Raw genomic sequence first — 72089 nt, forward strand, 5'->3', positions numbered from 1 at the left:
ATCATATGGGAGGCCTTCCATTCCTTGTAGTAGTCTAGTTGCCCACCTTTGAACTGACTCTAACTTCTGAATGTCCTTTTTAAAATGTGGAGCCCAAAACTGGTTCCCATATTCCAGATGTAGCCTTACAAGTGATTTATAGAGGTGTAACAATACGTTGGGATCACGGGATCTAATCTCCCTTTTTATACACCCTAAAATCTTGTCCCAAGCAGCATTCCATCAGCCTCTGGAAGGTTCCTGGCGCATTGCACAGCTCGAAGGGCATGCTTTTGAACTCGCAGAGACCCATAGGGGTGGCGAAGGCGGTCTTCTCCCGGTCTGCCTCAGCAACGGACACTTGCCAATAGTGACTAGTGAGATCAAGGGTAGAAAAATAATTTGCAGTTCTCAATGCAGCTAGCGATTCCTCAATACGGGGAGTGGTGCCGTCCTTCTTTTTTAACAGGATCAACAGAGCTGCCCAAAGGCTACAACTGTCACGGATAACCCCAGCCGCCTTCATGTTGCTCAACATGTCCTTGGTACACTGGCAATGTGAAGGTGGTATTGGCTTATAGCTCTCTTTGATGGGTGGGTGTGCACCTGTGGGGATGTGGTGTTGGACCCCTTTTATTCCCCCAAAATCTAGCGGGCTTCCCACCGGTAACCCGCTCCCCAGCTTGGATGGATGCTGAGGGAGCCCCTTTTGCCCGCAGGCTCTGGCCCTGGGAACTGTAGCCTTGGCGGTGACTGTGCTTCCCTCTACGGTGTGAGCTGTTGCCTTCAATCGGGTCTTGACTGCTGGGAAACCCTGGAGGTTCCTGTCGCTAACGGATTTGACCGGTTTTACGGCGACTCCTAGCCTGGTCGGGGTCCGTAGGCCCTGCCGGATGGTGCTGGCTTCTCTTCACTCCCAGATCTGGTACCGGCGGGCCACCGCCCATCCCCGGTCCGTACGGTTCACTCCAATCAGCCTCTCCTGCAGAAGGTCACCACCGTCTGCCAACCTTGCTGAGTGCCCGGGCCACACACCCGGACACGGTCAGTCTCCTCTCCTCTTCACTTCTCTAACTCCAAAACTGATCTCTAATCTGACTCCTTTTCCCGCCTCCAGGACTGTGAACTCCTCGGTGGGTGGGATCAACCGCCTGGCCCACCCCCTGGTGTGGACATCAGCCCCTGGAGGAAGGCAACTAGGATTTGTGTTTAGCTTCGGTGTGCCTAGCCGGAGTGTAGAGTGTGTTGGTGTAGTACCTGTGACGACCTGGCTTGTCCAGGGCGCCACATTCCCCTATAGTAAAATGCAGACCGTCCGCGGGCTGCCCGTCCATCACCGGTTTTATTTTCACAACTGAAAAAGAATAAAACGGTAAAACATGTAAAAGCATCATAAACATTTTACAACGGTACAGCTTCCGCTCTTCTCCCACCCAAACAACCTGGCCCTGATGCTGCCCCTAAGAAGCGGGCAGCACCCCTTGACCCCAGTCCAGCACCAAGTTGCCCGAGCGGGTTCTGTCTCTTTCAGGGGGCCCACGTCCAAGGGGACCCCTGAACCCCCGGAGGATCGCCACCGGTTACGGTAGTGGCGGGCCTAGGCCATCCCTTTCCTCCAGGCCCATCCTCCCAAATCAGCCTCTCCGGAGGCGGTAACGGTGTCAAGCCAACAAACATTTTTATTTACATTGCACTAAGTTTGTGGTTGCCCTGCAAGTTCTCGGGCTTGTCCGTAAGCAGTTCCTTACGCAATGGTTGCACAGTCCCTACGGGGACAACAGTTGCCGGCAACGGCCGGTTTAATCACGGTTCAATCAGGTAAACTTCTTTGGTTGATCATCTTTACTTATCATTTAAAACTTTCAAACTGGTACACTCAACACATAAAGCCCCCCCCTTTTAAAGAGTAGTTTCCCTGTACCTAAGTGGGGGTCTACCTAGGTTGGGGCGAGTGGACCTTCGGGGTCCGGTGTCAGTGGTGACAGGCAGTGGGGCAGAGGGAACAGTCAGTTCCTCCTCCCTGCTATCATGTGGGGCAGGCGGAGGCGTAGGGGAGCTGGGTACAGGTACATCCCTGGGCACTGGCTCGCGGTTAACCGTTTCCATCATTTCTTCATCCACGGGTTGTGGGAACAGTATCACTGGAAGGATCACCGCACCGTTCTGTGTAGGCCAGTCTGCTGGAAAATCACCCATCATGGTGTGGATTACCTCTTTTTCCTTCTCCACTGGACTGGGAACTGGAGCCTCATCCGCTACTCTCAATGCTGGTGGGCACTTCTTCAGGTGGTCTCGGGAAACCGTGGCCAAAGTCCCCCCCTGGTCACGGCTGATCTGGTAGGCCTTCCCATTCTCCCATCCTGTGGGCTGGACTACATACGGGGTTTTTTCCCATTGATCATCCAGCTTGTGGGCCCTTCTTTTCCGCTTCAGCACTACATCCCCAGGTTGGAAGGAACCGGCAGGCGCCTTCTTGTTGAAGCACTGCTCCTGTTGTCCCCGACTCCGGCACAAGTTCTTTTCAACATACTCCTGGACCTGTCGGTACTGTGTCCTCCGCCGAGTGTCCCATTCAGCTGTCGACAGGAGTGCTTCTGAAGCTTCCAAGCCCATTTCCAGATCCACTGGTAGCCGGCCGGGACGAGCTCTCATCAGGTATGCTGGAGTGCATTTCGTAGAGCTGGAAGGGATGTTGTTGTACATATCGACCAGGTCAGGTAGCTTCTCCAGCCACAGGTTCCGCTCTTCCAGTGGTAACGTCTTGAGGAGGCCCAGGACCAAGTGGTTCATCTTTTCACAAATGCCATTGGTTTGGGCGTGGTAAGGCGTGGTCCGGATTTTCTTGCAGCCGTACAACTGGCAGAATTCCTGGAATACCTCTGCTTCAAAGGCCGGACCCTGGTCGGTAAGCACCCTCTCCGGGTACCAATGCGGTCAACAGAAATAAGCCTGGAAAGCCTTAGCAGCGGTGCGGCCGGTTAAGTCCTTAACTGGGATAACCACCAGGAACCTCGAGTAGTGGTCTACGATGGTCAGAGCGTAGGTGTACCCACTTCGGCTGGGGGTGAGCTTTACATGGTCAAGGGCAACCAGCTCCAGCGGTTGGTGTGTAATGATCGGGTGTAGGGGTGCCTTCTGGCTGGCCTCGTCCTTCCTTCTCAATGCGCAAGGGCCACATTCTCGGCACCAGGCCTCCACAGATTCCCGCATTCCACTCCAATAGAACCGCTCTCTTAGCAACATCTCTAGCTTCTTCCACCCGAAGTGCACTGCACCATCATGGTATGCTTGCAGGACGGTGGGCACGTTAGCCTGGGGAATCACCAGCTGGCGGATCTTCTCGTGAGTCTTTGGATTAATCAGCTCGCGATACAACTTCCCCTGGTGTAGGTATAGCCGGGTCCGTTCTTGCCACAGACGTTGGGCTTCGGCAGGGGCAGCAGGGTCTATCCCAGCAGAACCCTGTTCCACTAGAGTCTTGACCAGGCGGACAGCAGGTGCCTGGTCCTGAGCTTCCTGCCAGTCCTGTCGGGGCAGCGGATCCAGGTTCACCCGTTGTTGGTAGACGTGCACCTTCTCAGTGAATGGCCGGTGAAATGCAGGCAACTCGATCTCTTCGAGGTCATCATCCTCTGGCCCCTCTTCCGACAGGTGGGGCATCCGGGAGAGTGCATTGGCATTGACGTTGGTACGGCCGGCCCGGTACTTGATGGTGAAATCGTAGTTGGCTAACCTGGTCACCCACCGCTGCTCCAACGCGCCCAGCTTGGCCGTATCTAGATGGGTCAGCAGGTTATTGTCTGTGTACGCGGTGAACTTGGCTGCTGCCAGGTAATGGCGGAACCGCTCGGTGATAGCCCACACCAGTGCCAAGAGCTCAAGCTTGAAGGAGATGTAGTTCTCAGGGTTCCTCTCAGTCGGTCGGAGTTTTCGGCTAGCATAAGCTATTACCTTTTCCCTTCTGTCTTGGACCTGGGATAGAACAGCCCCCAAGCCCACATTGCTGGCGTCGGTGTAGAGGATGAATGGGCGGCTGTAGTCAGGGTACGCTAGGATTTCCTCTCCGGTCAGGGCTGTTCTCAGCTGGCGGAAGGATTCCTCATGCTTTTCTTCCCACACCAATGGGGCTACTAGGGATCTACCACCATTGGTCTGTCCTACGAGGAGGTCTTGCATGGGGGCAGCCTTCTTTGTGTACCCCTTAATGAAGCGACGGTAATATCCCACCAGGCCCAGAAACTGCCTCACTTCCCTCACTGTGGTCGGTCTCGGCCAGTCTTGGATGGCGGTGATCTTCTCGGGGTTGGGGGCGACACCTTCCGCACCAACCACATGTCCTAGGTACTGCACTCTGGGTTTCAGCAGATGACACTTTGAGGGCTTCAACTTCATCCCATACTTGGCAAGGGACGCGAACACCTCGGCTAGGTGCTCCAGGTGGGCTTCATACGTCTGTGAGTACACAATCACATCATCCAAGTACAGCAAAACGGTCCCATAGGCAGTCTTCTCTCGGTCTTCCGGTGCCACGGCCACCTGCCAGTACCCGCTGGTGAGGTCAAGGGTGGAGAAGTAGTTAGCGGTTCTCAGCGAGGCCAGGGACTCTTTGATGCGGGGCAGAGGGTAAGCATCCTTATGCGTTATCTGGTTAATCTTCCGGTAATCCACACACATCCGCATGGTGCCATCCTTCTTCTTAACCAGCACCAACGGAGCGGCCCAGGGACTACAGCTGTCCCTAATAACCCCTGCCTCCTTCATGTTCCTCAACATGTCTTTGGCGCATTTGTAGTGCGCAGGGGGAATAGGCCTGTATCTCTCTTTAATAGGGGAGTGTGTACCGGTAGGGATGTGGTGTTGAACCCCTTTAATCTGCCCAAAATCTAGAGGGTGCTTGCTAAAAACCCGCTCATACTCCTGTACCACCCGGTATACCCCTTCCTTGTGGTGTATGGGGGTATCATCAGTGCCGACATGTAGCTCTCGATACCACTCGCCTAACTCCCCCAGGGATGAGTGGGAACCGGCAGCAGGCGGTGTGACCGGGGGAACGGCTTCATGGATCGTGTGGGGATCTAGAGTGAGCAATTTGGCAAGGGTAGCGTACCGGGTGGTGCATGAATGCACACATATTGGTTTTATAATCTTATTGTATTACTTTATATTCTTATTTCACTTGTGCATATCTCCACCATAATCCTGGCTAAGAAATATAGCTTTTTTTGGGGTACACAGGTAGTAAGGTCTTCTTTCTATTTCTTTAGGGGTGATATAGCCTGGTGGAACTCTAGACCTCTAACATTATATATGCACCCTTTTTCTTTATGGTTCTTGGACACCTTATAACATTCTTCCATACATATATATCTTTCTCATAAATTATAAATAATTAGGCATTTTTATATATTTTATTTACATTTTCATAAATAACTTTTTACAAAGCATGGGGGACATTCTCACATACATATAATTTTCATGTACGCATTCTGAAAATTTACGCATAAACCGTACACACTCCTTTTTGTAACAATTTCTATAACTCATTCGCTGAACTCTCATCCCGGATATTCATTCTTACACCGAATTTCCTGTTATAACACAACATTCATGATTTTTATTCAATTTATTTTTATTTTTTAGGTTTATTAGTAGTGATGAGCGAGTACTAAAAAGCTCGGGTGCTCGAAGCTCGGGCCGAGCCTCCCAAGATACTCGTGTACTCGGCCCGAGCACCGAGCCCAATGTTATCCTATGGGAGACCCGAGTATTTTTGTGAAATGACCACCGGCAGCATGTAGAAACCCTAAAAATGGCACAAAAGTCTCCGAAGAGTGCTCAAATGACATGGCAACAGCATGGGGAAGACCCCTTGAAGCATTTATCACTCAAAAGTCACAGCTGTGAATAATTTTGTCCGCGTTTTACGCCATTTTTACGGACTCACCAGAAAACCTTCCAAAATGACACCAAAATGATTTTTCATAGCGGAAATGTTAAGGGCACATACCCAATAGTGAGATAGAGCTAATGTATGTTACTTTTTGAGATCAATACATGAAAGATTTTACGTAAAACATTGTGTGGCACTCCGATGTCCCTGAGAAGAGACGTACATAAAGGCCTCTGAGTCTAATGTGCCCATTTTGAGGAACTGAGTCTTTGTAGTATTTTCCTTTGCCAGGGCAGTCCAAAATTGTGAGGTTCACCAATGCCCCTGCATACAGACGTGCATGATGGCCTGTAAACCTGAAGTGCCCATTGTAAGGAAGTGGGTCTATTGTAGTATAGCCCTTAGGCAGGGCAGCCAAAAATTGGGAGGCTCCACGTTGTCCCTGGATAGAGACGTGCATGAGGGCCTCAAAACATTAAGTGTCCAGTGTCAGGAAGTGGGTGTATTATAGTATAGCCCTTAGGCAGGGCAGCCAAAAATTGGGAGGCTCCATGTTGTCCCTGGATAGAGACGTGCATGAGGGCCTGTAAACCTGAAGTGCCCATTGGAAGGAAGTGGGTCTTTTGTAGTATAGCCCTTTGGCAGGGCAGCCAAAAATTGGGAGGCTCCACGTTGTCCCTGGATAGAGACGTGCATGAGGGCCTGTAAACCTGAAGTGCCCATTGGAAGGAAGTGGGTCTTTTGTAGTATAGCCCTTTGGCAGGGCAGCCAAAAATTGGGAGGCTCCACGTTGTCCCTGGATAGAGACATGCATGAGGGCCTCAAAACATTAAGTGTCCATTGTCAGGAAGTGGGTGTATTATAGTATAGCCCTTAGGCAGGGCAGCCAAAAATTGGGAGGCTCCACGTTGTCCCTGGATAGAGACGTGCATGAGGGCCTGTAAACCTGAAGTGCCCATTGGAAGGAAGTGGGTCTTTTGTAGTATAGCCCTTTGGCAGGGCAGCCAAAAATTGGGAGGCTCCACGTTGTCCCTGGATAGAGACGTGCATGAGGGCCTCAAAACATTAAGTGTCCATTGTCAGGAAGTGGGTGTATTATAGTATAGCCCTTTGGCAGGGCAGCCAAAAATTGGGAGGCTCCACGTTGTCCCTGGATAGAGACGTGCATGAGGGCCTCAAAACATTAAGTGTCCATTGTCAGGAAGTGGGTGTATTATAGTATAGCCCTTAGGCAGGGCAGCCAAAAATTGGGAGGCTCCACGTTGTCCCTGGATAGAGACGTGCATGAGGGCCTCAAAACATTAAGTGTCCATTGTCAGGAAGTGGGTCTTTTGTAGTATAGCCCTTTGGCAGGGCAGCCAAAAATTGGGAGGCTCCACGTTGTCCCTGGATAGAGACGTGCATGAGGGCCTCAAAACATTAAGTGTCCATTGTCAGGAAGTGGGTGTATTATAGTATAGCCCTTAGGCAGGGCAGCCAAAAATTGGGAGGCTCCACGTTGTCCCTGGATAGAGACGTGCATGAGGGCCTCAAAACATTAAGTGTCCATTGTCAGGAAGTGGGTCTTTTGTAGTATAGCCCTTTGGCAGGGCAGCCAAAAATTGGGAAGCTCCACGTTGTCCCTGGATAGAGACGTGCATGAGGGCCTCAAAACATTAAGTGTCCATTGTCAGGAAGTGGGTGTATTATAGTATAGCCCTTTGGCAGGGCAGCCAAAAATTGGGAGGCTCCACGTTGTCCCTGCATAGAGACGTGCATGAGGGCCTCAAAACATTGTTCCCATTGCAAAGGAGCGGGTCTCCTGTCGTTGTAATGTCCATTCTGCAAAGAATGGGCGAAAAAATTTACCACTGGGGGTATACCTGAAACAAAGGCCTAACTCTTGTAACGGTCATCATGGTGGCGCATGAGGAGAAGGAGGAGCAGTCCAGCGATTATCCAAAGTCCAGAAGTGTGTACCCATGGGTGACTGGAGGTACATGGCAAATTCCCGTTACAAACTTTAAATTCCGCTCTCATTTGCTGGTGGTGTGGTGAAGTCTGGCCCAATCCAACCCTTGTTCATCTTGATCAGAGTCAGCCTGTCAGCATTTTCAGTTGACAGGCGGGTGCGTTTATCTGTAATGATTCCACCTGCGGCACTAAAAACACGCTCTGACAAAACGCTAGCGGCAGGGCAGGCCAGGACTTCCAAGGCGTAGAGAGCCAATTCATGCCACGTGTCCACCTTGGATACCCAATAATTGTAAGGCACAGAGGAATGTCGGAGTACAGTTGTTCGATCTGCAAGGTACTCCTTGAGCATCTGGGCAAACTTAGGATTTCTTGTGGCACTACCCCGCACCTCAGGGGCTGTGGTACGTGAGGGGCTGAGAAAACTGTCCCACATCTTAAAGACTGTTCCCCTACCTCTGGCGGATTGGACTTGTGCCTCTCTCGGCTGTACGCCTTGGTTGTCCACTGATTCCTGACCTATGCCGCTAGCGTTTTGTGAGGGGAATGCTTTGCCTACTTCCGTGACTATGGCCTTCCGGAACTGCTGCATTTTGGTTGACCTCTCCGCCTCGGGAATAAGAGACATAAAGTTCTCCTTGTAGCGTGGGTCTAACAGTGTTACCAACCAGTAATGATTGTCGGCCAAGATGTTCTTAACGCGAGGGTCACGAGACAGGCAGCTTACCATAAAGTCAGCCATGTGCGCCAGACTCTTAACAGCCAGGACTTCAGTAGCCTGACCAACACGTTGACTGAACATGCTGTCCTCCTCCTCCTCCTCCTCCTCCTCATCTACCCTGTCCTCTGGCCAGCCACGCTGAACCGAGGATATGACTGGTGTGCATGTCATATCCTCAATTTGGCCGGAGATTTGCTCCATGTCTTCATCCTCCTCCTCGTCATAGTCCTCCACTGCACGTTGTGATGAGACGAGGCTGGGCTGTGTGTTATCACCCACACCCACTACTGTTTCTTGCTGCAACTCATCGCGCTCCGCCTGCAATGCATCATGTTTGGTTTTGAGCAGAGACCGTTTTAGAAGGCAGAGTAGCGGTATGGTGACGCTAATAATGGCGTCATCACCACTCACCATCTTGGTGGAGTCCTCAAAGTTTTGGAGGATGGTACATAGGTCGGACATCCATCTCCACTCCTCAGGTGTTATGTGTGGAGTTTGACCCATTTCCCGACGGCTTAGGTGATGCAGGTACTCAACAACTGCCCTTTTCTGCTCACATATCCTGACCAACATGTGCAGAGTTGAATTCCAACGCGTGGGGACATCACACACCAGTCTGTGAGCCGGAAGATGCAAACTGCACTGAAAGCCGGCAGTCCACAATCTTGTCGCAATCAACATGAGTGGCAAAATGACAGATGCTGGTGGAAAGGGGAAGAGGCGTGGTGGAAAAGGCAAAAAAGGTTTTGTCTGTGGGGAAAGTGGCAAAGCTCCATTATCATCTGCTGAAGATAGACCATCTACCAGCAAAAGTAAGATGTCTACTACTTACCGTGGACAATCCGATGTGCTCCCTTTTTTACGGACACGAACAACAGGAAGAAAGGTAGATGATGGGCAAAAAAGGAAAATGCTTGAATGGATCTCAAGTGGTCCAACAAGTGCCCTCTCAGCCACTTCAAGTACCGCATCCAAAAAACACCAGTCCTCTGAGTTGTCATCCCAATCACACTTGATTTCTCCCAGCTCTGAAGTCTCCATCAGCCCTGCACAGTATGGTGGAACTGAGATGGCTGAGTCTGCAGAGCTGTTCAGTCACACTATAGCCTGGGAATCAGAGGTCTGCTCCCAAGCTACAGTGAGTACAGAACAGGAAATGGTCTGCAGTGATGCCCAGAACCTTTGTGACTCTGATTCAGGCCGTGAGGACCAAGTTTCTGAGCATAATGTTGACCCTTTGTCACAAACTGTAACACCTGTGGTTATAGACAATGAGGAACATACTGATGAAGATGAGACGCAGATACCCGATTGGGATGACAACTTAAATATTCGGTCAGGGCAAGAAGAGGCTCGGTCTGAGGGGGAGGGGAGTGCAAACACAACAATTGATGATGAAGTTCTAGATCCCACCTACTGTCAACCCCCAGTCAGGCACTCGAGGAGGTCAACAGAGGCGGTGGAGGAGGATGCAACCGACGACGAAGTTACCTTGCGCCTTCCTGGACAGAGTCGGAGCACTGGTAGCACGTCTACAACTGCATCCTCAGCCACCACTCTGCCTATGAGCATTATTCGGGGTGGATCAACAGGTCGCATGGCCTCTAAGCCTTGCCTAGCCTGGTCCTTTTTTGACATAGAAAAAGATCGCCCAAATCATGTGATATGTAAAATTTGTCATGATTCTCTTAGTAGAGGTCAAAACCTCAGCAGTTTGACAACTTCTTCCATGAATCGTCACATGAATAAATATCATAGGTCCCGGTGGGAAGCTCACTGTGCTGCAATGCTGCAAGAGCGAACCATCCACCGCCCGCCCCTTCCAGTGCATCCGCGCGCTCTTCATCTTCTAGGACTGTGGGGACAGCTGTCACACCTGTTTTTCCACGCCAAACTTCCACCACTGTAACCGCAACAGGCAGTTTGCTTGTAAGGTCGTCAGTTGGTTTGGAAGGGGAAACAAGTGAGTGTGTACAGCTCTCTCAGACATCGATAGCACCAACGTTGGATGAAGGCAACATCATGTCTCCGCCTGCACTTTCCTCACAAACCTGCATTTTTCCAGGGACACCCTACTCAACACCGTCTACACACAGCAGCCAGATCTCTGTCCCTCAGATGTGGTCAAATAAAAGGCCACTTCCTCCGACCCATGACAAAGCTAAGAGGTTGACTCTATCCCTCTGTAAGCTGTTGGCTACCGAAATGCTGCCTTTCCGCCTAGTGGACACACAGGATTTTAGAGACCTTATGTCTGTCGCTGTGCCCCAGTACCAGATGCCTAGTCGCCACTACTTCTCTAAGAAAGGTGTGCCCGCGCTACACCAGCATGTCGCACACAACATCACCGCTTCCTTGAGAAACTCTGTGTGTGAACGGGTGCATTTCACCACCGATACTTGGACCAGTAAGCATGGACAGGGACGTTACATGTCGCTGACTGGGCACTGGGTAACTATGGTGATAGATGGTGAAGGGTCTGCTGCACAAGTCTTGCCGTCCCCACGACTTGTGTGTCAATCCTCTGTCTGTCCAAGTTCCGCCACAGCTTCTGCATCCTCCACCTCATCTGGGTCCTCCACCTCCGCCCCAAGCCTGCCTGGTCAGGCCACCAGCGTTCTCACTGTGCAGAAGGAATCACGCACGCCTCATTACTATGCTGGCAGCAGAGCGCAACGGCATCAGGCGGTCTTTAGCTTGACATGTCTTGGGAATAAGAGTCACACAGCTGAGGAGTTGTGGTCAGCTCTGCGGTCCGAGTTTAATAAATGGTTGTCTCCACTCAACCTGCAGCCTGGTAAGGCCGTGTGCGACAATGCTGCAAACCTGGGTGCGGCACTTCGCCTGGGCATTGTGACACACGTACCTTGTATGGCTCACGTGTTGAACCTTGTCGTCCAGCAATTTTTAACACACTATCCCGGCCTAGATGGCCTTCTGAGCAGGGCACGAAAACTGTCAGCTCACTTCCGCCGTTCAAGCGCCGCAGCAGAGCGACTTGCATCGCTCCAGAAGTCTTTCGGCCTGCCGGTTCATCGCCTGAAATGCGATGTGGCGACACGCTGGAATTCAACTCTCCACATGTTACAGCGACTGTGGCAGCACCGCAGAGCCCTGGTGCAATACGTCATGACGTATAGCCTGGGCCAACGAGATGCAGAGGTGGGGCAGATCACCCTGATGGAGTGGTCTCAGATCAAGGACCTATGCACCCTTCTGCACAGTTTCGACATGGCGACGAATATGTTTAGCTCTGACAATGCCATTATCAGCATGACGATTCCAGTCATTTACATGCTGGAGCACACGCTAAACACTATTCGGAGTCAGGGGGTGGGACAACATGAAGGGGAGGAACTACAGGAGGATTCATATGCGCAAGGGACAACAACATCACCAAGGTCCAGACGTTCATCATCACCAACGCAGCAGGCATGGGACCATGGGGAACAGGGATCGACAAGGGCGCATAGTAGCAGGCGAAATGTTGAGCAAGGTGCAGGAGAACATGAAGAAATGGAGGACGAACTGTCCATGGACATGGAAGACTCAGCGGATGAGGGAGACCTTGGTCAAATTTCAGTTGAAAGAGGTTGGGGGGAGATGTCAGAGGAAGAAAGAACGGGTAGCACCTCTATGCCACAAACACAGCGTGGACTTGGTCCGCATGGCTGCGCAAGACACATGAGTGCCTTTTTCGTATCATAACTCTAATACTATAATACCATGTCATTATTATTATCGTAAAAGTATTAATATAATTGATACTCAGAATGATAAAATACTGCATAATGGTATAGACAATAGTATTCTCTTGTAATGACCTTTTTTGTCATTGGTGCATTACCCTTCCAAACCCATAGGTGGCAATGTGTTGAATGTAACCAAAATATAATATAAAATATGAAACAATATAATGTGTACCTATAACATGTATCATATTATAAATATGAAAGGCAACAATGTGGCTTATTAGTTAGATCATTTGTAAATTATAAACCAAAGCAAATAACCTTTTAGAAAAGACTGGATGATACCATCAAAACACAACAATATCCATTATAAATTATTATTGATTAAAAATATAATATATATTATTTGTAAATATAGGAAGGTAAACCTAGATGTACCTTAATCTTCCATCTTTATTACTCTAATTTAATTTATTTGATTTGTCTATTATTTATTAAATAACCTACTATAAGGAAATGTGTAACTATAAGTAATACTTCATCCTTATTGTGTTAACATGCTAATATAAAAATAATGTATTACCAGAAAGTAAACAATTGTATATATGATGAAGGAAGTATCTTTTCTTCCAAAAAAGTGGAACTTTTCCCTTTTAATATGATTCATATTTAATAAAGTAATATTCTTATATTAGATATTACTGAACTAAATATTGAAGTGTTTTCTCAATTGAGATATTTAAAATCTGAAGAAAAAATAAAAATTGTAGAATTTAGATTTTGATTAAAAATGTGAATATTAAATAATAATTAATATAAAAAATAGGAATAAAAAGAAAAATGAAAATCGGAATAAAAATAAAACTTGAAATAAAAATAAGGCCTTCTATGTATATAACACCTATGTCTTTAATAATACATAACCTTAATGTTACCAGATAACCTTAATATTACCAGTATCTTATAAAATTACCAAACCTATCAATAACCAATAAAAATAATTAAGTCATGTAACCTTGCAAATAATACACTTCTCTTAGTATATAAATGCATTATGATATACTTCAAATATATTTTTTTATTCCCAATTCTTCCTTTGTACTTAAAATATTAATTATTAAAGTATCCTGTAAACACATATATTTATCAAATATAAATGTGTGTGATTGAGACCAAACCTCTCCCTTTCAATATCATGAAATATGATATTATAAAAATTAATATGTTTAGATTAAATTAAATTCAAATTTGTGTTGTAAATCTTCAAGACCATTTATAAATATCACTTCCATATTTGAAAAGAAAAATGATTTCCAATCTATGTACCAATAAAAAAAGTGACTAACACAAAAGACATAAAAAAAATCAAAACGTTATAACCTTATTCTAGAATGTAACTCTTCAGAATAAACCCTTAATAAAAAATCCTAATATCTCTATACTAAAGAAATATGTCTAAGAATAATATATATATATATATATATTCGGTATAAATTCCTTCATTTATACTTATGTACTATAACTTATTATCTAAAAGTATACATACATATAATATAATATAATATAATATAACCGCGAAGTTAAAACAAAAATTCCCTTTTTTTTTTTTTTTTTTTTTTTTCCTGGATCCAAGTACTCTGACTTTAGCATTTGCAGCTGCTCAAACAATCAATCATTCATAGACACATCTATGCACACAAGACTGTAACATATACTTTCACATAAAAACATTGACGGACACAAATCCCTGTATTCCCAATTATTCTATGCGCATTTCAAAGATTATGTTACTAATTTGAAGTACTTCTTGAAAAAAACAAATTCCAATGAATTACAGACTGTACATATGACCATGGAACAAACATTTATTTTTAGCTTTAGTACCAAGTCACATGCTTTGGTCACGTGCAAGGAACACCATTCCAAGACAGCAAGCAGTTTTATACCACTCCAAAGCTCAGATTACATCTCTAATAACTCTAAAGAAGATATATATTCTTTAAAGAAACATTAAAGTAATAGTTCTCTGGCAATTGGTACCTGAGGAAATAATAATATTAATCGTGCTTTCGCGATTAATCTTACCCAATAAAATATATGTTACCTGATTGAGGACAAGAACATATGTATAAATAAAAAGTTAATACTTCATCAATCTGCTTTACTGATAAATTCTGAGGGAAATAAAAGAATAAAATTATTATCATATTTATGATAAAAATGAAACACTTTGAATCTGTTACTTTCTCTTATTGTTTTATTTTAAATATTATTATTCATATACAGAGATCAAATTATTAATTTATAACATTTAACTATCATTTGACTAAATGAAAATATGACCTTGATATACTATCACTACCTTTAATATATATATATATATATATATATATATATATATATATATATATGTATAGATTCACTGTATATGAATAAACATATTTATCAAACAATAAAATTAATTTACCCAGAAATCCACTTTATTTAACTGAAGACCATACCTAATTTTTTCTTCAAAGATTCGATTTATTAGATTCCCTTTGAACTTATAGGAATCCCTGAACTTATGTAATTCAAGGTTTTCTCTTATTTGAGAGAGAATGTCTCTCTCAGAAAAACCACCCAGCTGTTGCTGGCTATCAAATCCTAACCCAGGGAAAGAGTCTGCACAAGACACCTGTTTCTGTCTTTCAAAGCTATTACTCATCATTTGTCTGGGATTTTCAATCCCAGTGACCAATCCCTTCACTGGTGACAGGGGTTTTTCCTGTGAAAAAAGACTTTTAGATGATAAAAATTGGGGTGGATTGTATGGTTTATAACACGTATGCATCTTCCTCCGAATTGCATATACCCTGTCACAGAAATATCTGGATCTGGGAGACACTGTTGGTTTTTCACAAAAACTCACCCTTTTTTGTGTTGGTTTTTCAGAATTAATTAATTTCTGTTTTGATTGACTTTGGCGATTTCTAACAAAATCGACAAATGTCGTACATTCGAATAGGGACTTTTTATTTAATGCCACCGCACAGGCGGCATTGTCAAGGAAATTAAATTTCTTGATGAATAAACGTATCATTCCATCCAATCCGACATTTGGAATAACCGCCCTATACAAACGTTCAAAAACGGACATAAATGAGAACGTACTCTCATTTTGTTCAATTTGTAATTCCTTCAACATCTCATAGTTTGGATCAGATTCATTCCTTGTACAGAATATGAGATTTTTCAGCCTTATGATATCGTTATCATTTGAACAATCAAATGTCTCATTGTCAGAAAACTTTTTCAAAGCCAATTGTCTAAAGAAATGCTGAGGTATCCACATACGGAATAACTGATTCGTCTCACTATTGGTTAAGTTTAATTTCTCGATGGAACTTTCAAATATCTCTGAATTTCTGCAAACATGTATTTTAGGATTATATGCGGGAATTAATTTGCATATGTCCAATAAATTTTTTCTAAGTGTAATCCCTAACTTGGCCTGTTCTATTTTTAGAAACTGATCGTCGCCATTTTCTCTCTCCACGTGTCTTTTCTGCACGTCTCCCACTCTGGCTCCTCCCCCTTCTGGCTTCTCTACGTCATTTCCTGCTTCTTTCCCAGTGTCCTGAAAATGACCTTGATTACGTAGCACATGTCTGCCGCCATTATCAAAATTCTGATTTACAAAATTACAGCCAACATTACAGTCAGAATTCACAATATCACTGACTGACATTCCAGGTTCTAAGCAGTCTTTGGATTTCTCTGTCACTGACTCTCCTGACAATTCAGGTTGTCTATTTCCACCATTTTTACACTTTTCTACGATTAACTTGTGAAAATCATAGACTAAATGACAGACATTTCTGATTTTCTGTTTCTCTCTATTAAAAGACCTTGCACATTCTATACGTGAATTCTCAAGTTCACACTCCTCATAAAAGCGTAACCAAATCTCTTCTACATTAGAAATATCTGGATAAGTGAACTGAAGTTTACTTTGCTTAACATATGAAGAGATAAAATCCATTTTCTTACCTGAAATGATCAGATGATCTGATGGATGATCCTGTAAGACTTGATCCACCTTGTTCAGCACGTCCAATACTTCTTATGGACTGACTTTATCTTTCTTGCTCAAAAATACGTCGAAAGTTAACTTCTGTAACTTTGTAAAGACTTTAAAGTTCATTAAAAAAAACATTCATGCAACTTGACTTATACGTATTTCCTAGGTTCTGCGTGATTTTTATAAATTGTCGATTCCTGATCCTTTGCAGGAGATACTTAAAATACTTATGACTTTGATAACTTCGACCCCCCTTATGCAAAGTGAAGGAACAACAAAAAAAAATATATAAAAAAAATCACGAATAGCTGACTCGCCAAAATGTTAAAAAATATACTCTTAAATATATTTTTTCTTCAAATACGTAAAGCCGCATGAAAGAAAGAACTTCCAAAGATGTAAAAAAATAAATGTATTTTATCTATTTAAAAATGGTTGCCAGGGTTCAGTTACAGAAAGGAAAAATAATATACTTTGATAGCTTACGCAAAGAGTTCATTTAGTCCATAATGATCTATGGGAAGTCTTTACCCAACTTTCTTAGGTTCCAGAATGGCATGGCAGGAGATGTCATCTCTTGGACAGCATGTCTTGCAGCACTGGAGTCTTCTCACAGCAGGCAAAGTGGAGGAGCGAGCCCCCTAGCCCCCTCCATCGTGTATTATATACCAGCTGCTCAGTCCATATAGGGTGTTCTAGTGGAACGTAGTTGAATATAGTTCCATATTACGTAACCTTCTGGAAGCTTCGGGAAGCTTCTGGAGGGATTTATATATATCCTTCCATGCTCAGCATATATATATTCAATATGGATATTTTAATACTTATTCCTTATAAAAACTTAATTAATAAACTATGCCCTCCCACATAAACAGAACTGTGAACTTATATGTCTTACTATAACATATTTGATAACTAGATGTATTAATTTTAAGGTTTTTACAATCCACTGGGCCGAACACCTTAATGAAGGCAAGGGGTCCGGTAGCCGGAGCACTACGGGTAGCAGGACAGTCCGTGCAAAAGAGTGGAATGGAGAAGTCCCTGGGACCACGGAGTCACTGATGGTAGTCCGGGTGACGGAGCTCAGGTTCGGAGGCCGAGATGTCAGGCAGAGTCCGGAACCGATGGAGCGAGAGGACGGGTCACCACAGGGATCAGAGATGGTACGGACTGACGGGATGGCAGATAGTCAGCGTTCGGGGTTCGGGAATCGGCAGGACCGGATGGCGAGGCAGGAGCGGCTCTAGAAGAGAGATAGGTAAGTATATCACAGAGACACAAGGAGACCTGACTCCTAGCTTAGGAAACACGAAGAACAGGCCCCGCCCACTTGGACATTAAACCCCTTTATACCCTGTACCTGTGTGTTCAATTTCCTGTCAGTGGACGCTGGCCCTTTAAGAGAGGGTCAATGACCGCGCGCGCGCCCTAATGCGCATGCGCGAGGCCCGGGTGCCAGAAGCCAGGGCAGGGAGCGGTGTATAGGAAGCAGGGGAGCCGGCCTGGAGCAGGGCTGCCGACGGGCGCCGGGAGCGGGGACCGGGCCGCCTGGGGACCGCAGGTGGTGGAGGCTGGAGACCGTGGAGCAGGGGATGTCTGCCAGAGGAGCCGGGGAGCGAAGCAGGGAAGCCGGGGAGCGTGGCAGGTGAGCCGGGGGGCAGAGCAGGGGACCCGGAGAGCGTGACAATAGGTTTCCAAAAGGTTAGAATTCTGAAAAGATTCCCTCCATACTTTTCTGAAGATGGTGCTCTAGTGTATTCAAGCGATGTTCCTGTGCTGATGGAAAATGTAACATTAAGTACAATGTGAGCGAGTGGTGACACGTCATTGTTTCATCCAAAAAGTCTGAAAGCTGTGCTACTGCTCAATGGCAGTAAGTATTCTTCAGTGTGTGTAGGGCATGTGTCGCGGGCAGAGGGGCCACGCACGCTACGCTCGGGTTCGGGGACTTCTGCTGCTGCTGCTGCTCGGTGGCTCGAGCGGAGGGCCAGATCCGGGGACTCGAGCAGCGCTCCTCGCCCACGAGTGAAAAGGGGGTGGTTTGTTTGGGGAGATAGTTAGTGACGTCACCCACAGGTCGTGGTGATAATGGGCACCACCACTGCTGGTGACGGGGATCCCGGGAGCGATGGCAGGGAGCAGCTAGGATGTTGGTTCCCCCTCCGTGGGTAGGGGTTGGTGATCCCGGGGCCCGGTGGCGGTACGGGGAGGCTGGATGGCTGGGGTGTACGTACCGAGGGAGCCCGTTTGCCCGCAGGCGCTGGCCCTTGGATCTCTAGCCTATGGCGGTGGCTTTTTATCCTCACGGTGTGGACGGTTGCCTTCTGTCGGGTCTTGGGTGTTAGGGAACCCCTGGGATTCCGGTCACTCTCGGATTTGACCATTGTCGGCGGCTCCTAGCCTGGTCAGGGTCCAATGGCCCTGCCTTTGTGCTTGGTACAGATCCGCTCACCGGTTCAGTTCCCCTCGGGTCACCGCCCGTCCCCGGTCCTACGGTTCAGCTGACTTGTACCACCTCCTGCAGACGGCCACCACCGTCTGCCGACCTTGCTGACAGTGCCTGGGCTCCTACCCAGACACTAACAGTTTCTGTCCTCTCACTTTCCACTACAAAACTAAACTAACTGCTTTTTCCCGCCTCCAGGCCTGTGAACTCCTCGGTGGGTGGGGCCAACCGCCTGGCTCCGCCCCACCTGGTGTGGACATCAGACCCTGGAGGAGGCAACAAGGATTTTGTGTGACTGATGTAGACTATCCAGGGGAGGGGGTGTGTGTGATTTTGTGTTTGTGACTACCTGGCTAGTCCAGGGCGTCACACATGCTATGCACTTGGAAGAAAGCTGTGAGAATTTAGACTTTATTCTCAAGAAACTTAACTACAAGGAGCATGGATGGTCAATATGTGGTGGTCTAAAAATGTTCTCATTGCTTCTTGGGCAGCAAGGAGGATATATTAAATACCCATGCTGTTCTGCCTCATGGCAGCCTGCTAATAGTCATTCATTGAAATTTCTGTTACAACCCCTAGAGGTCATTGTTATTCTTTTGAATTGCTGAGTTTCCCTTTAAGCTAAATGTATTCTGGGTAAGGAATGCCTCCCTGAGCTGAGAAGAAGCCTGCAGCCATTTTCTCTTTGGATTTGTCAGGAAAGGACATGCCGACTTACCTCTCTGTACATTCACCCCTGCCTAGTGTAATCCGGTGAGCAAAGCAAATTACATGTGTTAGTGATAGAATCCTAGATGGAAGAGTGTAGTAAATGCATTGTACATTGTACTTCTACACCTTTAGTGTCATCCCTGTCTTGTTTGTCTAGATAAGATTTCTATGTATTGCAGATGCAGTGACCTTTCACCTACATTCTCGTAAGAACTGCATCTCATGTACTGTTATGCTATGTTAACTCTGTATTAACACTGTACTGACTGTAATCATTTTCTTGTTATAGTTTTTACCCGTATAAAACAGTATCTTGGATATACCGTATTCTGTCTTCAACTGCATCTTGGATATTCCTATATTCACTGTATATTCCATGTATACTGCAATCAAGTTCACGTTACCAGCTAATAAATCAAGGCTATTGAACTCCACAGTCTGTTTATTTGAAATGTGAACTAGGGTTTAGCTGTATGCTAGAGATTCACAGCATTACGTAAAAGAAGGCAGAACACATGCTTTTTGTGTGAATTGGAAAGCCAGGTTAGGACTCTTCACTGGAGCAAAAAAAATTGGCCAACAAGAACATCTTTGTAACCGGGACTCAAGAACATTGTTGCATAAAGCTTAGTTGATCCCACCTAAAGTTCTCTTGCCACCACTCCACTGTAAGCTTGGACTGATGAAGCTGTTTGTGAAAGCGCTACTGAAAGAAGGAGAGATGTTTAAGTACCTGTGTACCAAGTTTCAGGGACTCCAGCCGGGAGCGGACTCCTGAGTTCCAGACCAGGCAGTCCACCATACACAAAAACAAGTGCAGAGTAAAGGACAGCGACCACCAGCCTGGGTGGGGGACCTGAATGCAACCGGCCGGGGCGGCAGGCCACCAGCACCTTTGGTTTACCGAAAGACTCGTGTGATTCATTTACTGTGAGTAACCAAACATCCCCCTGCTTGCTCAGGCGCGCCGGCCCTTGCCATCACCATACCCTGCACAAAGACACTGGGCCCCGGGGCAATCATCCCTACACACGGAGGGGTTAACATCCAGCTGCCACTACATCTCTCCCGGGTATCCCATAACGGCAGCGGTGGTGTCCCACCTCACCACACACCGTTGGTGGCGTCACAAACTTAATACGGCCTAGCCCATACATCTACATTCCTCCTTTTATTCGACATGTCCGCGAGACCCCCGGGTCGAGCCACTCTCTTAGAAGGTCTGGATCCGACCAACGGCGGCTGCTGGCACAGGGGCAGCACAAAAGCATTTTTGTGGGTTCGGATATTCAGAAACCCATGAATGAAGGATGACGTGTTTTAAACAATAATGAAAACTGTTGAAAAAAGGGCTTGGGACTCTTTGAAAGAAGCAATAAATACGTTTCTAGGTAACAACAAAGAATCAAAATTTAAGTCCATCGTGGAGAACATGCTGAAACGTTTCAAAGCCTTGGGTTGTCTAATGAATTTGAAGTTACATTTTTTACATTCCTATTTGGACTACTTGTCTGAAAACCTTGGTGCTGGTGGGAAGAACAAGAAGGTTTTCATCGGAATATCAAGGAGATGGAACGACGATACCAAAGTAAATGAAACGTGAACATGATTGCCGGATGCTTCACAGAGAAGATCCACAGGCCTTCTATAAGAGAAAAGGGGGATCTAGAGAAAAGGAAAAAGTGCAAGAATAAATTTCTAATAAAGTTGCAGAATGACTGTACAATAAATAAATGTATTTTATATATAAAATTGTGAATATTTTTGGTTACAATAAGTATTTTTCTTGTTCATGTCACTTGTATGTAACTTCACACATGGATTGTACAAAATCAATATTTGATGGTTAAAAAAAAATATTTTTTTTTTTTTTAAATCAGGACATTAGAAAACATAATAATCAGTCACTGGATTTGAAGTTTCATAAACCAAAATTTTACATAGCTGTGTAATTTGTCGGGCACCCACCGACAATAGAATAGCGCCAGATTTAGGAAGCTGGCTGAGGTCTGCAAAGTCTGTAGCCAGGTGACAAAATTGTCCAACCTGGGTTTCTTCCTTAAGTAGTCTCTGGTATGATGATATGGTATAATCCTGGCAGCAGGAGTCGAAATCCCTAGATTGCGGTTATGATCTCCAATCGGAATTGGAGCCCCTAGATTGAAGCCATGTAGCCAAGTGATCCTCTAGTTGAAGCCAAAGTCCCTAGACCGAGTCCACAAGGCATCCTGGTTCTGATCCCCTAGCCAGCTCCTAAGAGCTTAGACTAGATCATGCAACATCCATCAACAACCTGGTGACTCCAAGAAGTCCCCTTTTATAGCCATAACCTTCCCTTAGGATATACTGTGCCCTTATCAGATTGGTTGTACAAGGTTGCTTCTCTTATTGGATGAATTTCAAGCTGCATGGATAATGTTCATTTAAATGATGTGGATAGAAAGACTGAAGATATCTACATGTAGTCTGAAATCCATCATGAATCAATACTATTTTACACAGTCATAAGCAGCCCATGGGCATTCACCTGCATTCAAACCAATAACAGCTCATAGACCAGACAATCCATCTACCACTGGACCAAAGACAGGAAGTTAAATCCACTGCCTGCGGTAACCAACTTAATCCTATAGGCTACTCACACAACAAACCCAACAGAAAGGAAAAAAAACATGGCTTTGATTATCCATCCAATGAAAACGCATAACCATTGTGAGCCATTGGACAATGCAATTGGACACTTGGTGACATGGTGCACGGCCCAATGAATCAAGTCTTTACTTCATATTCACGGTTTAAGCCCTTGGGTTCTAATGTGCCCAGAGTACATATCCAGAAAGATTCTCTTTCTTTGAGCTAAACACAAGTCAACAATACATTGTAAGCAGATTCTATTACCAGTCCCACACCATTTTGTGACGCATAATCACACAGTGATCCAATTAAGATTCCAAGTCATCGAACATGTCCAAGCCATACGCAGAGGAGGCAATAGAATTAGGAAGCTCAACGAAAGGGAATCTTTCTGGATATATACTCTGGGCACATTGGAACCCAAAGGCTTAAACCATGAATATGAAGTGCAGACTTGATTCATTGGGCCATGCATGGACATAATGGACATAATTCTAATAGGCAGGACAGGTAATAAGGAGCACAAGTTATATGCTAAAATGTGTTGTGTGACAAGACAGACACAGGAAAGGACATGATAACAGGTGTAGGGACCAACAAGGTGAGACAAGGGGTATCAGGATAGGGTCAAGTAGGTATGAATGTAGTAATGGGGCAGGCATAGAGAATTGTATGTGAATGTGAATTACAATAAATCACTAAGGAAAGGAATATGTGAGTGTGTGCCTAATGTAAACTAATATTGTACTGGCAAAATTATAGATGGAAAGGGAGAAGGAGAGGGGGGAGAGAGGAGGCTGTAATTGACTACAAGGGTATGAGTTATGAGTGATCATAGGGATAGTGTTACATAAGTGGAAATACCTATGGAGGACCGGATGTGTAAGCGCATACCTTATACAAACCTATAGAGTGCTGATGGGTGAGAGTGTGATGTTAGATATAAGACATCCTATAGTGAATAGTGAGCCGTAATCAAGTGCAACAGGGATATTTCACGTGACTATGGGAACCTGGAAGGTAAAGAAAGGGGAGAAAAAACTGTTAGACAAGGTAATCAGACATAATGTAACCAGTTGATCAGACATGATCACCTGGTTTGAGACCCCCTGCCTTACACTATATAGATATCATGTTCATTCCCCATCTATCTTGCTCAGGAGAGCATCTCCCTCCCCCGGCACCAAGAGCAGCTCATACTGAATTGTTACATTGACTAGTAACACTGCACACAGAAATGCACCTTAATATTCCACTGTTAACCCTTTCCTCCCAGCAGTAACACACAACTCCTCACCTTGATATCATGGTGATTTATGGTCAGAATGACTTCAATGCGATCAGTGATTTCTATTCTAGCTCTGCTCACATAGATTTTATATCCACACTCAACTATAGGCCGTTCTTCATATTTTGGGGGATTTTAGTCAGATATACTAGTTTGTGCCTGTATAGTATTGGTGTAGATGGGAGTGTAGGGCATGGGTTACATGGCACTGTGGTGGAATACTGATGGGAGGTATTGGTGCTGTGTTTGATGCTTCTACTGGGTATTTTCCTACAAATACTGGAACAGCTCACTGCTTAGAATGATCCTTCCCAGCTCTATAATATATTATATATACCCCACAATGCAGGCTCACACACACATTTGTCTCAAGTGTGTTGTAGGGACACAGATACAGTCTTGGTCATGTGACTAAAGGCTACTTTACACACTGCGATATCGGTCCCGATATCGCTAGTGTGGGTACCCGCCCCCATCTGTTGCGCGACACGGGCAAATCGCTGCCCATGCCGCACAACACCGACCAGACCCGTCACACATACTTACCTGCCCGGCGACGTCGCTGTGTCCGGCGAACCGCCTCCTTTCTAAGGGGGCGGTCCGTGCGGCGTCACAGCGACGTCACTGAGCGACCGCCCAATAGCAGCGGAGGGGCGGAGATGAGTGGCCGGAACATCCCGCCCACCTCCTTCCTTCCTCATAGCGGCTGGGAGGCAGGTAAGGAGAGGTTCCTCGTTTCTGCGGTGTCACACGGAGCGATGTGTGCTACCGCAGGAGCGACGAACTACATCGTTACTGCTGCAGTAACGATAATCGAGAATGGAGACCCATGTCACCGATGAGCGATTTTGCACGTTTTTGCAACGATGCAAAATCGCTCATCGGTATCACACGCAGCAACATCGCTAATGCGGCCGGATGTGCGTCACAAATTCCGTGACCCCAACGACTCCGCTTTAGCGATGTCGCAGCGTGTAAAGCCCCCTTTAGTGGGAGTGGTGTACAGGGTCTTAGCAGTAAAGAGTATTCCATATTTCTGCCAGATACCCACAGAGATATTGAAATCTGAAAAAAGAGACTTCTGCTCATTGAAGGTAAGAACTGCTCACATAGCGTTCAACTCCACAGCAAACGAGTGCTCTAGCACTGGCATCTCAGCAGGGATATTCCCCTACTACACATGTGTGTCTAGGTCACTGTGACAGTTTACAGGACATAACTCAGGGCACCTAGACAGAAGGCAGAGGGACTACTTTCTATTTCTGGTGTAGAGCTTAGTACAATATATATATATTTATACTATTACATGGGACACATGTACCTTGTATTACCATTATTCGCTGTATATGAACCCCTTTTCTCCGGGCATTATTTGTCTATAGCATTTTTCACGAACCTGAGGCAACTGAGAACCCTTCAGTGAAGGAATTCCACTAACCCTCACAATACCTACCAGGGGCCTCCCTGCAGTAACTCAGGTAGTTGTACCCATTCTCTTTCCGCATTTTATGTGTTCTTCTTCTTTCTTCTTTTTTTTCTTTTTTCTTCTTTTTATTTCTATCATGTAGTTCAGGGGTTTATAGATATATGTCCTGCATCTCATATTTCCTTTAGTGGTGCTTCTTACCCATTCTCATATCATTTACCCTAGTATTTCATGATCCTGAGGCGACTGAGAACCCTTTAATAAAGGAATCCTTTTTCACCTGAATTGTCAAGTGATACTTACCAGTGACTATCACGTAATGTTACAGGTAGTTCCATTTTCTTCCTCTTCTTTCTCTCCTTTCTTCTTTGTCACACGGTCCATTGTGTTATAGCCCACGTGTCATGATAACACTTGTACCATCTTTTCATTTAGATTCCACCTACAATTATTTACCGATTCCAGTTCTGGAATAGGCTTTCATCATCTACTCACTAGAATTCTCAAGTTCATAAGGTACTGAGACATATACATGTTCACACCATTATAAAGAACAAAGTATAAACATTGAGGTTTTTCTCACACCCATGTTCCCGTGTTCTTTGATATGATATGTGTTCATTTCCTTCACTATATAGGATTGCAAGTTTTCCATTTGTACCTTAATGGCAATGACGCTATACAATTGAACACATATCATCCTGTTATCCATATAGGTGTGTATTTACCTGCTTGACTATTTTTGGTTGTTTGATCCAGAATGTTCCTCCAGATAGGTCATGTGGAAATTTTCTTTCCTCAGTACAAATGTTTTCACTATGGCTTTGGAACATTTTTTTGTATGTGCATCATGGTCATTTGACCCATTGTACTCTCAAGTAGCAATATATTGTACTGTTATGTTGTACTATGTACTAATTACGTGTTTATATGGTTTTGTAACCCTTTATGATCTTAGATAACTTTATCCTTGATAAAGACCTAAAAACAAGCTCGAAACGTTGGATGAATTATCCTTTTGCACAAATAAAGAATTTTCAGCATTCTAAGAGTTCTTTTCTTACGTTATTGATCACTATAGTGTGCCAGAGCTATTTCTATTGAATTAACTCTTATTTTTTCTGAGCACCTGCTATATACACAGTGAGCCAGACATATTCAATTTTCATTCAGAAGGCAGAGGGAAGCCTTAGCAGCTGAGCCTATATCTTGGCTTGTGAGCATTAGAACAGGCCGGCGATTACAGGGTAACATGAAAAATGTCCAGCTTGCATTATGACTAGAACATGACAATATCCTTTTAAGTACTAACCTATGATGCGTTCCTAAGCAGTTGATGTTATATGTTCTACATTTCATTTTCTGCATACTTTACAAGTAGTAGAATTTGCTTTGATATAGGCAACTGGATTTTCACAATGAAAAGGCAAAGGATAACGCCCGAAAAAGACGCCATACATTATGTCAGTGCCATCACTGACAAACCTGGATTGACCATGAAATACATCAATCCCCTTAAAGGTGAGTTAAAACAAGTTTTAACTAAATTGCCTTAATATTGTCATGCATTAGAATGACTGTCTTAGGTAATGATAAATATTTTCTACAGGAAGAGGAGTGTTTGCTGAAACTGAAATCGAAAAAGGGAGTTTTGTTGCAGAATATCGAGGTGAGCTCACGTATGCACTTACGATGGTAGACAACTACTCGAGATTTATGGTTGTGGTACAAGTCAAAGATCTAATGGCCCATACTGCAGCGAAGGTCTTCCAAGCACACTTATGCAGACCTCATGGCTACTCAGAGAGAGTCCTCACAGATCAAGGCACTGCCTTTGAAGCGGAAATCTTCAAGGACTTCTGCAGCTTTTACCGATGCAGGAAGATGCGTATTACACCCTACCATGCTCAAACCAATGGTTATCAACCTGCTCAGGACTTTACCCCATATTCCAGATGTGGCCTTACAAGTGATTTATAGAGGGGTAACAATACGTTGGGATCATCGGATCTAATCTCCCTTTTTATACACCCTAAAATCTTGTTTGCGTTAGAATAAACAATAACATCATAAAGGTATAGCAGTACCGTTTCAAAATTTCGGTGTCCCAAGCAGCATTCCATCAGCCTCTTGAAGGTTCCTGGCAAATTGCACAGCTCGAAGGGCATGCTTTTGAACTCGCAGAGACCCATCGGGGTGGCAAAGGCGGTCTTCTCCCGGTCTGCCTCAGCAACGGACACTTGCCAATAGTGACTAGTGAGATCAAGGGTAGAAAAATAATTTGCAGTTGTCAATGCAGCTAGCTATTCCTCAATACAGGGGAGTGGTGCTGTCCTTCTTCTTTAACAGGACCAACGGAGCTGCCCAGAGGCTACAACTGTCACGGATAACCCCAGCCTCCTTCATGTTGCTCAACATGTCCTTGGTACACTGGTAATGTGCAGGTAGATTTGGCTTATATCTCTCTTTGATGGGTGGGTGTGCACTTGTGGGGATGTAGTGTTTGACCCCTTTTATTTTTCAAAAGTCTAGCGGATGTTTGCTGAAGACTTGCTCGTATTCTTGCACTAGCCTGTAGACCCCCTTCTTGTGATGTGAAGGTGTGGAGTCAGTGCCTACGTGTAATTCCTTACACCACTCCTCTGGCTGACTTGGTGAGCTGTCACTGAATGGGTGGGCTGAAGCAATGGTGGATGCTGCTGTTTGGATAGCATGTGTATCTACTGAGAACAGCTTATCAATGGTGGCAAATCGGAGCAGCTTAATCTTTTGCTCTCCGCAGTTCAACACTCTCATGGGCACTCTTCCCTTCCATATTAATGAATAAAACTATGATGTAAATAGCATATAAATACCCCACAAATGCAGATAAAAGTAGGTTATGGGAAAAGGGGGAAGAGAGAAACAGGAAAATAGTGGAATAAAGTATACCTTCCAGGTGGGAGAGGAAATGGCAGCACAGCCAGTGGAGGTGAAGCAAGGGGAGCCTGCAACTAAAGAGTTGAGAGCGTTATCACATGGTGACTGAGCCTGATTGTAACGGGAGCATAGAGGTGCCGATCCTGTCTTACCTGCGTTGGTGTAGAAGTGGGTGTCCTGTGGTGGAGTCAGCTATGTGCAGTGGTGGCCGTGGGTTCTTTTATGTGCGACCGTAGTAATAGCTGCGCCCACTTCCTGTATGGGAGTGGAATGCAGTGAGGGTAATGGAACGCACGCCTGCGCATTTGTGTTTAACGTCGCGCATGTGCAGAACGGAGAAAAGGCTGCGCTCACTTCCTAATGAAAGGGAGTGAGACGCATCTGGGAAGGGAAGGGAAAAGATTAGGGTTTGGGGATGATGAAAGGGCTTTCTACGGGCAAGGATGGCAAAGGGTGGCAGTGACGGAAAGTCAGGCAGCCTGTCCTGTCCTGTCCTGTCCGTCCGTCTTTTTGTATCATGAATTGGAAAGACTGCAAGGGGGAGGGGAGGTGCTTGTGTCCAAAAGGAGGAGTTATTCAGATTTATTGCAGTGGGCGGCGGCTGCAAAAAGCACCATTCTTCTTGTTTTTGCTCTGCAAAACAGCCTTTTCAAGGGTTGGCTTGGGTGACAAAATGTCTTCTGTAGGCGTGGGTTTGTCTCCCTCTCCCTAAGATGTGTCCGGTATAGGCCAGGGTGCCACTCAAGGCCGTAACCAATTCGGGTTATAGCTTCTCGGCCTTTTGGCTAAGATCAAGTGTAGTTTCGGAGGACGCTACCTTGGTCGGTACTGGAAGGTGCCTGGGATTGCACGTCTGCCGGCCTTGAGGAAGTGTGTGCGCCTTCTGGTGACACATAGCCCTCTTGTGCCTGGACGGTTCCCAGGCAACAGGAGGCGATCACCTTTGTTATTTTGAAGTCCTACTGATAAACAGAAAAAAAAAAAAATTAAATCTGTTCTTATCAGTTTAATATCTGATACGTCCCCTCTCTGGGGACCATATATTAAATGGATTTTTAGAACAAGGAGATGGAAAAAATCTTGCTCTGTCCACTGCACGCATTGACCTGGTATTGCAGTACCTCCAGGACCGGTGCACCCCTTCTTAACCCAGTTTCCAAAAGCAGAACTCAATTCACCTGATTCAAATGAGCCCCATTAGTGAATTGAAAGAAAGCAAAAACTTTATATGCACCTCAATTTGGCCAATTCACTTTTCACACTTTCACCCTTTTTTTTATCTTTCACACCTTTTACTTGCTTTATTGATGCAAAAAGCTGTGCCAAATAGCAAACTCATCTCCACTCAACTTGACCAACTCTGCTATGTCCCGTGCAGTATCTTATTCTCAGTCTTATCTAGATCATTTGCAATTGAATAGAATAGATCCCTTTTGGCTGCTTATGACTGTGTAAAATATGTAGTTTTACTGGGCTGGGATGAGAGAATCCATTGAAGCATGGTGTAGGGATTGTGGTTCCTGTGTGCTAAGAAGAGAGGCTGGCACCAGCCAGAAAGCCCCATTGCAGCCAATAATCACTTAATAACTTTTTCAACTTGTCATCATATGGGAGGCCTTCCATTCCTTGTAGTAGTCTAGTTGCCCACCTTTGAACTGACTCTAACTTCTGAATGTCCTTTTTAAAATGTGGAGCCCAAAACTGGTTCCCATATTCCAGATGTAGCCTTACAAGTGATTTATAGAGGTGTAACAATACGTTGGGATCACGGGATCTAATCTCCCTTTTTATACACCCTAAAATCTTGTCCCAAGCAGCATTCCATCAGCCTCTGGAAGGTTCCTGGCGCATTGCACAGCTCGAAGGGCATGCTTTTGAACTCTCAGAGACCCATAGGGGTGGCGAAGGCGGTCTTCTCCCGGTCTGCCTCAGCAACGGACACTTGCCAATAGTGACTAGTGAGATCAAGGGTAGAAAAATAATTTGCAGTTCTCAATGCAGCTAGCGATTCCTCAATACGGGGAGTGGTGCCGTCCTTCTTTTTTAACAGGATCAACAGAGCTGCCCAAAGGCTACAACTGTCACGGATAACCCCAGCCGCCTTCATGTTGCTCAACATGTCCTTGGTACACTGGCAATGTGAAGGTGGTATTGGCTTATAGCTCTCTTTGATGGGTGGGTGTGCACCTGTGGGGATGTGGTGTTGGACCCCTTTTATTCCCCCAAAATCTAGCGGGCTTCCCACCGGTAACCCGCTCCCCAGCTTGGATGGATGCTGAGGGAGCCCCTTTTGCCCGCAGGCTCTGGCCCTGGGAACTGTAGCCTTGGCGGTGACTGTGCTTCCCTCTACGGTGTGAGCTGTTGCCTTCAATCGGGTCTTGACTGCTGGGAAACCCTGGAGGTTCCTGTCGCTAACGGATTTGACCGGTTTTACGGCGACTCCTAGCCTGGTCGGGGTCCGTAGGCCCTGCCGGATAGTGCTGGCTTCTCTTCACTCCCAGATCTGGTACCGGCGGGCCACCGCCCATCCCCGGTCCGTACGGTTCACTCCAATCAGCCTCTCCTGCAGAAGGTCACCACCGTCTGCCAACCTTGCTGAGTGCCCGGGCCACACACCCGGACACGGTCAGTCTCCTCTCCTCTTCACTTCTCTAACTCCAAAACTGATCTCTAATCTGACTCCTTTTCCCGCCTCCAGGACTGTGAACTCCTCGGTGGGTGGGATCAACCGCCTGGCCCACCCCCTGGTGTGGACATCAGCCCCTGGAGGAAGGCAACTAGGATTTGTGTTTAGCTTCGGTGTGCCTAGCCGGAGTGTAGAGTGTGTTGGTGTAGTACCTGTGACGACCTGGCTTGTCCAGGGCGCCACATTCCCCTATAGTAAAATGCAGACCGTCCGCGGGCTGCCCGTCCATCACCGGTTTTATTTTCACAACTGAAAAAGAATAAAACGGTAAAACATGTAAAAGCATCATAAACATTTTACAACGGTACAGCTTCCGCTCTTCTCCCACCCAAACAACCTGGCCCTGATGCTGCCCCTAAGAAGCGGGCAGCACCCCTTGACCCCAGTCCAGCACCAAGTTGCCCGAGCGGGTTCTGTCTCTTTCAGGGGGCCCACGTCCAAGGGGACCCCTGAACCCCCGGAGGATCGCCACCGGTTACGGTAGTGGCGGGCCTAGGCCATCCCTTTCCTCCAGGCCCATCCTCCCAAATCAGCCTCTCCGGAGGCGGTAACGGTGTCAAGCCAACAAACATTTTTATTTACATTGCACTAAGTTTGTGGTTGCCCTGCAAGTTCTCGGGCTTGTCCGTAAGCAGTTCCTTACGCAATGGTTGCACAGTCCCTACGGGGACAACAGTTGCCGGCAACGGCCGGTTTAATCACGGTTCAATCAGGTAAACTTCTTTGGTTGATCATCTTTACTTATCATTTAAAACTTTCAAACTGGTACACTCAACACATAAAGCCCCCCCCTTTTAAAGAGTAGTTTCCCTGTACCTAAGTGGGGGTCTACCTAGGTTGGGGCGAGTGGACCTTCGGGGTCCGGTGTCAGTGGTGACAGGCAGTGGGGCAGAGGGAACAGTCAGTTCCTCCTCCCTGCTATCATGTGGGGCAGGCGGAGGCGTAGGGGAGCTGGGTACAGGTACATCCCTGGGCACTGGCTCGCGGTTAACCGTTTCCATCATTTCTTCATCCACGGGTTGTGGGAACAGTATCACTGGAAGGATCACCGCACCGTTCTGTGTAGGCCAGTCTGCTGGAAAATCACCCATCATGGTGTGGATTACCTCTTTTTCCTTCTCCACTGGACTGGGAACTGGAGCCTCATCCGCTACTCTCAATGCTGGTGGGCACTTCTTCAGGTGGTCTCGGGAAACCGTGGCCAAAGTCCCCCCCTGGTCACGGCTGATCTGGTAGGCCTTCCCATTCTCCCATCCTGTGGGCTGGACTACATACGGGGTTTTTTCCCATTGATCATCCAGCTTGTGGGCCCTTCTTTTCCGCTTCAGCACTACATCCCCAGGTTGGAAGGAACCGGCAGGCGCCTTCTTGTTGAAGCACTGCTCCTGTTGTCCCCGACTCCGGCACAAGTTCTTTTCAACATACTCCTGGACCTGTCGGTACTGTGTCCTCCGCCGAGTGTCCCATTCAGCTGTCGACAGGAGTGCTTCTGAAGCTTCCAAGCCCATTTCCAGATCCACTGGTAGCCGGCCGGGACGAGCTCTCATCAGGTATGCTGGAGTGCATTTCGTAGAGCTGGAAGGGATGTTGTTGTACATATCGACCAGGTCAGGTAGCTTCTCCAGCCACAGGTTCCGCTCTTCCAGTGGTAACGTCTTGAGGAGGCCCAGGACCAAGTGGTTCATCTTTTCACAAATGCCATTGGTTTGGGCGTGGTAAGGCGTGGTCCGGATTTTCTTGCAGCCGTACAACTGGCAGAATTCCTGGAATACCTCTGCTTCAAAGGCCGGACCCTGGTCGGTAAGCACCCTCTCCGGGTACCAATGCGGTCAACAGAAATAAGCCTGGAAAGCCTTAGCAGCGGTGCGGCCGGTTAAGTCCTTAACTGGGATAACCACCAGGAACCTCGAGTAGTGGTCTACGATGGTCAGAGCGTAGGTGTACCCACTTCGGCTGGGGGTGAGCTTTACATGGTCAAGGGCAACCAGCTCCAGCGGTTGGTGTGTAATGATCGGGTGTAGGGGTGCCTTCTGGCTGGCCTCGTCCTTCCTTCTCAATGCGCAAGGGCCACATTCTCGGCACCAGGCCTCCACAGATTCCCGCATTCCACTCCAATAGAACCGCTCTCTTAACAACATCTCTAGCTTCTTCCACCCGAAGTGCACTGCACCATCATGGTATGCTTGCAGGACGGTGGGCACGTTAGCCTGGGGAATCACCAGCTGGCGGATCTTCTCGTGAGTCTTTGGATTAATCAGCTCGCGATACAACTTCCCCTGGTGTAGGTATAGCCGGGTCCGTTCTTGCCACAGACGTTGGGCTTCGGCAGGGGCAGCAGGGTCTATCCCAGCAGAACCCTGTTCCACTAGAGTCTTGACCAGGCGGACAGCAGGTGCCTGGTCCTGAGCTTCCTGCCAGTCCTGTCGGGGCAGCGGATCCAGGTTCACCCGTTGTTGGTAGACGTGCACCTTCTCAGTGAATGGCCGGTGAAATGCAGGCAACTCGATCTCTTCGAGGTCATCATCCTCTGGCCCCTCTTCCGACAGGTGGGGCATCCGGGAGAGTGCATTGGCATTGACGTTGGTACGGCCGGCCCGGTACTTGATGGTGAAATCGTAGTTGGCTAACCTGGTCACCCACCGCTGCTCCAACGCGCCCAGCTTGGCCGTATCTAGATGGGTCAGCAGGTTATTGTCTGTGTACGCGGTGAACTTGGCTGCTGCCAGGTAATGGCGGAACCGCTCGGTGATAGCCCACACCAGTGCCAAGAGCTCAAGCTTGAAGGAGATGTAGTTCTCAGGGTTCCTCTCAGTCGGTCGGAGTTTTCGGCTAGCATAAGCTATTACCTTTTCCCTTCTGTCTTGGACCTGGGATAGAACAGCCCCCAAGCCCACATTGCTGGCGTCGGTGTAGAGGATGAATGGGCGGCTGTAGTCAGGGTACGCTAGGATTTCCTCTCCGGTCAGGGCTGTTCTCAGCTGGCGGAAGGATTCCTCATGCTTTTCTTCCCACACCAATGGGGCTACTAGGGATCTACCACCATTGGTCTGTCCTACGAGGAGGTCTTGCATGGGGGCAGCCTTCTTTGTGTACCCCTTAATGAAGCGACGGTAATATCCCACCAGGCCCAGAAACTGCCTCACTTCCCTCACTGTGGTCGGTCTCGGCCAGTCTTGGATGGCGGTGATCTTCTCGGGGTTGGGGGCGACACCTTCCGCACCAACCACATGTCCTAGGTACTGCACTCTGGGTTTCAGCAGATGACACTTTGAGGGCTTCAACTTCATCCCATACTTGGCAAGGGACGCGAACACCTCGGCTAGGTGCTCCAGGTGGGCTTCATACGTCTGTGAGTACACAATCACATCATCCAAGTACAGCAAAACGGTCCCATAGGCAGTCTTCTCTCGGTCTTCCGGTGCCACGGCCACCTGCCAGTACCCGCTGGTGAGGTCAAGGGTGGAGAAGTAGTTAGCGGTTCTCAGCGAGGCCAGGGACTCTTTGATGCGGGGCAGAGGGTAAGCATCCTTATGCGTTATCTGGTTAATCTTCCGGTAATCCACACACATCCGCATGGTGCCATCCTTCTTCTTAACCAGCACCAACGGAGCGGCCCAGGGACTACAGCTGTCCCTAATAACCCCTGCCTCCTTCATGTTCCTCAACATGTCTTTGGCGCATTGGTAGTGCGCAGGGGGAATAGGCCTGTATCTCTCTTTAATAGGGGAGTGTGTACCGGTAGGGATGTGGTGTTGAACCCCTTTAATCTGCCCAAAATCTAGAGGGTGCTTGCTAAAAACCCGCTCATACTCCTGTACCACCCGGTATACCCCTTCCTTGTGGTGTATGGGGGTATCATCAGTGCCGACATGTAGCTCTCGATACCACTCGCCTAACTCCCCCAGGGATGAGTGGGAACCGGCAGCAGGCGGTGTGACCGGGGGAACGGCTTCATGGATCGTGTGGGGATCTAGAGTGAGCAATTTGGCAAGGGTAGCGTACCGGGTGGTGCATGAATGCACACATATTGGTTTTATAATCTTATTGTATTACTTTATATTCTTATTTCACTTGTGCATATCTCCACCATAATCCTGGCTAAGAAATATAGCTTTTTTTGGGGTACACAGGTAGTAAGGTCTTCTTTCTATTTCTTTAGGGGTGATATAGCCTGGTGGAACTCTAGACCTCTAACATTATATATGCACCCTTTTTCTTTATGGTTCTTGGACACCTTATAACATTCTTCCATACATATATATCTTTCTCATAAATTATAAATAATTAGGCATTTTTATATATTTTATTTACATTTTCATAAATAACTTTTTACAAAGCATGGGGGACATTCTCACATACATATAATTTTCATGTACGCATTCTGAAAATTTACGCATAAACCGTACACACTCCTTTTTGTAACAATTTCTATAACTCATTCGCTGAACTCTCATCCCGGATATTCATTCTTACACCGAATTTCCTGTTATAACACAACATTCATGATTTTTATTCAATTTATTTTTATTTTTTAGGTTTATTAGTAGTGATGAGCGAGTACTAAAAAGCTCGGGTGCTCGAAGCTCGGGCCGAGCCTCCCAAGATACTCGTGTACTCGGCCCGAGCACCGAGCCCAATGTTATCCTATGGGAGACCCGAGTATTTTTGTGAAATGACCACCGGCAGCATGTAGAAACCCTAAAAATGGCACAAAAGTCTCCGAAGAGTGCTCAAATGACATGGCAACAGCATGGGGAAGACCCCTTGAAGCATTTATCACTCAAAAGTCACAGCTGTGAATAATTTTGTCCGCGTTTTACGCCATTTTTACGGACTCACCAGAAAACCTTCCAAAATGACACCAAAATGATTTTTCATAGCGGAAATGTTAAGGGCACATACCCAATAGTGAGATAGAGCTAATGTATGTTACTTTTTGAGATCAATACATGAAAGATTTTACGTAAAACATTGTGTGGCACTCCGATGTCCCTGAGAAGAGACGTACATAAAGGCCTCTGAGTCTAATGTGCCCATTTTGAGGAACTGAGTCTTTGTAGTATTTTCCTTTGCCAGGGCAGTCCAAAATTGTGAGGTTCACCAATGCCCCTGCATACAGACGTGCATGATGGCCTGTAAACCTGAAGTGCCCATTGTAAGGAAGTGGGTCTATTGTAGTATAGCCCTTAGGCAGGGCAGCCAAAAATTGGGAGGCTCCACGTTGTCCCTGGATAGAGACGTGCATGAGGGCCTCAAAACATTAAGTGTCCAGTGTCAGGAAGTGGGTGTATTATAGTATAGCCCTTAGGCAGGGCAGCCAAAAATTGGGAGGCTCCATGTTGTCCCTGGATAGAGACGTGCATGAGGGCCTGTAAACCTGAAGTGCCCATTGGAAGGAAGTGGGTCTTTTGTAGTATAGCCCTTTGGCAGGGCAGCCAAAAATTGGGAGGCTCCACGTTGTCCCTGGATAGAGACGTGCATGAGGGCCTGTAAACCTGAAGTGCCCATTGGAAGGAAGTGGGTCTTTTGTAGTATAGCCCTTTGGCAGGGCAGCCAAAAATTGGGAGGCTCCACGTTGTCCCTGGATAGAGACATGCATGAGGGCCTCAAAACATTAAGTGTCCATTGTCAGGAAGTGGGTGTATTATAGTATAGCCCTTAGGCAGGGCAGCCAAAAATTGGGAGGCTCCACGTTGTCCCTGGATAGAGACGTGCATGAGGGCCTGTAAACCTGAAGTGCCCATTGGAAGGAAGTGGGTCTTTTGTAGTATAGCCCTTTGGCAGGGCAGCCAAAAATTGGGAGGCTCCACGTTGTCCCTGGATAGAGACGTGCATGAGGGCCTCAAAACATTAAGTGTCCATTGTCAGGAAGTGGGTGTATTATAGTATAGCCCTTTGGCAGGGCAGCCAAAAATTGGGAGGCTCCACGTTGTCCCTGGATAGAGACGTGCATGAGGGCCTCAAAACATTAAGTGTCCATTGTCAGGAAGTGGGTGTATTATAGTATAGCCCTTAGGCAGGGCAGCCAAAAATTGGGAGGCTCCACGTTGTCCCTGGATAGAGACGTGCATGAGGGCCTCAAAACATTAAGTGTCCATTGTCAGGAAGTGGGTCTTTTGTAGTATAGCCCTTTGGCAGGGCAGCCAAAAATTGGGAGGCTCCACGTTGTCCCTGGATAGAGACGTGCATGAGGGCCTCAAAACATTAAGTGTCCATTGTCAGGAAGTGGGTGTATTATAGTATAGCCCTTAGGCAGGGCAGCCAAAAATTGGGAGGCTCCACGTTGTCCCTGGATAGAGACGTGCATGAGGGCCTCAAAACATTAAGTGTCCATTGTCAGGAAGTGGGTCTTTTGTAGTATAGCCCTTTGGCAGGGCAGCCAAAAATTGGGAAGCTCCACGTTGTCCCTGGATAGAGACGTGCATGAGGGCCTCAAAACATTAAGTGTCCATTGTCAGGAAGTGGGTGTATTATAGTATAGCCCTTTGGCAGGGCAGCCAAAAATTGGGAGGCTCCACGTTGTCCCTGCATAGAGACGTGCATGAGGGCCTCAAAACATTGTTCCCATTGCAAAGGAGCGGGTCTCCTGTCGTTGTAATGTCCATTCTGCAAAGAATGGGCGAAAAAATTTACCACTGGGGGTATACCTGAAACAAAGGCCTAACTCTTGTAACGGTCATCATGGTGGCGCATGAGGAGAAGGAGGAGCAGTCCAGCGATTATCCAAAGTCCAGAAGTGTGTACCCATGGGTGACTGGAGGTACATGGCAAATTCCCGTTACAAACTTTAAATTCCGCTCTCATTTGCTGGTGGTGTGGTGAAGTCTGGCCCAATCCAACCCTTGTTCATCTTGATCAGAGTCAGCCTGTCAGCATTTTCAGTTGACAGGCGGGTGCGTTTATCTGTAATGATTCCACCTGCGGCACTAAAAACACGCTCTGACAAAACGCTAGCGGCAGGGCAGGCCAGGACTTCCAAGGCGTAGAGAGCCAATTCATGCCACGTGTCCACCTTGGATACCCAATAATTGTAAGGCACAGAGGAATGTCGGAGTACAGTTGTTCGATCTGCAAGGTACTCCTTGAGCATCTGGGCAAACTTAGGATTTCTTGTGGCACTACCCCGCACCTCAGGGGCTGTGGTACGTGAGGGGCTGAGAAAACTGTCCCACATCTTAAAGACTGTTCCCCTACCTCTGGCGGATTGGACTTGTGCCTCTCTCGGCTGTACGCCTTGGTTGTCCACTGATTCCTGACCTATGCCGCTAGCGTTTTGTGAGGGGAATGCTTTGCCTACTTCCGTGACTATGGCCTTCCGGAACTGCTGCATTTTGGTTGACCTCTCCGCCTCGGGAATAAGAGACATAAAGTTCTCCTTGTAGCGTGGGTCTAACAGTGTTACCAACCAGTAATGATTGTCGGCCAAGATGTTCTTAACGCGAGGGTCACGAGACAGGCAGCTTACCATAAAGTCAGCCATGTGCGCCAGACTCTTAACAGCCAGGACTTCAGTAGCCTGACCAACACGTTGACTGAACATGCTGTCCTCCTCCTCCTCCTCCTCCTCCTCATCTACCCTGTCCTCTGGCCAGCCACGCTGAACCGAGGATATGACTGGTGTGCATGTCATATCCTCAATTTGGCCGGAGATTTGCTCCATGTCTTCATCCTCCTCCTCGTCATAGTCCTCCACTGCACGTTGTGATGAGACGAGGCTGGGCTGTGTGTTATCACCCACACCCACTACTGTTTCTTGCTGCAACTCATCGCGCTCCGCCTGCAATGCATCATGTTTGGTTTTGAGCAGAGACCGTTTTAGAAGGCAGAGTAGCGGTATGGTGACGCTAATAATGGCGTCATCACCACTCACCATCTTGGTGGAGTCCTCAAAGTTTTGGAGGATGGTACATAGGTCGGACATCCATCTCCACTCCTCAGGTGTTATGTGTGGAGTTTGACCCATTTCCCGACGGCTTAGGTGATGCAGGTACTCAACAACTGCCCTTTTCTGCTCACATATCCTGACCAACATGTGCAGAGTTGAATTCCAACGCGTGGGGACATCACACACCAGTCTGTGAGCCGGAAGATGCAAACTGCACTGAAAGCCGGCAAGGCCGGCTGAAGCAGTAGGTGACTTTCGAAAATGTGCAGACAGGCGGCGAACTTTTACCAGCAGATCAGACAGCTCTGGGTATGACTTTAGAAACCGCTGAACCACGAGGTTGAGCACATGGGCCACGCATGGAACATGTGTCAGCTGGCCTCGCCTCAAAGCCGCCACCAGGTTCCGGCCATTGTCACACACGACCTTTCCTGGCTTTAGGTTCAGAGGTGTGAGCCAGTGATCTGCCTGCTGTTTCAGAGCTGTCCACAGCTCTTCTGCATTGTGGGGTTTGTCACCTATGCAGATTAGCTTCAGCACAGCCTGTTGCCGCTTCGCCGAGGCAGTGCTGCAGTGCTTCCAGCTTGGGACTGGTGTGGAGGGTACAGTGGATGAGGATGCGCAGGAGGAGGAGGAGGCTGAAGAGCATGACATTCCGGAGCTGTAGAGTGTGGGTGAAACACTGACTGAGGTAGGGCCTGCAAACCTTGGTGTGGGAAGGACGTGTTCCGTCCCTCGCTCAGACTGGGTCCCAGCTTCCACAATATTAACCCAGTGTGCCGTCAACGAGATGTAGCGGCCTTGCCCACAAGCACTTGTCCACGTGTCTGTGGTTAGGTGGACTTTGGGTGAAACAGCGTTGTTCAGGGCACGTGTGATGTTTTGTGACACGTGGTTATGCAACGCGGGGACGGCACACCGGGAGAAATAGTGGCGACTGGGGACCGAGTAACGTGGGACAGCTGCCGCCATCAGGTCGCGGAATGCTTCTGTCTCCACCAGTCTAAAAGGCAACATTTCCAGCGCAAGCAGTCGCGAAATGTTAGCATTTAGAACTGTGGCATGTGGGGTGTTGGCAGTGTATTTGCGCCTGCGTTCAAAGGTTTGCTGAATGGATAACTGAACGCTGCGCTGGGACAAGGACGTGCTTGATGATGGTGTTATTTCTGAGTAGGCAACTGCAGGTGCAGGACCGGAGGAGGCTTGTTCGCAGGCAGCATGGACAGGGGATTGGCTCGCATGCACAACCAGCGAAGACGTAGCAGTGACATTAGCAAGCACTGCTCCTCGACTCTGTTGTACTTCCCACAAAGTCGGGTGCTTGGCTGACATGTGCCTGATCATGCTGGTGGTGGTCAGGCTGCTAGTTTTGGTACCCCTGCTGATGCTGGCACGGCAGGTGTTGCAAATGGCCTTTTTAGAATCATCTGGATCCAACTTAAAAAACTGCCAGACTCGGGAAGACCTAACATTTGTACAGGCACCTTGTGTCGTGTTGTTGTTCCGGGGAACGGTTGCCTGACTTCTGCCTGGAGCCACCACCCTGCTTCTTACTGCCTGTTGGGATGATACGCCTCCCTCCCCCTGTGCACTGCTGTCCTCGCTCTGCATATCCTCCTGCCAGGTTGGGTCAGTTACTGGATCATCCACCACGTCGTCTTCCTCTTCCGCACCCTGCTCCTCCTCCTGACTTCCTGACAATTGTGTCTCATCATCGTCCACCCCTTGTTGAGACACGTTGCCAACTTCGTGAGAACGTGGCTGCTCAAATATTTGGCCATCTGTACATACGATCTCCTCATGACCCACTTCAACATGAGCTGGCGAGAGGCCAGAATGTGCGAATGGAAACGTGAACAGCTCTTCCGAGTGTCCAAGTGTGGGATCATTAATGTCCAAGGACGTGTACTCAGCCTTGTGGTAGGAAGGAGGATCAGGTTCTGAAATGTGCGGTGCAGTATCACGGCTACTGACACTTGACCGTGTGGAAGACAGAGTGTTTGTGGTGGTGCCAATCTGACTGGAAGCATTATCCGCTATCAAACTAACAACCTGTTGACACTGGTCTTGGTTCAAGAGCGGTGTACTGCTGCGGTCCCCAAGAATTTGGGACAGGACGTGCGAGCGACTAGATGTGGCCCTTTGTTGTGGCAAAATTAGAGCTTGCCCACGACCTCGGCCTCTGCCTGCACCACCATCACGTCCACTTCCTTGTTCCTTGCCAACGCCCTTGCGCATTTTGCAATGCTGTGCTGACGTGTATTCACTAGACTTGGGCGTTATATCAAAGTTTGTGCAAATTGTGCACCTGTACGCTGCCACCGACAGGCACACACGTGCGGTTTTTAAATGCAAGCACGGACGCACTAAGAACCTAACAGGTTTTGGGAGCAAAAATTAATGACGAGAACTCTGACACTATCAGCCACTGCTGACTGACGTGTATTATACACTACACTTGTGCGTTATATAATAGTTTGGTAAAAACGCACACAAGTGCACCTGTACGCTGCCACCGACAGGCACACACGTGTGGTTTTTAAATGCAAGCACGGACGCACTAAGAACCTAACACAGGTTTTAGGAGCAAAAATTAATGACGAGAACTCTGACACTATCAGCCACTGCTGACTGACGTGTATTATACACTACACTTGTGCGTTATATAATAGTTTGGTAAAAACGCACACAAGTGCACCTGTACGCTGCCACCGACAGGCACACACGTGCGGTTTTTAAATGCAAGCACGGACGCACTAAGAACCTAACACAGGTTTTAGGAGCAAAAATTAATGACGAGAACTCTGACACTATCAGCCACTGCTGACTGACGTGTATTATACACTACACTTGTGCGTTATATAATAGTTTGGTAAAAACGCACACAAGTGCACCTGTACGCTGCCACCGACAGGCACACACGTGCGGTTTTTAAATGCAAGCACGGACGCACTAAGAACCTAACACAGGTTTTAGGAGCAAAAATTAATGACGAGAACTCTGACACTATCAGCCACTGCTGACTGACGTGTATTATACACTACACTTGTGCGTTATATAATAGTTTGGTAAAAACGCACACAAGTGCACCTGTACGCTGCCACCGACAGGCACACACGTGCGGTTTTTAAATGCAAGCACGGACGCACTAAGAACCTAACAGGTTTTAGGAGCGACAATTGCTGAGAAGTCTGACACTATCAGGACTGTTTTAGACTGTGTACACCAGCCCCAGATATGATGAAGGCTGGTATACGGTCACCACTAGGAATGGCTATATACCCTGCCTGCCTGCCTGCCTGCCTGTATACTGCTACAATAGTCCTGACAAGGACTCTTTTGGTCACTAGCCTGTATTCCAACCTGGCTATACCCTGCCTGTATACAGCAACAATAGTCCTGAGAAGGACTCTGCTACTGTACTCCGACCTGGCTATACCCTGCCTGCCTGTATACAACTAGAATAGTCCTGAGAAGGACTTTTGGTCACACTGTTTGCAGCCCTCCTACGGAAATAGCTATAAAGGGCCGCAAACCTTTCCCTGAAGCAGCGACCCTCTCCCTGCACTGACTGTCTGGATAGCTGTGAGCAGAGCACAGCGCGCCCGCCGGTATAAAGGCTCGGTCACGCTGTGCAGGCCGGCCAATCACTGCAATTCCACAACTAACAGGGCTGTGGCATTGCAGTGGTCTGCCAGCCAATCCCTGCATGAGGGCTGGCTCTCAAAAGAGCGCCAACATGCAGGGATGAAGACCACGAGTACAGCACGAGTATCGCGAGATTACTCGGTCCCCGTCGAGTAGACCGAGTACAGTGATACTCGTGCGAGTACCGAGTAGTAACAAGCATGCTCGCTCATCACTATTTATTAGTAAAATGGCTTACACTCCCCTTTTTTCCACTTTTTTCTTCACTACTTTTATAAAGAAATTTTTCCTTTCTTTATTCTTAATGCAATTTTATATAGCAACACCACCATTTTTTGCCACGAACATAATTTTTCTTGTCCGTCATCCCGTTCACCCTTACAGGGTTGTGGACAGATGCACTTGTCACTACACTTCTAAGACTCAATACAGGGTCTGGAGCTCAATGCTCCCTTTTTGTTTTTTTTTTCTTCTTTTTTTTCTTTTTTTCATTTTGTCCTTCTTCTTCTTCTTTTTCTGATTTTTGTCTCAAAAAGCTGATGAAATTTGAAACACTATACCCCAGTGATTTTATAAATGTTTCTCAATATATCACTTGAGAACTTTTATGGCCGGTATTGTAACAGTTGACCATCCCGGCAGTATTTGAAATACAGCAGTCAGTCCTCTGACGTAGCTCCATATGTGTATATATAGAGGTTCTTCCTCCTTTGATTGCATACTGTTCTTTTTTTGCCCTGATGAAGGAGACAGTGATCTCTGAAACACATTGACCGGAAAAAAGAATAAAGAGATGAAATAATTAACATCAGTTTCCTTTGGTGACAGCGCGGCACGCACCCGATTTTCCTCCTATACGTTATTGCTCTTCTACTAGGGGCTGCGGCTGTCGCCATTTGTAACGTGCATTTAGGGGTTGTGACTGGCACAACCTTAATAGGTGAGTGCAACTACTATTAATTATTTGTTACCTTACCAGGTAAGACCCTAATTTGTGCGTCTGCTCCAGAGTTATTTCCCTGATTATTAATATCTGACAGGCAGTGATTGATCCTGCATTCTCACCTTCCTCTCTGTTGCACATTCTTATTGTTCCTATATGCTCTCTATTTCCATCAGACTTTTTTTGTCCTTCGGTGGGGCTCTAACATATGTGCACCATTTATTATTTATTTTTATGGATTCCTTTCTTTTTTCATGCTAGCGTTCATTATGCAGTAGTCATTCATGATATATCTTATATTTGTGAATCCATTAGGGCTCTATATGTCTGGTGCATCACATTGGGTCTTTTCAGTGCACAATAGGCACCTTTTTCTGTTATGCTCTGCTGCCACCTTATGGACATCCTATCAGTGATGCCAGAAAAAAATGGACATGTCTCCGTGCAGCAATCACGGACACGCGGGTACGCCGCACGGAGACACGTGCAGTGAAAAATCACTGATGTGTGAGCAGACCCATTCATTATAATGGATCTGCGTATCTCAGTGATTCTGTTATGTTTAAAAAAAAGCACAAACGTACCAGAATCACTGACGTGTGAAACAGGCCTTATAGTGTTTTGATTTATGTATGTATTATACAACTTCTGTGGATCTTGTATGAGTGACTTTTCTTCATTTTATTGGATTGTTTTAAAATATTGAAATAAAGTCACGCTTCCTATGCATCCTTTTGTATTCTGATTGGCTACTATAATACAGTTTTTAGGCACTGAGATCGATACCAGAGGCATGGTCTTCCGCTTACCAGAGGATAAGCTCAAAAGGCTAAGGGACATAATAGAAGGGTTTAGTGCTGTTAATAAGGTGGCATTAAGATAAATGAAATATATCTTCTCGGTCTTCTCGTTTTCTTGCTGAGTTGTGCCAATGGACAGAGTTTTTTCTAGACATTTGCTATTGGAAACTCAGGGAACCAAAGCTCCTGGATAGAGTTGAGCGCGGTTCGTGGTTCGTGGTTCTCCAGTTCTAGGCTCGAGTGATTTTGGGGCATGTTCTAGATCGAACTAGAACTCGAGCTTTTTGCAAAAGCTCGATAGTTCTAGAAACGTTCGAGAACGGTTCTAGCAGCCAAAAAACAGCTAAATCATAGCTTGGTTTCTGCTGTAATAGTGTAAGTCACTCTGTGAATCAAACTATTATCACATTTCAGTGTATAGTGTGCGTGAACAGCGCCTTCAGATCACTGCTGTTTCTATAATGGCGATCGCCATTTTTTTTTTTTTTTTCTTGTCTTCCTTCCCTAAGTGCGCGCGTCTTGTGGGGCGGGCCAGCATGTCAGCCAATCACAGACACACACACAGCTAAGTTGACTTTGAGCCAGAGAAGCAACGGCATGTGTGATAGGATCTGCATGTCACATGTCCCTGCATTATAAAACCGGACATTTTCTTCACGGACGCCATTATCTGCCTTCTGCGTCTTTGGTGTCAGACATCACTGTCGCAGCTCCGTCCTCCTGAGTCCTATAGCCGATACAGCTGTATGCGCTGCATACACAGCGTTAGACAGCATAGGGAGAGCACTTTATAGCAGTCCTTTTAAGGGCTCAAACCGGCAGGGTCAGAGAGCCATAGGTGACAGGTCCTGCAAACAGCAACAGCATCTGTGTAGCCAAGGTCAGGGATTTCCTCCCTGCATTTCACCATTAGGAGGGAATAGAAAGGCAGGCTTCCATTCCTCTACCCAGAGCACCTGTCCTCTGCACACTCCAACTCATTATAACTAAGCCATTATACTAGCAAACACTCAGTGTACCTAGTGGCATCCTATCTGTGGCTATTGGACTTTGCTATAGTCCCACTAGTGCAAAGACATTTGCAGAGCACGTCTGCCTGCATTGCACACTCCAACTTTTTTAAACTAAGCAATTTTACTAGCAAACACTCAGTGTACCTAGTGGCATCCTATACGTGGCTATTGGACTTTGCTATAGTCCCACTAGTGCCAAGACATTTGCAGAGCGCATCTGCCTGCGTTGCACACTCCAACTAATTTTAACTTAGCCATTATACTAGCAAACACTCAGTGTACCTAGTGGCATCCTATACGTGGCTATTGGACTTTGCTATAGTCCCACTAGTGCCAAGACATTTGCAGAGCGCATCTGCCTGCGTTGCACACTCCAACTAATTATAAGTAAGCCATTATACTAGCAAACACTCAGTGTACCTAGTGGCATCCTATCTGTGGCTATTGGACTTTGCTATAGTCCCACTAGTGCCAAGACATTTGCAGAGCGCATCTGCCTGCGTTGCACACTCCAACTAATTATAAGTAAGCCATTATACTAGCAAACACTCAGTGTACCTAGTGGCATCCTATACGTGGCTATTGGACTTTGCTATAGTCCCACTAGTGCCAAGACATTTGCAGAGCGCATCTGCCTGCGTTGCACACTCCAACTAATTATAAGTAAGCCATTATACTAGCAAACACTCAGTGTACCTAGTGGCATCCTATACGTGGCTATTGGACCTTGCTATAGTCCCACTAGTGCCAAGACATTTGCAGAGCGCATCTGCCTGCGTTGCACACTCCAACTAATTATAAGTAAGCCATTATACTAGCAAACACTCAGTGTACCTAGTGGCATCCTATCTGTGGCTATTGGACTTTGCTGTAGTCCCACTAGTGCCAAGACATTTGCAGAGCGCATCTGCCTGCGTTGCACACTCCAACTAATTTTAACTTAGCCATTATACTAGCAAACACTCAGTGTACCTAGTGGCATCCTATACGTGGCTATTGGACTTTGCTATAGTCCCACTAGTGCCAAGACATTTGCAGAGCGCATCTGCCTGCGTTGCACACTCCAACTAATTATAAGTAAGCCATTATACTAGCAAACACTCAGTGTACCTAGTGGCATCCTATCTGTGGCTATTGGACTTTGCTATAGTCCCACTAGTGCCAAGACATTTGCAGAGCGCATCTGCCTGCGTTGCACACTCCAACTAATTATAAGTAAGCCATTATACTAGCAAACACTCAGTGTACCTAGTGGCATCCTATACGTGGCTATTGGACTTTGCTATAGTCCCACTAGTGCCAAGACATTTGCAGAGCGCATCTGCCTGCGTTGCACACTCCAACTAATTATAAGTAAGCCATTATACTAGCAAACACTCAGTGTACCTAGTGGCATCCTATACGTGGCTATTGGACCTTGCTATAGTCCCACTAGTGCCAAGACATTTGCAGAGCGCATCTGCCTGCGTTGCACACTCCAACTAATTATAAGTAAGCCATTATACTAGCAAACACTCAGTGTACCTAGTGGCATCCTATCTGTGGCTATTGGACTTTGCTATAGTCCCACTAGTGCCAAGACATTTGCAGAGCGCATCTGCCTGCGTTGCACACTCCAACTAATTATAAGTAAGCCATTATACTAGCAAACACTCAGTGTACCTAGTGGCATCCTATACGTGGCTATTGGACTTTGCTATAGTCCCACTAGTGCCAAGACATTTGCAGAGCGCATCTGCCTGCGTTGCACACTCCAACTAATTATAAGTAAGCCATTATACTAGCAAACACTCAGTGTACCTAGTGGCATCCTATACGTGGCTATTGGACTTTGCTATAGTCCCACTAGTGCCAAGACATTTGCAGAGCGCATCTGCCTGCGTTGCACACTCCAACTAATTTTAACTTAGCCATTATACTAGCAAACACTCAGTGTACCTAGTGGCATCCTATACGTGGCTATTGGACTTTGCTATAGTCCCACTAGTGCCAAGACATTTGCAGAGCGCATCTGCCTGCGTTGCACACTCCAACTAATTATAAGTAAGCCATTATACTAGCAAACACTCAGTGTACCTAGTGGCATCCTATACGTGGCTATTGGACTTTGCTATAGTCCCACTAGTGCCAAGACATTTGCAGAGCGCATTTGCCTGCGTTGCACACTCCAACTAATTTTAACTTAGCCATTATACTAGCAAACACTCAGTGTACCTAGTGGCATCCTATACGTGGCTATTGGACTTTGCTATAGTCCCACTAGTGCCAAGACATTTGCAGAGCGCATCTGCCTGCGTTGCACACTCCAACTCATTATAACTAAGTTGCATTGTCAGGGATATTTATTCTTTATTATTCTGCTGTTAATAAAGCTAGACCACCACTGCAATCTTCACCACCTCTCAATTTTTACTACCACATTTTCAGTCCACAATCTTGTCGCAATCAACATGAGTGGCAAAATGACAGATGCTGGTGGAAAGGGGAAGAGGCGTGGTGGAAAAGGCAAAAAAGGTTTTGTCTGTGGGGAAAGTGGCAAAGCTCCATTATCATCTGCTGAAGATAGACCATCTACCAGCAAAAGTAAGATGTCTACTACTTACCGTGGACAATCCGATGTGCTCTCTTTTTTACGGACACGAACAACAGGAAGAAAGGTAGATGATGGGCAAAAAAGGAAAATGCTTGAATGGATCTCAAGTGGTCCAACAAGTGCCCTCTCAGCCACTTCAAGTACCGCATCCAAAAAACACCAGTCCTCTGAGTTGTCATCCCAATCACACTTGATTTCTCCCAGCTCTGAAGTCTCCATCAGCCCTGCACAGTATGGTGGAACTGAGATGGCTGAGTCTGCAGAGCTGTTCAGTCACACTATAGCCTGGGAATCAGAGGTCTGCTCCCAAGCTACAGTGAGTACAGAACAGGAAATGGTCTGCAGTGATGCCCAGAACCTTTGTGACTCTGATTCAGGCCGTGAGGACCAAGTTTCTGAGCATAATGTTGACCCTTTGTCACAAACTGTAACACCTGTGGTTATAGACAATGAGGAACATACTGATGAAGATGAGACGCAGATACCCGATTGGGATGACAACTTAAATATTCGGTCAGGGCAAGAAGAGGCTCGGTCTGAGGGGGAGGGGAGTGCAAACACAACAATTGATGATGAAGTTCTAGATCCCACCTACTGTCAACCCCCAGTCAGGCACTCGAGGAGGTCAACAGAGGCGGTGGAGGAGGATGCAACCGACGACGAAGTTACCTTGCGCCTTCCTGGACAGAGTCGGAGCACTGGTAGCACGTCTACAACTGCATCCTCAGCCACCACTCTGCCTATGAGCATTATTCGGGGTGGATCAACAGGTCGCATGGCCTCTAAGCCTTGCCTAGCCTGGTCCTTTTTTGACATAGAAAAAGATCGCCCAAATCATGTGATATGTAAAATTTGTCATGATTCTCTTAGTAGAGGTCAAAACCTCAGCAGTTTGACAACTTCTTCCATGAATCGTCACATGAATAAATATCATAGGTCCCGGTGGGAAGCTCACTGTGCTGCAATGCTGCAAGAGCGAACCATCCACCGCCCGCCCCTTCCAGTGCATCCGCGCGCTCTTCATCTTCTAGGACTGTGGGGACAGCTGTCACACCTGTTTTTCCACGCCAAACTTCCACCACTGTAACCGCAACAGGCAGTTTGCTTGTAAGGTCGTCAGTTGGTTTGGAAGGGGAAACAAGTGAGTGTGTACAGCTCTCTCAGACATCGATAGCACCAACGTTGGATGAAGGCAACATCATGTCTCCGCCTGCACTTTCCTCACAAACCTGCATTTTTCCAGGGACACCCTACTCAACACCGTCTACACACAGCAGCCAGATCTCTGTCCCTCAGATGTGGTCAAATAAAAGGCCACTTCCTCCGACCCATGACAAAGCTAAGAGGTTGACTCTATCCCTCTGTAAGCTGTTGGCTACCGAAATGCTGCCTTTCCGCCTAGTGGACACACAGGATTTTAGAGACCTTATGTCTGTCGCTGTGCCCCAGTACCAGATGCCTAGTCGCCACTACTTCTCTAAGAAAGGTGTGCCCGCGCTACACCAGCATGTCGCACACAACATCACCGCTTCCTTGAGAAACTCTGTGTGTGAACGGGTGCATTTCACCACCGATACTTGGACCAGTAAGCATGGACAGGGACGTTACATGTCGCTGACTGGGCACTGGGTAACTATGGTGATAGATGGTGAAGGGTCTGCTGCACAAGTCTTGCCGTCCCCACGACTTGTGTGTCAATCCTCTGTCTGTCCAAGTTCCGCCACAGCTTCTGCATCCTCCACCTCATCTGGGTCCTCCACCTCCGCCCCAAGCCTGCCTGGTCAGGCCACCAGCGTTCTCACTGTGCAGAAGGAATCACGCACGCCTCATTACTATGCTGGCAGCAGAGCGCAACGGCATCAGGCGGTCTTTAGCTTGACATGTCTTGGGAATAAGAGTCACACAGCTGAGGAGTTGTGGTCAGCTCTGCGGTCCGAGTTTAATAAATGGTTGTCTCCACTCAACCTGCAGCCTGGTAAGGCCGTGTGCGACAATGCTGCAAACCTGGGTGCGGCACTTCGCCTGGGCATTGTGACACACGTACCTTGTATGGCTCACGTGTTGAACCTTGTCGTCCAGCAATTTTTAACACACTATCCCGGCCTAGATGGCCTTCTGAGCAGGGCACGAAAACTGTCAGCTCACTTCCGCCGTTCAAGCGCCGCAGCAGAGCGACTTGCATCGCTCCAGAAGTCTTTCGGCCTGCCGGTTCATCGCCTGAAATGCGATGTGGCGACACGCTGGAATTCAACTCTCCACATGTTACAGCGACTGTGGCAGCACCGCAGAGCCCTGGTGCAATACGTCATGACGTATAGCCTGGGCCAACGAGATGCAGAGGTGGGGCAGATCACCCTGATGGAGTGGTCTCAGATCGAGGACCTATGCACCCTTCTGCACAGTTTCGACATGGCGACTAATATGTTTAGCTCTGACAATGCCATTATCAGCATGACGATTCCAGTCATTTACATGCTGGAGCACACGCTAAACACTATTCGGAGTCAGGGGGTGGGACAACATGAAGGGGAGGAACTACAGGAGGATTCATATGCGCAAGGGACAACAACATCACCAAGGTCCAGACGTTCATCATCACCAACGCAGCAGGCATGGGACCATGGGGAACAGGGATCGACAAGGGCGCATAGTAGCAGGCGAAATGTTGAGCAAGGTGCAGGAGAACATGAAGAAATGGAGGACGAACTGTCCATGGACATGGAAGACTCAGCGGATGAGGGAGACCTTGGTCAAATTTCAGTTGAAAGAGGTTGGGGGGAGATGTCAGAGGAAGAAAGAACGGGTAGCACCTCTATGCCACAAACACAGCGTGGACTTGGTCCGCATGGCTGCGCAAGACACATGAGTGCCTTTTTGTTGCACTACCTCCAACATGACAGTCGTATTGTCAAAATTAGAAGTGATGATGACTACTGGATTGCAACACTATTAGATCCCCGGTACAAGTCCAAATTTTGTGACATAATTCCAGCCATAGAAAGGGACGCACGTATGCAGGAGTATCAGCAGAAGCTGTTACTCGATCTTAGTTCGGCTTTTCCACCAAACAACCGTGCAGGTGCAGGGAGGGAATCTCCCAGTTGTAACTTGACAAACATGGGACGGTCTCGTCATCTTCAACAGTCTACCCGTACCAGTAGGACCGTATCTGGTGCCGGTAACAGCAATTTTATGGAATCTTTTCATAATTTTTTTAGACCCTCTTTTGCAAGGCCACCAGAGACAACAAGTCTGACACATACTCAACGGCTGGAGAGGATGATACAGGAGTATCTCCAAATGAACATCGATGCCATGACTGTGCAACTGGAGCCTTGCTCCTTTTGGGCTTCAAACCTAGAAAAATGGCCAGAGCTCTCCAGTTACGCCTTGGAGATTTTGTCGTGTCCAGCTGCCAGCGTTGTCTCTGAACGTGTATTCAGTGCTGCTGGGTGTGTGCTGACAGATAAGCGCACGCGTCTGTCCAGTGACAATGTGGACAGACTGACGTTCATCAAAATGAACAAGTCATGGATCCAGAAGGAATTTACTACCCCTGTGTCATCCTGGGGAGAGTAAATGCTTGTTGATTTGGAATGTGCTTGATGCAAATCAAAACATCCTGTTTGCAACTAGGGCCCAAGTGCTGCCACTGATGGGGTGGGTGTCTGTGTGGCCCAATTTTTGGAAAAAAGGGAGACTCCGCTTGGAGTAACCCTTGCTTGCTGTGTTTTTAAAAGAAGCTAAGATGAACAGAGCTGGGATCAGGAAAGACTTTGCTACCTACCCCGGTGTCATCCTGGGGACGGTTAAGAATAGCGTATTTTTGAATGTGCTTGATGCAAATGTAGCTGTGAAGTGTACAACTGGGGCACAACTGCTGCCACTGAAGGGGTGGGTGTGTGTGGGGCCCAATTTTTGGAAAAAAGGGAGACTCCGCTTGGAGTAACCCTTGCTTGCTGTGTTTTTAAAAGAAGCCAAGATGAACAGAGCTGGGATCAGGAAAGACTTTGCTACCTACCCCGGTGTCATCCTGGGGACGGTTAATTATGGCGTATTTTTGAATGTGCTTGATGCAAATCAAAACATCCTGTTTGCAACTAGGGCCCAAGTGCTGCCACTGATGGGGTGGGTGTCTGTGTGGCCCAATTTTTGGAAAAAAGGGAGACTCCGCTTGGAGTAACCCTTGCTTGCTGTGTTTTTAAAAGAAGCCAAGATGAACAGAGCTGGGATCAGGAAAGACTTTGCTACCTACCCCGGTGTCATCCTGGGGACGGTTAATTATGGCGTATTTTTGAATGTGCTTGATGCAAATCAAAACATCCTGTTTGCAACTAGGGCCCAAGTGCTGCCACTGATGGGGTGGGTGTCTGTGTGGCCCAATTTTTGGAAAAAAGGGAGACTCCGCTTGGAGTAACCCTTGCTTGCTGTGTTTTTAAAAGAAGCCAAGATGAACAGAGCTGGGATCAGGAAAGACTTTGCTACCTACCCCGGTGTCATCCTGGGGACGGTTAAGAATAGCGTATTTTTGAATGTGCTTGATGCAAATGTAGCTGTGAAGTGTACAACTGGGGCACAACTGCTGCCACTGAAGGGGTGGGTGTGTGTGGGGCCCAATTTTTGGAAAAAAGGGAGACTCCGCTTGGAGTAACCCTTGCTTGCTGTGTTTTTAAAAGAAGCCAAGATGAACAGAGCTGGGATCAGGAAAGACTTTGCTACCTACCCCGGTGTCATCCTGGGGACGGTTAATTATGGCGTATTTTTGAATGTGCTTGATGCAAATCAAAACATCCTGTTTGCAACTAGGGCCCAAGTGCTGCCACTGATGGGGTGGGTGTCTGTGTGGCCCAATTTTTGGAAAAAAGGGAGACTCCGCTTGGAGTAACCCTTGCTTGCTGTGTTTTTAAAAGAAGCCAAGATGAACAGAGCTGGGATCAGGAAAGACTTTGCTACCTACCCCGGTGTCATCCTGGGGACGGTTAAGAATAGCGTATTTTTGAATGTGCTTGATGCAAATGTAGCTGTGAAGTGTACAACTGGGGCACAACTGCTGCCACTGAAGGGGTGGGTGTGTGTGGGGCCCAATTTTTGGAAAAAAGGGAGACTCCACTTGGAGTAACCCTTGCTTGCTGTGTTTTTAAAAGAAGCCAAGATGAACAGAGCTGGGATCAGGAAAGACTTTGCTACCTACCCCGGTGTCATCCTGGGGACGGTTAATTATGGCGTATTTTTGAATGTGCTTGATGCAAATCAAAACATCCTGTTTGCAACTAGGGCCCAAGTGCTGCCACTGATGGGGTGGGTGTCTGTGTGGCCCAATTTTTGGAAAAAAGGGAGACTCCGCTTGGAGTAACCCTTGCTTGCTGTGTTTTTAAAAGAAGCCAAGATGAACAGAGCTGGGATCAGGAAAGACTTTGCTACCTACCCCGGTGTCATCCTGGGGACGGTTAATTATGGCGTATTTTTGAATGTGCTTGATGCAAATCAAAACATCCTGTTTGCAACTAGGGCCCAAGTGCTGCCACTGATGGGGTGGGTGTCTGTGTGGCCCAATTTTTGGAAAAAAGGGAGACTCCGCTTGGAGTAACCCTTGCTTGCTGTGTTTTTAAAAGAAGCCAAGATGAACAAGTCATGGGTCAGCAAAGACTTTATCTACCTACCCCGGTGTCATCCTGGGGACGGATAAGAATGGCGTATTTTTGAATGTGCTTGATGCAAATCAAAACATCCTGTTTGCAACTAGGGCCCAAGTCCTGCCACTGATGGGGTGGGTGTCTGTGTGGCCCAATTTTTGGAAAAAAGGGAGACTCCGCTTGGAGTAACCCTTGCTTGCTGTGTTTTTAAAAGAAGCCAAGATGAACAGAGCTGGGATCAGGAAAGACTTTGCTACCTACCCCGGTGTCATCCTGGGGACGGTTAATTATGGCGTATTTTTGAATTTGCTTGATGCAAATCAAAACATCCTGTTTGCAACTAGGGCCCAAGTGCTGCCACTGATGGGGTGGGTGTCTGTGTGGCCCAATTTTTGGAAAAAAGGGAGACTCCGCTTGGAGTAACCCTTGCTTGCTGTGTTTTTAAAAGAAGCCAAGATGAACAGAGCTGGGATCAGGAAAGACTTTGCTACCTACCCCGGTGTCATCCTGGGGACGGTTAAGAATAGCGTATTTTTGAATGTGCTTGATGCAAATGTAGCTGTGAAGTGTACAACTGGGGCACAACTGCTGCCACTGAAGGGGTGGGTGTGTGTGGGGCCCAATTTTTGGAAAAAAGGGAGACTCCGCTTGGAGTCACCTTGCGGTGTTTTACATGATTTTAGAATGGCGTGCCATGCCTATATCTGTGTGTCCTCCTCTTTTTCCTTGTCCAGCTATTTTGTTTTCGCATGAGTATATGTCCTTGTCACTTTCCCATGTGTTTGTGTTGTGTTGTGAGTTGTTTGTCACCTTTTGGACACCTTTGAGGGTGTTTTCTAGGTGTTTTACTGTGTTTGTGATTGCCTGCCATTGTTTCCTATTGGCTCGAGTTCGGTTCGTCGAACGTTCGACGAGCCGAACTCGAACGGGAGCTCCGTTCGGCGAACCGACCTCGAGCCGAACCGGGACCGGTTCGCTCATCTCTACTCCTGGACATAGCATTCGAATTACCAGGTCCCTGAAGGCTGAAATGCGTAGTGGCCGGAAATCATGAACAATTACAATGGGCGTATGTGCTGTAGATCCTGCGTCAGTTGTAGCTTGGAACTTTGTCTTTTCACGGATTTGCCCGTCTCTCATGGTGTTGGGCTATTTTCGGATCAAAATGGTGTGTCCCTCCTTGGCCCGTATCATGGGTTATTTCAGGGGCAAATTTAACTCTCTTAGCACTTTTCTCCTTAATTGTGGCCGTTGAATTGTGGGGTCAAGGTCTATCCAACCAGCATATTTGTTGTTTTTCAGACAATTTAGGGCTCGTGCATAGTAATAATAACACAGGTTTCCAAGGGTAAAAATTTTTGAAAGATGTGATTTTTTTCATACTTTCGATCATTGGACTCAGTAAAAATATTGAAAAAATATCATCACGTACAGTTTTTTCACAAACACTGATTCTATAGGTGTTAGGGCCAGGTGGACGGGCAGACCCAGGAGGTGGATCCACTGGGCCGAACACCTTAATGAAGGCAAGGGGTCCGGTAGCCGGAGCACTACGGGTAGCAGGACAGTCCGTGCAAAAGAGTGGAATGGAGAAGTCCCTGGGACCACGGAGTCACTGATGGTAGTCCGGGTGACGGAGCTCAGGTTCGGAGGCCGAGATGTCAGGCAGAGTCCGGAACCGATGGAGCGAGAGGACGGGTCACCACAGGGATCAGAGATGGTACGGACTGACGGGATGGCAGATAGCCAGCGTTCGGGGTTCGGGAATCGGCAGGACCGGATGGCGAGGCAGGAGCGGCTCTAGAAGAGAGATAGGTAAGTATATCACAGAGACACAAGGAGACCTGACTCCTAGCTTAGGAAACACGAAGAACAGGCCCCGCCCACTTGGACATTAAACCCCTTTATACCCTGTACCTGTGTGTTCAATTTCCTGTCAGTGGACGCTGGCCCTTTAAGAGAGGGTCAATGACCGCGCGCGCGCCCTAATGCGCATGCGCGAGGCCCGGGTGCCAGAAGCCAGGGCAGGGAGCGGTGTATAGGAAGCAGGGGAGCCGGCCTGGAGCAGGGCTGCCGACAGGCGCCGGGAGCGGGGACCGGGCCGCCTGGGGACCGCAGGTGGTGGAGGCTGGAGACCGTGGAGCGGGGGATGTCTGCCAGAGGAGCCGGGGAGCGAAGCAGGGAAGCCGGGGAGCGTGGCAGGTGAGCCGGGGGGCAGAGCAGGGGACCCGGAGAGCGTGACAATAGGTTTCCAAAAGGTTAGAATTCTGAAAAGATTCCCTCCATACTTTTCTGAAGATGGTGCTCTAGTGTATTCAAGCAATGTTCCTGTGCTGATGGAAAATGTAACATTAAGTACAATGTGAGCGAGTGGAGACACGTCATTGTTTCATCCAAAAAGTCTGAAAGCTGTGCTACTGCTCAATGGCAGTAAGTATTCTTCAGTGTGTGTAGGGCATGTGTCGCGGGCAGAGGGGCCACGCACGCTACGCTCGGGTTCGGGGACTTCTGCTGCTGCTGCTGCTCGGTGGCTCGAGCGGAGGGCCAGATCCGGGGACTCGAGCAGCGCTCCTCGCCCACGAGTGAAAAGGGGGTGGTTTGTTTGGGGAGATAGTTAGTGACGTCACCCACAGGTCGTGGTGATAATGGGCACCACCACTGCTGGTGACGGGGATCCCGGGAGCGATGGCAGGGAGCAGCTAGGATGTTGGTTCCCCCTCCGTGGGTAGGGGTTGGTGATCCCGGGGCCCGGTGGCGGTACGGGGAGGCTGGGTGGCTGGGGTGTACGTACCGAGGGAGCCCGTTTGCCCGCAGGCGCTGGCCCTTGGATCTCTAGCCTATGGCGGTGGCTTTTTATCCTCACGGTGTGGACGGTTGCCTTCTGTCGGGTCTTGGGTGTTAGGGAACCCCTGGGATTCCGGTCACTCTCGGATTTGACCATTGTCGGCGGCTCCTAGCCTGGTCAGGGTCCAATGGCCCTGCCTTTGTGCTTGGTACAGATCCGCTCACCGGTTCAGTTCCCCTCGGGTCACCGCCCGTCCCCGGTCCTACGGTTCAGCTGACTTGTACCACCTCCTGCAGACGGCCACCACCGTCTGCCGACCTTGCTGACAGTGCCTGGGCTCCTACCCAGACACTAACAGTTTCTGTCCTCTCACTTTCCACTACAAAACTAAACTAACTGCTTTTTCCCGCCTCCAGGCCTGTGAACTCCTCGGTGGGTGGGGCCAACCGCCTGGCTCCGCCCCACCTGGTGTGGACATCAGACCCTGGAGGAGGCAACAAGGATTTTGTGTGACTGATGTAGACTATCCAGGGGAGGGGGTGTGTGTGATTTTGTGTTTGTGACTACCTGGCTAGTCCAGGGCGTCACACATGCTATGCACTTGGAAGAAAGCTGTGAGAATTTAGACTTTATTCTCAAGAAACTTAACTACAAGGAGCATGGATGGTCAATATGTGGTGGTCTAAAAATGTTCTCATTGCTTCTTGGGCAGCAAGGAGGATATATTAAATACCCATGCTGTTCTGCCTCATGGCAGCCTGCTAATAGTCATTCATTGAAATTTCTGTTACAACCCCTAGAGGTCATTGTTATTCTTTTGAATTGCTGAGTTTCCCTTTAAGCTAAATGTATTCTGGGTAAGGAATGCCTCCCTGAGCTGAGAAGAAGCCTGCAGCCATTTTCTCTTTGGATTTGTCAGGAAAGGACATGCCGACTTACCTCTCTGTACATTCACCCCTGCCTAGTGTAATCCGGTGAGCAAAGCAAATTACATGTGTTAGTGATAGAATCCTAGATGGAAGAGTGTAGTAAATGCATTGTACATTGTACTTCTACACCTTTAGTGTCATCCCTGTCTTGTTTGTCTAGATAGGATTTCTATGTATTGCAGATGCAGTGACCTTTCACCTACATTCTCGTAAGAACTGCATCTCATGTACTGTTATGCTATGTTAACTCTGTATTAACACTGTACTGACTGTAATCATTTTCTTGTTATAGTTTTTACCCGTATAAAACAGTATCTTGGATATACCGTATTCTGTCTTCAACTGCATCTTGGATATTCCTATATTCACTGTATATTCCATGTATACTGCAATCAAGTTCACGTTACCAGCTAATAAATCAAGGCTATTGAACTCCACAGTCTGTTTATTTGAAATGTGAACTAGGGTTTAGCTGTATGCTAGAGATTCACAGCATTACGTAAAAGAAGGCAGAACACATGCTTTTTGTGTGAATTGGAAAGCCAGGTTAGGACTCTTCACTGGAGCAAAAAAAATTGGCCAACAAGAACATCTTTGTAACCGGGACTCAAGAACATTGTTGCATAAAGCTTAGTTGATCCCACCTAAAGTTCTCTTGCCACCACTCCACTGTAAGCTTGGACTGATGAAGCTGTTTGTGAAAGCGCTACTGAAAGAAGGAGAGATGTTTAAGTACCTGTGTACCAAGTTTCAGGGACTGTCAGAATCAAGTCTGAAGGAAGGTGTGATGCCCTGACAAAACCAGGTAGTTACAGATAGGCCCCCGCACAACACCTTTCCTCACTTAGGAAACACACAGCCGACCTGAAACCCTAGTCACCTAGGACCCTGAAGCCAGGACCGAAACCAGCGGCCTAGCTAATTAAATGATTGAGGGCAGGATTATAGGTCCTATCCCACCTAAAGTCCCTCAAAGAAGACAACAGCCCACTGATAGGGATAAGGCCACCGCCAGGGCCCTTAGATCCCACGGGCCAGCGCCTGCGGGCACGGCTCCTTAGGCCATATCCAGCCGGGAGCGGACTCCTGAGTTCCAGACCAGGCAGTCCACCATACACAAAAACAAGTGCAGAGTAAAGGACAGCGACCACCAGCCTGGGTGGGGGACCTGAATGCAACCGGCCGGGGCGGCAGGCCACCAGCACCTTTGGTTTACCGAAAGAATCGTGTGATTCATTTACTGTGAGTAACCAAACATCCCCCTGCTTGCTCAGGCACGCCGGCCCTTGCCATCACCATACCCTGCACAAAGACACTGGGCCCCGGGGCAATCATCCCTACACACGGAGGGGTTAACATCCAGCTGCCACTACATCTCTCCCGGGTATCCCATAACGGCAGCGGTGGTGTCCCACCTCACCACACACCGTTGGTGGCGTCACAAACTTAATACGGCCTAGCCCATACATCTACATTCCTCCTTTTATTCGACATGTCCGCGAGACCCCCGGGTCGAGCCACTCTCTTAGAAGGTCTGGATCCGACCAACGGCGGCTGCTGGCACAGGGGCAGCACAAAAGCATTTTTGTGGGTTCGGATATTCAGAAACTCATGAATGAAGGATGACGTGTTTTAAACAATAATGAAAACTGTTGAAAAAAGGGCTTGGGACTCTTTGAAAGAAGCAATAAATACGTTTCTAGGTAACAACAAAGAATCAAAATTTAAGTCCATCGTGGAGAACATGCTGAAACGTTTCAAAGCCTTGGGTTGTCTAATGAATTTGAAGTTACATTTTTTACATTCCTATTTGGACTACTTGTCTGAAAACCTTGGTGCTGGTGGGAAGAACAAGAAGGTTTTCATCGGAATATCAAGGAGATGGAACGACGATACCAAAGTAAATGAAACGTGAACATGATTGCCGGATGCTTCACAGAGAAGATCCACAGGCCTTCTATAAGAGAAAAGGGGGATCTAGAGAAAAGGAAAAAGTGCAAGAATAAATTTCTAATAAAGTTGCAGAATGACTGTACAATAAATAAATGTATTTTATATATAAAATTGTGAATATTTTTGGTTACAATAAGTATTTTTCTTGTTCATGTCACTTGTATGTAACTTCACACATGGATTGTACAAAATCAATATTTGATGGTTAAAAAAAAATATTTATTTTTTTTTTTAAATCAGGACATTAGAAAACATAATAATCAGTCACTGGATTTGAAGTTTCATAAACCAAAATTTTACATAGCTGTGTAATTTGTCGGGCACCCACCGACAATAGAATAGCGCCAGATTTAGGAAGCTGGCTGAGGTCTGCAAAGTCTGTAGCCAGGTGACAAAATTGTCCAACCTGGGTTTCTTCCTTAAGTAGTCTCTGGTATGATGATATGGTATAATCCTGGCAGCCGGAGTCGAAATCCCTAGATTGCGGTTATGATCTCCAATCGGAATTGGAGCCCCTAGATTGAAGCCATGTAGCCAAGTGATCCTCTAGTTGAAGCCAAAGTCCCTAGACCGAGTCCACAAGGCATCCTGGTTCTGATCCCCTAGCCAGCTCCTAAGAGCTTAGACTAGATCATGCAACATCCATCAACAACCTGGTGACTCCAAGAAGTCCCCTTTTATAGCCATAACCTTCCCTTAGGATATACTGTGCCCTTATCAGATTGGTTGTACAAGGTTGCTTCTCTTATTGGATGAATTTCAAGCTGCATGGATAATGTTCATTTAAATGATGTGGATAGAAAGACTGAAGATATCTACATGTAGTCTGAAATCCATCATGAATCAATACTATTTTACACAGTCATAAGCAGCCCATGGGCATTCACCTGCATTCAAACCAATAACAGCTCATAGACCAGACAATCCATCTACCACTGGACCAAAGACAGGAAGTTAAATCCACTGCCTGCGGTAACCAACTTAATCCTATAGGCTACTCACACAACAAACCCAACAGAAAGGAAAAAAACATGGCTTCGATTATCCATCCAATGAAAACGCATAACCATTGTGAGCCATTGGACAATGCAATTGGACACTTGGTGACATGGTGCACGGCCCAATGAATCAAGTCTTTACTTCATATTCACGGTTTAAGCCCTTGGGTTCTAATGTGCCCAGAGTACATATCCAGAAAGATTCTCTTTCTTTGAGCTAAACACAAGTCAACAATACATTGTAAGCAGATTCTATTACCAGTCCCACACCATTTTGTGACGCATAATCACACAGTGATCCAATTAAGATTCCAAGTCATCGGACATGTCCAAGCCATACGCAGAGGAGGCAATAGAATTAGGAAGCTCAAAGAAAGGGAATCTTTCTGGATATATACTCTGGGCACATTGGAACCCAAAGGCTTAAACCATGAATATGAAGTACAGACTTGATTCATTGGGCCATGCATGGACATAATGGACATAATTCTAATAGGCAGGACAGGTAATAAGGAGCACAAGTTATATGCTAAAATGTGTTGTGTGACAAGACAGACACAGGAAAGGACATGATAACAGGTGTAGGGACCAACAAGGTGAGACAAGGGGTATCAGGATAGGGTCAAGTAGGTATGAATGTAGTAATGGGGCAGGCATAGAGAATTGTATGTGAATGTGAATTACAATAAATCACTAAGGAAAGGAATATGTGAGTGTGTGCCTAATGTAAACTAATATTGTACTGGCAAAATTATAGATGGAAAGGGAGAAGGGGAGGGGGGAGAGAGGAGGCTGTAATTGACTACAAGGGTATGAGTTATGAGTGATCATAGGGATAGTGTTACATAAGTGGAAATACCTATGGAGGACCGGATGTGTAAGCGCATACCTTATACAAACCTATAGAGTGCTGATGGGTGAGAGTGTGATGTTAGATATAAGACATCCTATAGTGAATAGTGAGCCGTAATCAAGTGCAACAGGGATATTTCACGTGACTATGGGAACCTGGAAGGTAAAGAAAGGGGAGAAAAAACTGTTAGACAAGGTAATCAGACATAATGTAACCAGTTGATCAGACATGATCACCTGGTTTGAGACCCCCTGCCTTACACTATATAGATATCATGTTCATTCCCCATCTATCTTGCTCAGGAGAGCATCTCCCTCCCCCGGCACCAAGAGCAGCTCATACTGAATTGTTACATTGACTAGTAACACTGCACACAGAAATGCACCTTAATATTCCACTGTTAACCCTTTCCTCCCAGCAGTAACACACAACTCCTCACCTTGATATCATGGTGATTTATGGTCAGAATGACTTCAATGCGATCAGTGATTTCTATTCTAGCTCTGCTCACATAGATTTTATATCCACACTCAACTATAGGCCGTTCTTCATATTTTGGGGGCTTTTAGTCAGATATACTAGTTTGTGCCTGTATAGTATTGGTGTAGATGGGAGTGTAGGGCATGGGTTACATGGCACTGTGGTGGAATACTGATGGGAGGTATTGGTGCTGTGTTTGATGCTTCTACTGGGTATTTTCCTACAAATACTGGAACAGCTCACTGCTTAGAATGATCCTTCCCAGCTCTATAATATATTATATATACCCCACAATGCAGGCTCACACACACATTTGTCTCAAGTGTGTTGTAGGGACACAGATACAGTCTTGGTCATGTGACTAAAGGCTACTTTACACACTGCGATATCGGTCCCGATATCGCTAGTGTGGGTACCCGCCCCCATCTGTTGCGCGACACGGGCAAATCGCTGCCCATGCCGCACAAACACCGACCAGACCCGTCACACATACTTACCTGCCCGGCGACGTCGCTGTGTCCGGCGAACCGCCTCCTTTCTAAGGGGGCGGTCCGTGCGGCGTCACAGCGACGTCACTGAGCGACCGCCCAATAGCAGCGGAGGGGCGGAGATGAGTGGCCGGAACATCCCGCCCACCTCCTTCCTTCCTCATAGCGGCTGGGAGGCAGGTAAGGAGAGGTTCCTAGTTTCTGCGGTGTCACACGGAGCGATGTGTGCTACCGCAGGAGTGACGAACTACATCGTTACTGCTGCAGTAACGATAATCGAGAATGGAGACCCATGTCACCGATGAGCGATTTTGCACGTTTTTGCAACGATGCAAAATCGCTCATCGGTATCACACGCAGCAACATCGCTAATGCGGCCGGATGTGCGTCACAAATTCCGTGACCCCAACGACTCCGCATTAGCGATGTCGCAGCGTGTAAAGCCCCCTTTAGTGGGAGTGGTGTACAGGGTCTTAGCAGTAAAGAGTATTCCATATTTCTGCCAGATACCCACAGAGATATTGAAATCTGAAAAAAGAGACTTCTGCTCATTGAAGGTAAGAACTGCTCACATAGCGTTCAACTCCACAGCAAACGAGTGCTCTAGCACTGGCATCTCAGCAGGGATATTCCCCTACTACACATGTGTGTCTAGGTCACTGTGACAGTTTACAGGACATAACTCAGGGCACCTAGACAGAAGGCAGAGGGACTACTTTCTATTTCTGGTGTAGAGCTTAGTACAATATATATATATTTATACTATTACATGGGACACATGTACCTTGTATTACCATTATTCGCTGTATATGAACCCCTTTTCTCCGGGCATTATTTGTCTATAGCATTTTTCACGAACCTGAGGCAACTGTGAACCCTTCAGTGAAGGAATTCCACTAACCCTCACAATACCTACCAGGGGCCTCCCTGCAGTAACTCAGGTAGTTGTACCCATTCTCTTTCCGCATTCTATGTGTTCTTCTTCTTTCTTCTTTTTTTTCTTTTTTCTTCTTTTTATTTCTATCATGTAGTTCAGGGGTTTATAGATATATGTCCTGCATCTCATATTTCCTTTAGTGGTGCTTCTTACCCATTCTCATATCATTTACCCTAGTATTTCATGATCCTGAGGCGACTGAGAACCCTTTAATAAAGGAATCCTTTTTCACCTGAATTGTCAAGTGATACTTACCAGTGACTATCACGTAATGTTACAGGTAGTTCCATTTTCTTCCTCTTCTTTCTCTCCTTTCTTCTTTGTCACACGGTCCATTGTGTTATAGCCCACGTGTCATGATAACACTTGTACCATCTTTTCATTTAGATTCCACCTACAATTATTTACCGATTCCAGTTCTGGAATAGGCTTTCATCATCTACTCACTAGAATTCTCAAGTTCATAAGGTACTGAGACATATACATGTTCACACCATTATAAAGAACAAAGTATAAACATTGAGGTTTTTCTCACACCCATGTTCCTGTGTTCTTTGATATGATATGTGTTCATTTCCTTCACTATATAGGATTGCAAGTTTTCCATTTGTACCTTAATGGCAATGACGCTATACAATTGAACACATATCATCCTGTTATCCATATAGGTGTGTATTTACCTGCTTGACTATTTTTGGTTGTTTGATCCAGAATGTTTCTCCAGATAGGTCATGTGGAAATTTTCTTTCCTCAGTACAAATGTTTTCACTATGGCTTTGGAAAATTTTTTTGTATGTGCATCATGGTCATTTGACCCATTGTACTCTCAAGTAGCAATATATTGTACTGTTATGTTGTACTATGTACTAATTACGTGTTTATATGGTTTTGTAACCCTTTATGATCTTAGATAACTTTATCCTTGATAAAGACCTAAAAACAAGCTCGAAACGTTGGATGAATTATCCTTTTGCACAAATAAAGAATTTTCAGCATTCTAAGAGTTCTTTTCTTACGTTATTGATCACTATAGTGTGCCAGAGCTATTTCTATTGAATTGACTCTTATTTTTTCTGAGCACCTGCTATATACACAGTGAGCCAGACATATTCAATTTTCATTCAGAAGGCAGAGGGAAGCCTTAGCAGCTGAGCCTATATCTTGGCTTGTGAGCATTAGAACAGGCCGGCGATTACAGGGTAACATGAAAAATGTCCAGCTTGCATTATGACTAGAACATGACAATATCCTTTTAAGTACTAACCTATGATGCGTTCCTAAGCAGTTGATGTTATATGTTCTACATTTCATTTTCTGCATACTTTACAAGTAGTAGAATTTGCTTTGATATAGGCAACTGGATTTTCACAATGAAAAGGCAAAGGATAACGCCCGAAAAAGACGCCATACATTATGTCAGTGCCATCACTGACAAACCTGGATTGACCATGAAATACATCAATCCCCTTAAAGGTGAGTTAAAACAAGTTTTAACTAAATTGCCTTAATATTGTCATGCATTAGAATGACTGTCTTAGGTAATGATAAATATTTTCTACAGGAAGAGGAGTGTTTGCTGAAACTGAAATCGAAAAAGGGAGTTTTGTTGCAGAATATCGAGGTGAGCTCACGTATGCACTTACGATGGTAGACAACTACTCGAGATTTATGGTTGTGGTACAAGTCAAAGATCTAATGGCCCATACTGCAGCGAAGGTCTTCCAAGCACACTTATGCAGACCTCATGGCTACTCAGAGAGAGTCCTCACAGATCAAGGCACTGCCTTTGAAGCGGAAATCTTCAAGGACTTCTGCAGCTTTTACCGATGCAGGAAGATGCGTACTACACCCTACCATGCTCAAACCAATGGTTATCAACCTGCTCAGGACTTTACCCCATATTCCAGATGTGGCCTTACAAGTGATTTATAGAGGGGTAACAATACGTTGGGATCATCGGATCTAATCTCCCTTTTTATACACCCTAAAATCTTGTTTGCGTTAGAATAAACAATAACATCATAAAGGTATAGCAGTACCGTTTCAAAGTTTCGGTGTCCCAAGCAGCATTCCATCAGCCTCTGGAAGGTTCCTGGCAAATTGCACAGCTCGAAGGGCATGCTTTTGAACTCGCAGAGACCCATCGGGGTGGCAAAGGCGGTCTTCTCCCGGTCTGCCTCAGCAACGGACACTTGCCAATAGTGACTAGTGAGATCAAGGGTAGAAAAATAATTTGCAGTTGTCAATGCAGCTAGCTATTCCTCAATACAGGGGAGTGGTGCTGTCCTTCTTCTTTAACAGGACCAACGGAGCTGCCCAGAGGCTACAACTGTCACGGATAACCCCAGCCTCCTTCATGTTGCTCAACATGTCCTTGGTACACTGGTAATGTGCAGGTAGATTTGGCTTATATCTCTCTTTAATGGGTGGGTGTGCACTTGTGGGGATGTAGTGTTTGACCCCTTTTATTTTTCAAAAGTCTAGCGGATGTTTGCTGAAGACTTGCTCGTATTCTTGCACTAGCCTGTAGACCCCCTTCTTGTGATGTGAAGGTGTGGAGTCAGTGCCTACGTGTAATTCCTTACACCACTCCTCTGGCTGACTTGGTGAGCTGTCACTGAATGGGTGGGCTGAAGCAATGGTGGATGCTGCTGTTTGGATAGCATGTGTATCTACTGAGAACAGCTTATCAATGGTGGCAAATCGGAGCAGCTTAATCTTTTGCTCTCCGCAGTTCAACACTCTCATGGGCACTCTTCCCTTCCATATTAATGAATAAAACTATGATGTAAATAGCATATAGATACCCCACAAATGCAGATAAAAGTAGGTTATGGGAAAAGGGGGAAGAGAGAAACAGGAAAATAGTGGAATAAAGTATACCTTCCAGGTGGGAGAGGAAATGGCAGCACAGCCAGTGGAGGTGAAGCAAGGGGAGCCTGCAACTAAAGAGTTGAGAGCGTTATCACATGGTGACTGAGCCTGATTGTAACGGGAGCATAGAGGTGCCGATCCTGTCTTACCTGCGTTGGTGTAGAAGTGGGTGTCCTGTGGTGGAGTCAGCTATGTGCAGTGGTGGCCGTGGGTTCTTTTATGTGCGACCGTAGTAATAGCTGTGCCCACTTCCTGTATGGGAGTGGAATGCAGTGAGGCTAATGGAACGCACGCCTGCGCATTTGTGTTTAACGTCGCGCATGTGCAGAACGGAGAAAAGGCTGCGCTCACTTCCTAATGAAAGGGAGTGAGACGCAGCTGGGAAGGGAAGGGAAAAGATTAGGGTTTGGGGATGATGAAAGGGCTTTCTACGGGCAAGGATGGCAAAGGGTGGCAGTGACGGAAAGTCAGGCAGATGGTCCTGTCCTGTCCTGTCCGTCCGTCTTTTTGTATCATGAATTGGAAAGACTGCAAGGGGGAGGGGAGGTGCTTGTGCCCAAAAGGAGGAGTTATTCAGATTCATTGCAGTGGGCGGCGGCTGCAAAAAGCACCATTCTCCTTGTTTTTGCTCTGCAAAACAGCCTTTTCAAGGGTTTGGCTTGGGTGACAAAATGTCTTCTGTAGGCGTGGGTTTGTCTCCCTCTCCCTAAGATGTGTCCGGTATAGGCCAGGGTGCCACTCAAGGCCGTAACCAATTCGGGTTATAGCTTCTCGGCCTTTTGGCTAAGATCAAGTGTAGTTTCGGAGGACGCTACCTTGGTCGGTACTGGAAGGTGCCTGGGATTGCACGTCTGCCGGCCTTGAGGGAGTGTGTGCGCCTTCTGGTGACACATAGCCCTCTTGTGCCTGGACGGTTCCCAGGCAACGGGAGGCGATCACCTTTGTTATTTTGAAGTCCTACTGATAAACAGAAAAAAAAAAAATTAAATCTGTTCTTATCAGTTTAATATCTGATACGTCCCCTCTCTAGGGACCATATATTAAATGGATTTTTAGAACAAGGAGATGGAAATCTTGCTCTGTCCACTCCACGCATTGACCTGGTATTGCAGTACCTCCAGGACCGGTGCACCCCTTCTTAACCGAGTTTCCAAAAGCAGAACTCAATTCACCTGATTCAAATGAGCCTCATTAGTGAATTGAAAGAAAGCAAAAACTTTATATGCACCTCAATTTGGCCAATTCACTTTTCACACTTTCACCCTTTTTTTTTATCTTTCACACCTTTTACTTGCTTTATTGATGCAAAAGCTGTGCCAAATAGCAAACTCATCTCCACTCAACTTGACCAACTCTGCTATGTCCCGTGCAGTATCTTATTCTCAGTCTTATCTAGATCATTTGCAATTGAATAGAATAGATCCCTTTTGGACACATTGGATTCAGCTGCTGCAGTGACTGCAGGTGTTAGAAGATGCAGACTTGGCATCAGGTGCTGTCTATCAGATTCCACTCCAATTAAAGCTTCCATTGTTTTTCGGTGTTTTCTTTGAGCAATGATGATGTCTTTAGTGATCTGTTGGCTCCCTCTCCTGGAGGAAGAGTTTGCTTGCTCTTGGACTTTCAAAAAGAGAGGTCATGATAGACATTTAGCTTCTGAGCCCAATTGGGGACAGTCATGGGTGATGAATGTTTTGCAACCTGCTGCGAAGCCTGATACCGCAATATAAGGAACGTCAAATACTAACAATGGGCGGCCTATGAAAGAATTAGTACTTTCATTAAGCATACTTAAACGGCTAATTGGGAATAGACAAACTGTAAAAAGCCCTCTGAGAAAGCCCCTCTCTATCCTTTGTCAGTAAGCTTTTCTGTAGTCTGCCTGTTGATGTATTTTCCGTTTGAACAGTGCACAACATGAAGTGACGGAACACTGGCTTGTCACAATGTCCCCCGCTGACATCACAATAGCGCTGCTGCCTAGAAAGCCAGCTGCGCAGCAGAAGTTGCTCTTTGGGTGGGATGGTGGGCTAATGTATCTATTCCTGCTTGGTGAGAGTTTGACATGATCTAGAGCAACGAGTTCCAGCGGCTAGCGGTTGATTATTGGCTGTAATGGGGCTTTCTGGCTGGTGCTAGCCTTTCTTCTTAGCACACAGGAACCACAATCCCTACACCATGCTTCGATGGATTCTCTCATCCCAGCCCAGTAAAACTACATATTTCACACAGTTATAGGCAGCCCATGGGCATTCACCTGGATTAAAACCCATAACAGCTCATAGACCAAACAATCAATCTACCACTGGACCAAAGACAGGAAGCTAAATCCACTGCCTGCGGTAACTAACTTAATCCTATAGGCTACTCACACAACAAACCCAAGAGAAAGGAAAAAAACATGGCTTCGATTATCCATCCAATGAAAACGCATAACCATTGTGAGCCATTGGACAATGCAATTGCACACATGGTGACATGGTGCACGGCCCAATGAATCAAGTCTGTACTTCATATTCACGGTTTAAGCCCTTGGGTTTTAATGTGTCCAGAGTACATATCCAGAAAGATTCCCTTTTTTTGTGCTAAGCACAAGTCAACAATACATTGTAAGCAGATTCTATTACCAGTCCCACACCATTTTGTGACGCATAATCACACAGTGGCCCAATTAAGATTCCAAGTCATCGAACATGTCCCAGCCATACGCAGAGGAGGCAATAGAATTAGGAAGCTCAAAGAAAGGGAATCTTTCTGGATATATACTCTGGGCACGTTGGAACCCAAGGGCTTAAACCATGAATATGAAGAACCGACTTGATTCATTGGGCCGTGCACATTTTTTCTAACGCCCGGTTCTTTTTCGTGTTCACACTATATATGGTTCCACTATGTATGGAGTTCCATTCTTCCTTGTTTTTTATTTGTCATGTTTGTCATGTCTGATCAACTGGTTACATTATGTCTGATTACCTTGTCTAACAGTTTTTTCTCCCCTTTCTTTACCTTCCATGTTCCCATAGTCACGTGAAATATCCCTGTTGCACTTGATTACGGCTCACTATTCACTATAGGATGTCTTATATCTAACATCACACTCTCACCCATCAGCACTCTATAGGTTTGTATAAGGTATGCGCTTACACATCCGGTCCTCCATAGGTATTTCCACTTATGTAACACTATCCCTATGATCACTCATAACTCATACCCTTGTAGTCAATTACAGCCTCCTCTCTCCCCCCCTCCCCTTCTCCCTTTCCATCTATAATTTTGCCAGTACAATATTAGTTTACATTAGGCACACACTCACATATTCCTTTCCTTAGTGATTTATTGTAATTCACATTCACATACAATTCTCTATGCCTGCCCCATTACTACATTCATACCTACTTGACAATATCCTGATACCCCTTGTCTCACCTTGTTGGTCCCTACACCTGTTATCATGTCCTTTCCTGTGTCTGTCTTGTCACACAACACATTTTAGCATATCCCTTGTGCTCCTTATTACCTGTCCTGCCTATTAGAATTATGTCCATTATGTCCATGCATGGCCCAATGAATCAAGTCTGTACTTCATATTCATGGTTTAAGCCTTTGGGTTCCAATGTGCCCAGAGTATATATCCAGAAAGATTCCCTTTCTTTGAGCTTCCTAATTCTATTGCCTCCTCTGCGTATGGCTTGGACATGTTCGATGACTTGGAATCTTAATTCGATCACTGTGTGATTATGCGTCACAAAATGGTGTGGCACTGGTAATAGAATCTGCTTACAATGTATTGTTGACTTGTGTTTAGCTCAAAGAAAGAGAATCTTTCTGGATATGTACTCTGGGCACATTAGAACCCAAGGGCTTAAACCGTGAATATGAAGTAAAGACTTGATTCATTGGGCCGTGCACCATGTCACCAAGTGTCCAATTGCATTGTCCAATGGCTCACAATGGTTATGCATTTTCATTGGATGGATAATCGAAGCCATGTTTTTTTCCTTTCTGTTGGGTTTGTTGTGTGAGTAGCCTATAGGATTAAGTTGGTTACCGCAGGCAGTGGATTTAACTTCCTGTCTTTGGTCCAGTGGTAGATGGATTGTCTGGTCTATGAGCTGTTATTGGTTTGAATGCAGGTGAATGCCCATGGGCTGCTTATGACTGTGTAAAATATGTAGTTTTACTGGGCTGGGATGAGAGAATCCATTGAAGCATGGTGTAGGGATTGTGGTTCCTGTGTGCTAAGAAGAGAGGCTGGCACCAGCCAGAAAGCCCCATTGCAGCCAATAATCACTTAATAACTTTTTCAACTTGTCATCATATGGGAGGCCTTCCATTCCTTGTAGTAGTCTAGTTGCCCACCTTTGAACTGACTCTAACTTCTGAATGTCCTTTTTAAAATGTGGAGCCCAAAACTGGTTCCCATATTCCAGATGTGGCCTTACAAGTGATTTATAGAGGTGTAACAATACGTTGGGATCACGGGATCAAATCTCCCTTTTTATACACCCTAAAATCTTGTCCCAAGCAGCATTCCATCAGCCTCTGGAAGGTTCCTGGTGCATTGCACAGCTCGAAGGGCATGCTTTTGAACTCGCAGAGACCCATAGGGGTGGCGAAGGCGGTCTTCTCCCGGTCTGCCTCAGCAACGGACACTTGCCAATAGTGACTAGTGAGATCAAGGGTAGAAAAATAATTTGCAGTTCTCAATGCAGCTAGCGATTCCTCAATACGGGGAGTGGTGCCGTCCTTCTTCTTTAACAGGATCAACAGAGCTGCCCAAAGGCTACAACTGTCACGGATAACCCCAGCCGCCTTCATGTTGCTCAACATGTCCTTGGTACACTGGCAATGTGAAGGTGGTATTGGCTTATAGCTCTCTTTGATGGGTGGGTGTGCACCTGTGGGGATGTGGTGTTGGACCCCTTTTATTCCCCTAAAATCTAGCGGAGGTTTGCTGAAGACTTGCTCGTCTTCTTGCACTACCCTGTAGACCCCCTTCTTGTGATGTGAAGGTGTCGAGTCAGTGCCTACGTGTAATTCCTGACACCACTCCTCTGGCTGACTTGGTGAGCAGTCACTGACTGGGTGGGGTGCAGTAATGGTGGATGCTGCTACTTGGATAGCATGTGTATCTACTGTGAACAGCTTATCAATGGTGGCAAGTCAGGGCAGCTTAACCTCCTGCTCTCCGCAGTTCAACACTCTCACGGGCACTCTTCCCTTCCGCATTAATGAGTAAAACTATGATGTAAATATCATATAGATACCCCACAAATGTAAATAAAGGTAGGTTATGGGAAAAGGGGGAACAGGGAAAGAGGAAAATAGTGTAATAAAGTATACCTTCTGGGGGTGAGAGGAAATGGCAGTACAGCCAGTGGAGGTGAAGCAAAAGGAAGCCTGCAACTAAAGAGTTGAGAGCGTTATCACATGGTGACTGAGCCTGATTGTAAAGGGAGCATAGAGTGGAGCATACTCTGGGCACGTTAGATCCCAAGTTCTTAAACCATGAATATGGACCCTTTTATTCTCCCAAAGCCTAGCGGATGTTTGCTGAAGACTTGTTCATATTCTTGCACTACCCTGTGGACCCGCTTCTTGTGATGTGAAGGTGTGGAGTCAGTGCCTACGTGTAATTCCTTACACCACTCCTCTGGCTGACTTGGTGAGCTGTCACTGAATGGGTGTGGTGAATAGAGATGAGCGAACCGGTCCCGGTTCGGCTCGAGGCGGTTCGCCGAACGGGGGGTCTGGCTCGAGTTCGGCTCGTCGAACGTTCGACGAACCGAACTCGAGCCCATAGGAAACAATGGCAGGCAATCACAAACACAGTAAAACACCTAGAAAACACCCTGAAAGGTGTCCAAAAGGTGACAAACAACTCACAACATAACACAAACACATGGGAAAGTGACAAGGACATATACTCATGTGAAAACAAAACAGCTGGACAAGGAAAAAGAGGGAGACACACAGATATATGAGTATATGCAAAGAAACATCGATTCCATTATTGTGCAACTTGAGCCCTGCTCATTTTAGGCTTCCAATCTGGATAAATTGCCTGAGCTCGCCACGTACGCCTTGAGGATCTTGTCGTGTCCTGCAGCCAGCGTTCTCTCGGAACCTGTCTTCAGTGCTGCTGGGGGTCTGCTGGCAGATAAGCACACGTGTCTGTCCACTGACAATGTGGACCTGGCTCTCAGAGGACTTTTCTTCCCCTGGGTCAGCCAGGGGAGGCGAAAGGCACGCGTATTTTTGAGAGTGCTTCATGCAAAGCATCTTTTTCTTTGTCAAAAGGGGGGCTCAACCGATGCCAGTCAAGTGGGGTGTGTGTGGCCCAGTTAGTGGCAACGAGGGAGACTGTGGTTGGAGTCCCCTCGCTGTGTCTCTAAAAGAACCAAGATGAACAAGTCATGGCTCTCAGAGGACTTTTCTTCCCCTGGGTCAGCCAGGGGACGGGAAAGGCACGCGTATTTTTGAGAGTGCTTCATGCAAAGCATCTTTTTCTTTTTCAAAAGGGGGCTCAACCGATGCCAGTCAAGTGGGGTGTGTGTGGCCCAGTTAGTGGCAACGAGGGAGACTGTGGTTGGAGTCCCCTCGCTGTGTCTCTAAAAGAACCAAGATGAACAAGTCATGGCTCTCAGAGGACTTTTCTTCCCCTGGGTCAGCCAGGGGACGGGAAAGGCACGCGTATTTTTGAGAGTGCTTCATGCAAAGCATCTTTTTCTTTGTCAAAAGGGGGGGTCAACCGATGCCAGTCAAGTGGGGTGTGTGTGGCCCAGTTAGTGGCAACGAGGGAGACTGTGGTTGGAGTCCCCTCGCTGTGTCTCTAAAAGAACCAAGATGAACAAGTCATGGCT

At 46.7% G+C, this 72089-nt stretch overlaps 2 pseudogenes; both read left to right on the plus strand.

The window, feature by feature from the left end:
- The first annotated feature begins 28664 nt into the window (after positions 1 to 28664).
- On the plus strand, positions 28665 to 28871 carry LOC142266688 (U2 spliceosomal RNA; annotated as a pseudogene).
- Positions 28872 to 66160: 37289 nt separating this feature from the next.
- LOC142266691 (U2 spliceosomal RNA) lies at positions 66161 to 66363 on the plus strand (annotated as a pseudogene).
- The last annotated feature ends 5726 nt before the right edge of the window (positions 66364 to 72089 follow it).

This window comes from Anomaloglossus baeobatrachus, unplaced genomic scaffold, assembly GCF_048569485.1.
Source record: "Anomaloglossus baeobatrachus isolate aAnoBae1 unplaced genomic scaffold, aAnoBae1.hap1 Scaffold_29, whole genome shotgun sequence".
Lineage (NCBI taxonomy): Eukaryota > Metazoa > Chordata > Amphibia > Anura > Aromobatidae > Anomaloglossus > Anomaloglossus baeobatrachus.